At 41.6% G+C, this 60,948-nt stretch overlaps 1 long non-coding RNA gene across 1 annotated transcript; it reads left to right on the top strand.

The window, feature by feature from the left end:
* Nucleotides 1-24,052: 24,052 nt before the first annotated feature.
* LOC141278762 (uncharacterized) lies at nucleotides 24,053-58,615 on the top strand. Its single transcript, XR_012331945.1, has 3 exons — nucleotides 24,053-35,765; nucleotides 37,978-38,051; nucleotides 57,182-58,615. It is a non-coding gene; the product is annotated as an uncharacterized lncRNA (long non-coding RNA).
* Nucleotides 58,616-60,948: the final 2,333 nt, after the last annotated feature.

Here is a 60,948-nt window from a genome sequence, read left to right as displayed (position 1 = left end):
TTGTCAGTTTTCCTGGTGGGCTTTGCCGATGTTTGAGGTGTAAGAGGGGCAGGCTTGGAGGGCCCTGTAGAAATCAGGGGGGGATCATTGAACAAGAAATAAATAAAACAAAAATCTAAAAAGCACAGTATCTCCCCACACTGGAGATAGGGTCCCAGCAGCGTGCTCAGCACAGGCCAGATCCCTCTGGACAGTTGGCTGAACCTTGACCTTTGGGCATAAGGAAAAGCATCTCTCCTGCTAGGACCGCTGGATAGACACCCTTTTCCTACTGGATCCTGTGGCTTGGGGTTCCAGTGGAGTGCAGGGAGAGTATCCTAATGGAGACAGATTTCAAACTCCTGCTGTCTCTTTTCAGATCATAAATTACTGTTAATTCTGTTTATACCCACTTTCGTCTCTTAATAGTTACAGAAACAGTCACTGACAACAAAATGAAGGCCCCAAGGGGTGTATGGCAACCCTGCTCCACCAGTGGAGAAGTAGCCAAGTGTTCCCTCATCCTGCACGTCCCTGCAACAAAAGTTCAATATTTATAGACCACGGGTGCCCTTCTTTGCCTCCTACAATATCCTTTTGTAGTTTTGCTGTTAGGGAGCAATGCAAAAGCTTCGATTTCTATTCAACTGGAAAGGGAAAGCTTTGTTTGTTTTTTCACTTTCTTTCCCTCCTCCAAATCCTGGAGGCTACAGAAGCCAGCTCTGTGGGTTGTGAGGCCTGGGGAAGAAGCTGTTGAGAAGAAGTTGACCCCAGGATCTGCGTGGTTTCTCCTTGTTCAAGCACCATCTTGCTTTGTAGAATAAAGCCCCCTGTGGTGTTTGACTAAACCATCTTCGCCTGAGGCGTATGCCCAAGCTGGAAGTTGGTTGGGCCTGCGTTTAAATTCTAGGTCAATCCACTTATTTAGCTGTCGACTTAATCTCTTAGAGTCTCAGTGTCCTCATCTGTAAAATGGGGATAATAATACTTTCCTAAGAGGGTGATTGAGAAGATTAAATAGTGTATAAAAAGTGGTTGAGGGCTTCCCTGGTGGCGCAGTGGTTGAGAGTCCGCCTGCCGATGCAGGGGACATGGGTTCGTGCCCCGGTCTGGGAAGATCCCACATGCCGCGGAGTGGCTGGGCCCGTGAGCCATGGCCGCTGAGCCTGTGCGTCCGGAGCCTGTGCTCTGAAACGGGAGAGGCCACAACAGTGAGAGGCCCTCGTACCGCAAAAAAAAAAAAAAAAAAAGTGGCTGAGTGGGGCTTCCCTGGTGGCGCAGTGGTTGGGAGTCCGCCTGCCAATTCAGGGGACACGGGTTTGAGCCCTGGTTCGCGAAGACTCCACATGCTGCAGAGCAGCTGGGCCCATGCGCCACAACTGCTGAGCCTGCGCTCTAGAGCCCGCGCACCTAGAGCTGGTGCTCCAGGACGAGAGAGGCCACCACGGTGAGAGGCCCGTGCACGGCAATGAAGAGTAGCCCCCGCTCACCGCAACTAAAAAGAAAGCCCACGCGCAGCAACGAGGACCCAACGCAGCCAAAAATAAAAAATTAAAAATGAATGTCATTCTTTAACACATTATCTGTGAATAAAGTTTAAAAAAACAAAAGCGGCTGAGGACTTATGAGACTTTGATAAATGCCAGTTTTTTTAAAAAAAAAAATTTATTTATTTATTTTTGGCTGCGTTGGGTCTTCGTTGCTGTGCGTGGGCTTTCTCTAGTTGCGGGGAGCCGGGGGGTTACTCTTCATTGCGGTGCGTGGGCTTCTCATTGCAGTGGCTTCTTTTGTTGTGGAGCATGGGCTCTAGGTGCACGGGCTTCTGTAGTTGTGGCACGTGGGCTCAGTAGTTGTGGTTCATGGGCTTAGTTGCTCCCCAGCATGTGGGATCTTCCCGGACCAGGGCTCAAACCCATGTCCCCTGCATTGGCAGGCAGATTCTTAACTACTGTGCCACCAGGCAAGTCCCTATGCCAGTTCTTTTTTAAAAATTTTTAATTGAAATACAGTTGATTTACAATGTTGTGTTAGTTTCAGATGCACTGCAAAGTGATTCAGTTATACATATATATATATATATATATTTTCTTTTTTAGAACTTTTTCTAAAAATAGTGGTTCTTTTTCCACTATAGGTTATTACAAGATATTGAGTATAGTTCCTGTGCTATAAAGTAGGTCCTTGTTGTTTATCTATTTTATATATAGTAGTGTGGATCTGTAATCCCAAACTCCTAATTTATCCCTCCCCCTCCTTTCCCCTTTGGTAACCATAAGTTTCTTTTCTATGTCTGTGAGTCTATTTCTGTTTTGTAAATAAGTTCATTTGTATTATTTTTTTAGATTCCACATATAAGCAATATCATATGATGTTTGTCTTTCTCTGTCTGATTTACTTCACTTACTATGATAATCTCTAGGTCCATCCATGTTGCTACAAATGACATTATTTAATTCTTTATTATGGCTGAGTAATATTCCATTGTATATATGTACCACATCTTCTTTATTCATTCCTTTGTCAATGGACACTTAGGTTGCTTCCATGTCTTGGCTCTTGTAAATAGTGCTGCTATGTACACTGGGGTATAAATGCCAGTTCTTTTTTCTTTTTTGACCCATGCTGTCCAAGATGGTAGCCATCAACCACATGCGGCTTTTGAGCACTTGAAATATGGCTACTTGAAACTGAGATGCGTTGGAAGTGTAACATACACACTGGATTTCCAAGACTTTATACAGAAAAAAAGAATTTAAAATATTTCACTAATAATGTTTTATACTGATTACATCTTGATAGAATAATAATTACATATAATGGGTTAAATCAATATATTTTTAAAGTTAATTTCCTCTGCTTCTTTTTACTTTTTAAAAACATGGCTATGAGAAAATTTTAAATTATGCACGTGGCTTGTATTTGGGGCCCACATTATATTTCCGTCACACAGCCCTGCTCTAGTCCCTCCTTCACCCATCCCTCTATTCAAATTCATTCCTTCCTTTAAAGCCTAGCTCAAGCTTTCCTGTCCTCATGAGGCAGTAAGGCCAATCTCTTCCTTCAGTGAAATCTCCTGGAGGTTTTGTCATTGGAGAAAGTCACAATGTGGATGTTTGTAAGCTGAATTCAAGCAGGAAAAGCGTGTAAAGTGTTTAGCCCAGTGCTTGGCAATATAAACACATAGCTATTGTAATCCTATTTTTCTTTTTATTATCATTGACATCTGGCTACCTAGTTCAGCGCTGGTTGTATGCTGTCTCAGATCCTTCTTCAGTTTCTTCTTGTGTGTTTAGTCTTGTTGAATATAATATATCAGAGGACAGAGACTACATCATCTCTTTCTCCTGGGTCTGTTCTTAACCCATAGGGCAGTGCTAGGCCCAGTGAATTCCCCGCTATGGTCACTCGTACACAAAGGCAGAGCCTGTTGACCAACTGACTTGGCCTCTTAGAGCCATTGCCATTCTTCCCTTCACTCCACAGATACTTGTTCTTCCTAGGATGCTTTTCCACCTCCCTTTCTTCACTGAGCTAACTCTTCTGCATCCTGAAAAATGTTAATAGTGGTCAATACACATAGCACTCACGAAGTGTGCACCCTCCTCTAAATAGTTTACAGCTACCCTGTAAGGTGAGTATTATCATTACTCTCATTTTACATTTGAGGAAACTGAGGCACTGAGAAGTTAAGTGACTCATCCATGTCACACAGCTAGTAAGTGGTGGAGGTGGTATTCAAACCCAGGTAGTTTGGTCCCAGAACCCTTGGGGCTCAGAGTCTCCAGGCTCAGTGTCACCTTCACCAGGAGCCCTTCTGGAACACTTCTCCCCAGTCTTCCACGTACTTATTCTTTTGCCCTCACCATCACATGTTTGTCATAGCACTTACACCCATAATTGGAGTCCCTGACTTACAAGCCAGTTTCCCTCCTTGGCTTGACATCTCCCCAAGGACCTCAGCACCTGATGCCTTGCGAGCCCTTGGTGAGTGCCCCATGGAGAGAGAGCATGGCTTAAAGCTGCTGGTGACAAGTTCTGCAAGGATTCAAAGAGGTGGGCCTAACAGAAGATCTTCCTCTTCCATGTTATCAGCCTGTTATTTTTTTTCATTCCACTTACAGCAATCTTTAACCATCTTGAGCGTTTTTGTTTACTTGACTAAAAAAAAATCTTTCCTTCTCCCAAAAATGAAGATGGGCAACTAATCCATTTCGTTCACGGTTCTACTCCAGTGCCTGGAACAGAATGTATATTCAGTAAATATTTGTTGAGCGTATAAATGCATGAATGAATTCATTGAGTGTCTACTCTATGCACCAGGCACTGGGTAAATGTCATGGTTCTTGCCTTCACAGGGTTTATAAGTTTATGGTGTGACGGTGGTGGTGGAGAAGATGGGACCAGAAGCAATAACAACATAGAGTTAGAGAAAGGACAGGAAAGGACTTGTTTTCAGCATGGGGGGGAGTCCAGAAAGAGTTTTTGCGGGAAGTGACAACTGAGAAGAGACCCAAAACATAAATGGGAGATAGGCAAGCTGAAGAAGAAGGAAAGAGATGAATGATGGAGGAGATGGGAGGTGATCCCAGGTAGGGTGAAGGAGATGTGGGAAAGGTATGGGAATTTGGTTATTGACAACGCCATTGGGTGCAGAGTAGAAGCCGTGAGAAATGAATCAGGACACTTCATTGTCCAAACCCTGGCGGTATTATGCCTTCTCTTTATAGATTCCCCTCTCTGCCTCCAGCCACCTTTGTCATCCTTTTCAACTTTGTTTCTTTCTGGTTCGACTAGGTTCAGTAGAATGGTTTCATCAGGCAGAGTTTGCATCTCTCCACTTTTTAGGAAGCTGAAGCGCTCCTAGCTACCAATTTTATCATAATTCCTTATAATTTTCTCATGATTTATCTTTTTCTATCTATTTTTGCATGTGTTATCATTTGATCCTACAATAACTAGCTGAGTTATTCTCAGCCTAGACCTAACACTTGTCTGTTATCAGTCCCTTACCCTCATCCTACCATGATTCTCATAATTTTATTACTCTTCTTTGCTTGTTCCTACACAGATGCTTGATGTATATCATTTAAGAACCTCCCAAGCCAAAAGTACACTATCTGATGAATACTTAGAAGGTAGTAGGATATAATATTTATTCTCGTATCTGTTCTGGGAGGTCAAGGGTATGTGTTGTTAGGTTTTTATATTTTGGTATTTCCTTTGTTGTTGAGACTGTCTATTATGTCTTTGGAAAGCTTGTACTATTTAGAAATTTCTTCTCATAATGAGTTTTGATGTGTCTACCTGTGGAGTACATCCCTTGGTCCTGGTTCTACAGTTGGTCCAGTGGGGACAGAATAACAAAGTAACTACGTGCATCTGTGGCATAGTTTTTTCAAGAAGCTACAACTTTCCCTACATCATTAAAACAATATCATAATAGTGTTGATATTTATAAGAAATTAGTGGTGGTGGCTGTCTTTTTTTGCAGGGAGAAGGCGTACAAGCGTGGGTGGTATTATGCCCTGGGCATATCCAATGTGGTTCAGGCTTCTCTCTGGATGATGACCCTGACCAGGAACTTGCTTCTCACCTGTGAGCCATTGTTGACAGTCAACAGTGAGGCCAACAGCACATCCACCAGTATCCAGGGGTTATTCTTTGGTAAAAACACAGTGGAGAGGCAGAGGAATTGGAACCACTGCCACCAAGAGAATTGGGGGAGAGGGGGAGTATAGCCAAGTCATATGATTCCCTCCCACCCCCATCTCCAAATGCCACAATTGGGGATCTCTTGGAAAGACAACAGGCAAGCTGAGGTGTGACCATCAGATATAGGAAAGGTCTCCTGGAGGGGAAACTGGGGGGAGCTCAGGGGCCTAAGAGACAGAGTTACACAGCTACTCAGACTCCTCAGTGTATGAATTGGGTGCAGTATGAAAATTTTACTGAGATCTGAATCCAGCACCCCTGTACCCTGGCCACTTTAGAACACAAAATGAGGAAATGAGTTGAGAAAGAGAACGGAATTTCCTTCCCTTTCCCAGCAGAACAGAGATCTCAAAGCACCTAAATTGAAACAAATGAGTTCATTACTTTTCCTTTAAACTCTGTTTACACTTGCTGTATTCAGAATTCAAGCAATGCAGTCTCCTAAGACCCCTTTGTTATGAAAGAAGTCTGAATTCAAGATGACAACTGATTTGTGGGGCTTTAGCTAGGGGAAGCTAATCTGGGCCAACAAACCCGGATGCTGTCATTTTATTTGTTAAAAAATTATATTCTGATTCCTGCTTCTATTAGGCTGTTGGGCAAAACAATAGCATATTAAGAATGTCACCTTTGACAGTTTAGCACTCCTTTATTTTTTTCTTTTAACAAAAATAGGAAATTTCCATTTTCATATAGTAATATCAAGATACTCTGCTACATTGAATCAACTGGTAGGTTTTGAAAATAAGCATAACAAGCCATATAAAAAATAAGAAAATCTAATTTTAGGGTTTTAGATTCATGCCGTTTAATTGTTCGTCTATTTCCATGATAAGGTGAGACCGGTCCTGTGTCACCGGAGGGACTGTATCCTGCTGTTTTTTTTCCCATCCTCATTTACAATGATTATGTTATCAGGCTAGCCAGGCAAAAGGGTGGAGCAACTATAATTTCAAAGCAGGATTAGGTTGAAATAACGAGGTCACCAAGTTGTGGTTACCAAGGCAACATCACATCTAAGAATATGGGATGCTTCTAGGAGATGAGGCAAAGCCTGGAGCCTTTTTTCCCTCTTTGCACAAAAATCACTCACTTCCTAGATAAAAACTGCTTATTAATTGCTTTTAAACACATCTATTCTTTATTTTTAGGAAACAGTTTTTAAAATAAAGCCTTGATTTAACATTTTTATTATTATTATTATTTTTTAACCAGTAATAAATATCAGAATCATTGATTGGATCATTGTTTTCTTCTCCCTTTTGGGATTTCATGTTTACTTTCTTTTCTTCCAGTTTTTTCCTTTCTTTCTTCCCTTCCTTCCTCCCTCCCTCCCTCCCTTCCTTTCTCTTTTATATATTGAAAGGAAAAGACAATGGAACAAAAAGAGAAAATTGAAAGTTGGGTGCTCTGGTTAGATTTTGAGATTATAAAATTGTGATAGGTGATAAACACTATAACCTACACCAGGAATACTAATCTCACCTCCCACCACCTCCCCCCGCCCACCGAAAATTATTGAGCTCAAGAGGGAATAACCTTGGTCTTCATTGTCTTTTCTTAAAATTTCAATCCATCTTTAAAATTGTGGACTATGGAGGCAAAGCAGCCAAGGGGGAGAAGATCCAGCTGGCTGTGTTTTTTGATCAGTATCAGCTATGGGTCCAAACGATTCCCACCAATTAACCTCTTTTTCCTTTGAATTCTTTTCTGTTGTATGAGTTTCCAGATAATGCTTCAACTTTCTTCATCTTATTAAAAAGAAAAAAAAAAGCAGGCTTATTTTAATATGAGCTTGTGTTTGTGAAGCACAGATTTTACCTAGGTCTTTTTTTTTTTTTTTTTTTAAAGAAAAAAAAAAAAACATTTCTGACCCAGTGTTGAATCAGTGGACACAGCGATTGGAACTGTCAGCTTCCCTTACATTACAATATGATTGCCCTTTAGGACATGTTAGCTGCTCACCTTTTGCCCTGGCTTTGCATAAGGAGTAGGAAGTATGCTTGCAAACAGAACTCTATTAGTGTGACGATGTTTCCACTTCCTGGTAATCCATATCAGAGGATTCCCGTTGCCTTCATCAAGTTTCCGATTTGAGCCTGCAGTGAGGGAAATCGTGCTGGTTCCAGAGCCTGTCTGATCCCCGTTTGAAGTGTTGCTGTGTGACCCTGGACAGGTGAAGTCGCCTCTCTGACTTTCTTCACAGGACTGGGTGAGGACTGAACAAGATGTCACGGAAACAGCTGTTAGCTCAATGTCTGACACCTGTAGGACCTCAAAATAAACCTCAACATATAATAAAGATGTCTATGAAGTTAATCTCTTTCCTTCCCATCTTTCTCCCCCCTTATCTTTACCCTTAGTATCATCAGAAGTTTTCCTAAAATATAAATCAGATTATATCATGTCCCTGCTGTACTCAGTTGAATAGTGTCCTCCCCAAATTCATGTCTGTGGAATCTGTGACTATGACCTTATTTGGAAATAAGGTCTTTGCCAATGTAATCAAATTAAGATTTAAGTCATCCAGGATCAGGGTGAGCCCTAAATCGAATATGACCAGACTCCATATATGAAGAGGGACATTTGGGCACAGAGACACAGACGCACAGAGAGGAGAAAGCCACGTGGTAACAGAAGTAGAGATTGGGGTAACGTGTCTACAAGCCAAGGAACACCAAAGATTGCTGGCAACCACCGGAAGTTAGGAAGAGGTTGGGAAAGCACCTCGCCTAGAGCATCCAGAGGGAGCATGGTCCCGTGGACACCTGGGTTTCAGACTTTTAGTCTCCAGAACTGTGAGAAAATAAATTTCTGTTTTTTTTTAAGCCACCCAGTTTGTGATCATTTGTTCCAGCAGCTCTAGGAAACTAATACAGATGCTTACAGCCCTGCTGTGGTTCTTGTCATTAGAGTGAGGTCTAGAATTCCTAACCGTGTTCAGGTACACTAGATCTGCCCCTGGATGGCCTCTCCAGCCTCATCACTCCTCATCCTTTCCTCTGAACTTAATGTCTTTCATTCTCTCCAAGCAGAGCTCTCTCTTAGCTGGAGCCATCTCTTAAAGACTGTTTGCCCATCTCTTCTTGGAACAAGCCTTACAAGCCCGGTCGCCTGATTAACTCCTACATATCTTACAGGTGTCAGCTTAAGCCTCCCTTCCTTAGAGGTCTTCCTTGACACGGAGACTGGTGTAAGCCTCTCCACATGTTCCCTCAGTGCTGGTCAACATACATCCAGTTACTTACTTCGAAGGTTGTGTTCCCAGCTAGACCAGGAGCTCGAGGAGGTCAGGAACTGTTTTTGTTCTTGCTTTACAGCTGTGTTCCTACGTCCCAGGACAGGGCCTGGCATAGTGCAGGCCCACAGTATGAACTGAGTGATTCAATAAATGAATGACTGAATAAATGACTGTTTGGTGTGAGGTTAAAACTCTAGTAAGATTTGGTGAGATGTTGGCATGTTGCTGATGGGGTCCGAGATAAAACAGTAGCTAATTGCAACTTGAATTGATTACCATGAATTGAAATTGATAGGGATTTTCATTGTTTTCATGACATATAGATGCAAAGTTTCTCCTTCCTCCCATTTTATTGTCTCCTTTTAACTAAAAATTAATATATTTTCACGGTAAAAAATGAAAACATTTCAGTGAAAAGTAAGTTTTCTTTCTATCTCAAATCCAAGTCTTCTACTGCTTTCCCTAGAAGAAACAATTATCATGAGTTAATAATAATAAATATTAGATAAAAATAATAAATTATTTCGAGTGAAATATTTTAAGCATGTAAAATATATATTATACACAATGTTCTGCAGTTTGCTTTGGTCACTTAAATTATATCTTAGAGTTCATTTAGTGTTGGCATGTGTAATTATATCTCATTCTTTTTTTATTGGCTGCACTTTATTTAGCCCACAAATGTTGAAGATTTACATGGCTTCCTGCCTTTTGATATTACAAACAATGCTATAATAAACCTTCTTGTACATGGATCTTTGTGAGAGTACAACTGTAGAATAAGTTTCTAAAGGTGATATTGTTATGCCCTGGAAAACATTATATGGTCAGAGTAACCCAACCACAAATGTATTGGGCCAAGTGATCAACAGCAGCGTGAGAGTAATTTTGATTTTAAAAAAACTTTAAAGTATTGATAGAGTATGAATAGAGGGCAAAATGGCTATTCAGTGGATTATTAAAGATTAAATTTTTTTTTTGTCTTAGAGCTACTCATTTTTTTTTTCTAACTTGGGTCAACAGATTCCAAATAAAATGGCACCTTGACAGATTCTGAAATTATTACTCTGTTTCTTTTTGCTTTTGTCAACCATATGGTTAATTATGATATTGGCTAGATTTTTAATGAAATACATTAAAGAGAAGGATCAATTAGGTAAAAAAGGAAGTAATGGCCAAAAATAATTTTACATTTTTAAAAACTAAGCACAAGCAAAATCTTACTTGAATTTCAGAGATTTAGGTAATCATTGTGAACTTATTATGCTAGTCTGGAGTATGTGTGTTGAGATGCTTTAAAAAACAAAACTTTTACAGAATTAGAAAATTCACAGAACCAAGATTCTTGTAACATATACAGCATGATTTTGAAGACTTGAGATACTTATAAGTCAGGAGAAGAGGGACTTATGATCTAAAAAATCAAGACATTGCAGCCTTCTTAGAAATAGGAGAATAAAAAGTCCAAATAAAAACTGACAAGTTTTAAGCACTAGGAGTGCTGGGAATTTAATTCAATAGTCACTTATTAAGGACTTACTGTGTGTGTAGTTTTAAAGAGTATTAGGGGGATGACTTTTAACCAAAAGAACTGGAATTTGTAATCCAAGACAACCATTTCTGAGGACAACACTGCTTTATTCTGTAGAATTTCTCACTGAAAAAAGAAGTAGGAATATGAATGGCTAGAAATCATTTTACTATAAACGTGTGTTTAACCTTTCATCCAGTAATTCTGGTTTTCGAAATTTATCCTAAAAGGAGACAATCTTAGATGGGAGAAAGATTGAGAAAGAGAGATAGGAAGATAGATAGATAGATAGATAGATAGATAGCTGATAGATAGAGATTGCTCTCCAAAGGTATGTTTTCAGGTTGTTTTTGCAACCAGATGTGAGCTAGCTTCTCCTTGCCCTGCCCCTTGGAGATCAGGATAAAAGTGGGAGATGTTCTGACTGTCTGCCTCCTGATTCCTTCTTTTCATGCAGCTTCTCATTTCACATGTCAATCCAGACATGAAAACCAGCTCCTGCATCAGTTCTGGAGGAAAAAACCACCAAAAATATTACCTAAAAGCCAAGATTCATGGGGACGGCTGCACTACAAACCATGTTCTGTTCTCCAGGGTTTGTTGGGTCACCCTGTGATCAGGGCCCCTCTCGTGGCCACCCAGCACCCACCATCACATCCTGCCCGCCTCTCTCTCTCTTCGCTCCTCCATTCTTTCCCTTCCACTTGCTCTGTTTCTGTCAGAACAATGAGAAATTCTATCTCCTGTTTCAGTGAGGCCAGTTAATTCCTGTTCTTTGAAGTTTGGGGGGCCAGTAGCCATACAACCCTTAGAATATCACTGTACCTCCAAACTCTTACTAAGAGTTTTCCCCTAATAAAGTTTCTCTCCTAAAAGAAGTTTTAGCACCAGATGTTTAAATAATATTTTGTTTTTACATCGCTGTCTCTATTTTTACCATAGCAGTAAACATTTGAAAACAATCTAAATGGACAGAAATAGGAGAATGGTTGGATAATTTATAATCATACCTATATTGACTATTATACTGTCCTAAAAATTTTGTTTACAAAGATATTTGTTTGTTCATCCATTTATTCATTCAGCAAGTGTTTATTGAGGGTCTATTATGACTTGAGAGCTGTGTTAGGCATTGGAAATAGAGTAGCGTGAACAGAAGAGACAAAAATCTCTGTTACAGTCTATCAGGAGGATAGATATAAAACAGTTTTTTATTAACTAATGAAGTACAGTTGTGACAAGTGCTATAAACCAGCAGTACCAAGTGCTGGGAAATTGCTGAAGGGGGCTCCAGAACTGATCTGGAGGAAGTGAACTTCAGAGGTCGTATCTGAAGCCCTGTTATCTAGCCAAGTGAGGAGTGAGTGGTGGTGGGAGAATTCCAGGCAGAGGGCACAGCATGTGTAAAGGCCCTGGGGTGGAAAGAAACAGGCTGAGTTTGAAGAACAGAAAAAGAGTCAATTGGGCTGGAGTATAGAGAGCAAAGCAGGGATGATGTGAAATGTATCTGGAGAAGATGCTGGGGTGAGAACATGTAGAACATTTGGGGCTGCATTAATAAATTTGGACTTTTGTCCTAAAAATAAGAGGAAAACATTGAATGTTTTAAACAGCAAGGTGACATGAGAGTTGGGTTTTAGAAGATCAGTCTGGCTGCAGTGTAGAATGGACTGCTAGAGATCAAGAGTAGATACAATGGAACCCATTAAAAAGTTAGTGAAGGTGTTCTGGCAGGAGATGATGGTGTTTTGCCAGTTAGTCAAGCCAGACACCTAGGATTCATCTTTGTCACACGCACTCCTCCTTCTCCAGCATCCAATCTATCACCAACTCTTATCAATTCCAATTCCTAAATGTATGTCAAACTCATCTAATTTCCTCCTTCTCCATTGTTCACATGAAAACTTCAGTGGTACTTATACTACTAGTAGCTAACACAAATGGAGTTTCTAGTATTAATCTGACTGTATTCTAAGTACTTGTTTAAGCAACAACAAAACAACGATAGCACAACAAATATTTGGGTAGCCATTAGAGATACTCAACTGAGATTCACTTCCCCTTTCCTCTGGGCACATGGTAGGATTGTACTTCCTTGTCCCCATGTGGTTGGATGAGGCCGTATGACCACAATGGCCAATGACTTTTCAGTGTAAGTGTGACATGTCACCTACATTATGGAATATTTACTTGCTGGTGCAAGACCTTCCAGCCTCTCTTTCCCTCTGACATGGCAACCAGCAATGTTCAAGATAATGTTGACAGTCAGCCTGGGTCCTTGAGTGATGTGATGAACAGAAGTCCCTTATAGATCCATTCAATGTGTAGCATGAAGAAGAAATAAATCCTAATTGTTTTAAATAACTGAAACACTGAGGTTGTTTGTTAACACAGCACATCCTAACTTATCCTGACACAAATATTTGTTGAACTCTTGCTGTATCCTAGGAACTTAGGAAGTGCTTTGCATTTGTCATCTTACTTAATTTTTATTTATTTATTTTTTAAACATCTTTATTGGAGTATAATTGCTTTACAATGGTATGTTAGTTTCAGCTTCACAACAAAATGAATCAGTTATATATACACATATGTTCCCATATCTCTTCCCGCTTGCGTCTCCCTCCCTCCCACCCTCCCTATCCCACCCCTCCAGGCGGTCACAAAGCACCGAGCTGATCTCCCTGTGCTATGCGGCTGCTTCCCACTATCTTACTTAATTTTTATGGAAAGTTTATGAGGTAGGTATGGTTATTGCCTTCATTTTAGATGAGGAAACTGAGACACAGAGCAAGTAACTTGCCCCAGATAACAAGTTAGTGAAAAAGCTGGGATTCGAGCCCAGGAAGTCTGGCTCAACTAAGCTGCCACTCTCTAATGGACATTGTGCAAGACCTTTAGAGATAATAAAAGAAGAATGGAGTATAGCTCTTGCCTTTGAAGATATCCTCAATTTATTTGGGAAGAGCAAGGCACATATTTGTGAAAACTTAACTGACAAAATTAGGCACAAGTTTCATACAAATACCAAAGGAAAGGTATTGTTAACGTGCACTTTGGCAGCAGTGTTCAGAGGAGGGAGAGATAACTATGAGATCTGGGAACAGAAGAAAACTTCCTGCAGATGGGAACTGATCTGTGCCATGGAGGAAAGTGGAAGTTTGGAAAGGAATTGAATAGGCAAAATTTTTAGTTGAGATTCTCTAGAAATATAAGTTCTAAGAGGATATAGACTATAGTTTTTACTCTCTCTGAATACTTGTCAAAATTTCTAAACATTTGAGGAACTAAATAAATCATAAGAACCCATTACAAATAAAATTTCCTAACCAGATCAGTATTCCCCATTGTTCACTAGACATCAGTGCTTGACTTCCCCTTGGCATCTCAAACCCAATCTGTCCAAACCTGATCCTTCTTGATTAATCATGTCAATTTCCACCTAACCATTCAAGATAAAAATCTTGTCATCCATTTCTCCTCTCCTCCTTTATTCTCCCTATTTAATTGGCCAATGTGTTCTATAATTCTAAATCAGAAATGTCTTTCTGATGGACTCCTCTTTATTCCTGTTGCTAATACTTCAAATTAGGCCAGCATCTTCTTCAACCTAGACAATTAGAAAAGCTTCCATAAATGTTTTTCTGCCCTTTCTCTCATCCTCCACAGAGCCCCCAGCGATCCAATCTACTTTATTGCTCCCCTGACTTCAAATTTCCATTGGATTTCCACTTCATCCCTAGGAAAATGCCATCCTCCTTAACATGGTAAATAAGATCCTGAGAACCTGTCCTTCTCTACCTTTCTGGCTTCATCTTGTGTTTGCACTCCCATACTGCTTACTATTCAGAGACCTGGGCTGCACTCTGCCCTTGGATACGTTGATGCCTTTGCGATGCTGTTTCCTTATGACAGAATATCCTTCCTTTGCTTCTCCAGCTGACCAATTCCTTCCTGTCATTTATAACCCAAACCAATGACACTTTTCCAGGGAGGCTTCCATAGCTTCTTTATAGGGGTTGTGGATCCCTTTTTCATGTCATGTAGCACTTTTCATTTATCTGAGTGTAACACTGGTATGTCTAATTATTTGTTTCCAGATCTTCCTTCCTTATTAAGCTGCATGATGTCTTCCTATTCTTTTAGGGAGGCACTTACCCCTGTGCCTTTATGTAGGTCCTAAATACAAGTCCTTATGTTGTTACTGTGAGGGATGAAGCTATTGTCTTGATTTGATCTTATTGGTGAGAAGAAAGGAAGATGCCTACTCTATGGATTTCTCTTTAAGTCTTCCTAGTCACTGGGAAGATTTCATGGCCATGGACAAAGGGAATCAGTACTTGAATGCTTTTCTCTGCTCTTAGCAGCAGAATCAGACCGTGTGTCCTTCACCAACGAGCATGAGACCAAGAAAGTCTCGGCCAGAGTGTTCCAGCTAGGAACACCCCCAGAATTACAGAGGTTCCCAGATCAAAGTTTTGGCAGGGGCAGTCAGAAATCCTTGGTGTGTACTTTCCTTCCACTTGTTGAAGCCTTCTTTGGTACAAGAAGTGAGGTGTTCACAAGGAGAAAATAGTGGGTTCTAGCCTCCTCCCCTTGCTTTTTAGTTTCCTCTTTTAAAAAAAAAATATAGAAGTATATGACTTACAGTGTTGTGTTAGTTTTAGGTGTACAGCAAAGTGTTTTGGATATATATATATATATATATGTTTTCAGATTTTTTTTCTTCTTAGTTTCCTCTTAAATGAAGGTATCCTGCAGTCAGCTGATCATTCACCCCTTAGTAAAAAGGCCCATTTTACATACATGTAACGTATCTTGAATGTTTGCTGTGTGTTGACTATGCATGGCTTGGATAATTTAGACATGGAACAATATCTCAATTGAAAAATACACACACACACACACACACACACACACACACACACGCCAAAGGATCATTTCACCTGGATGTGCCTAGAATTTCCTAGGTTATCAGGTGAGCACAGTTCATCGCCTAGACTAATGGCTAAACTTCAGTGTTGGGTCATTATCATTTTCCTTTCAAATTAGTTTATACATGAATACAATATAGAAGATTCAGCTTGAATTTGTATCCAAATTCTACTGCCCAAATCAGCAGTGTAAACATGGCCCAAGGTTCCAGCCTCCCTCCCCAGTTGGGAGTTCTTGGGAAATGTTGCCTTTGCTTCTCTAGGCATCACCATCCCTTGCTTCTCTAATGAAATTGATTTTCCTCAGGATCAATCTCTCCCCTGTACTTATTCAGAGTCTTGTGGATGGAAAAACACATTATACATTCCACTTGGAAAAGAGCTCCCTGGGTATGATTATTTTTAACCATGTGGAGTTTCATGAAATATACAACTATTTTGAACAGAATTCTGAGATAGAGCAGGTGTTGTACTTTGTGACTGAGCCTCCAAAAGCGTTCAGTCTGGTGGTTATCAGTCCTAAAGGCAACCAAGTGCTCTTTCCTCATTCCTCTGCTGCCACCTTTTCCTCTTCATCCCAGATTTTCAAGGGTTTGGTCCCAACTCAGATATGGAAGCTAGGGGAATCAAGTGGAAGAAATAAACTGAGGGGCCATTGGTGCAAGTAAGTTCAGCAAAATGTCAGAAAGATATACAGCATTTAAAAATATACCAGTAATAAGCTAAGTAAATATACATTTTTTATAGCTGTCTATAATAGGAAAACAAAGTTTTATTTAGTAAGAAGATATTTTTATTAGTTTGACTTCACCTAATATATATATTTAAAAAATAGCAGTGTATCTGAGAAAAATTTAATAATTTGGCATTAATGACTAGTCACTGGATATTTTAAATAACTCCACAGAGAAGTGTAGACCCTTTCTTTATGAACTTTTGTCACATGACATTATGATGTTACTGCAGAATAGATTAAAAACAGCACCTAATTTCTGTTCAGCCACAATTAGAGGTGAGGTTACAGCCCGGTTCATTAATCTTTCAGATAAGAAATAAACTTGTTTTCCCTAAACTGTTACAAGATTGATACCCTTACTCCTGTTGCGTTTTGTTTATTTGGCAGGTGAACTGTCTGAGCTTGTGGGCACTGTACTTGATTTGTCACCTCAAGATAAGATAATTTGGGATCTTTCCCATTTCCAAATTATGTCACGCTGAAGCAGTTGAACCAGCTGACAAATGAGATGTGCCTGCGGCGCCACTCCGGAGGGGGAACGCTGCGAGAGGGTGGCCGTGTGAGTGGTGTGTTGGTTGATTAACAGACACATTTGATTCTGGAGGTTAATGTTTTTGCGCATAAGAATATTACGCAGCATCCCGGAAGCAGACGCAGGGCTGCCGGGCGGTGGGTTGGGCCACCGGCAGCTTGGTCTCTGAACTTCTGCTGTGGTGAGGTGACTTCTCGGGAAGTGGCATGGTCGTGTTTCCCGCAAGTTCATGCTCCTGGCTTTCTAGAACTGGACTCTTTCTAGCCGTTGTGGTTTGTCTGTCTGTTTTCATTTCCCTGTTGCCTACGGAAGACTTTTTTTTTTTTTTTTTAATTTGGGAACCCTGCCAGCCTATGCAAACTGTTGCACGGTCCCTAGTCCAGCACTGAATCATGTCGTTGTTTCAATTATGCACAATTATATATCAGATAATAGTAGTAAAAATAACTAACATTCATTGAAGTGATTGCCTTACACCAGGCACTGCTCCAAAGGTTTTCATGGATAAACTGATTTCATCCTCACATCAAGATGAGGTGAGTACTATTACTTTCATCATATTATAGACAAGGAAACAAACACAGAGTAATCTGTCCAAGGTCATTACTTAAGGGGAGAATCTCAACAAATGCCCTTTCAACCCAAAGAAAAGCAGCTGCAGAGCAGCATGCGGTGTGGCTGTCACTCTGAGTTATGGTGACATGTGGCTCACTTAGGTAGGGATGACCTCATTCGGGGGCCATTCAGATTTCTTCATTTGTCCCACTGGGCCCTAGAGTCTGGCATTTAATATGAATACCTGTTGAGATAGCCTCCTTTGACAACACACAAAAACGGTTCCTTGACCCCTAGCAGAAAGGTGTCTACCCTGCATCAAGGCTTTTATACCAGAGGCTGAGAATTCTTGGTCTTTTTCTCTGCAATTCCTCCAAGCATCCTTGCTCACTGGATTTCTGTAGGGCTGGGTTCCCCTGATAGCTACTACACAGGTTTGTGTAACAAGACCGTAATGGCATCTTTCCCTTTCCTCCTTCTCTTCCTCCCATCCCTCCTCTGCCGCCTTTTCCTCCTCCTTCTCCATTATGCTTTCTGTTAAAGGGCCATTGGACTTGGAACACTGTCTCATGGATTCTTTCACCTGGTCTGTGCTTTTTCCTGTAAAGGTGTGAGTTCAGCAATGCTTTTCCGGAAAAAAGATGGCAGCCAACTTGACTACAGTCTGAGAAGGATTCCTGTCTGCCCCAAAGTCATTGAAAAAAAAAAAAAAAAACAAACCCTGTTTTTTACAAATCAGCTTTATTGAGGTATAATTTTTATACAGTGAAATTCACTAATTTTGAGTACAATTTGATTTCTTTTGAAAAATGTATATAACTTCATGCATTCTTCTGTTTGCTCATCACTATAGTTTTGTCTTTTCTAGAATGTGACTTAAATAGAATCAAACAGTATATAAAAAAAAGAAACCTCTCCCTGATTCTATTTGTCTCCCTCCCTCCCACGTTTGGTCATTATCCGTTTCCAGTCTGCGCTGGGTGGGTGACACCATAGTGGAGAACAACTGCTGCCATCTCTCAATTCTAAGATGCACGTTTCTCCCGCACATTTCAACAGCTCTAAAGTTGGGGTGTGTCTTACAATCAGTGGTGCACAAGGTTTACACGGCAACATCTTTTCTTTCTTAGAGATACATAAAATAATAGTGAATCATAATAATTTATGATAATTTCAATGAAATGTGCTATTACGTATTTGAGGACTAGAGGAAAAGTTTCTTTTCACACTTATATTTGTCGAAACCCTGCCGGAAGCCAGACCTTTGCCAAATGTTGGGGAGACAGACATGAGCAAGGCATGATCCCTACTCTGAAGGAATCCAGAGCCGCTAATTTGACAGGAACAATAACAGGTTTAAGAAGTCAAGACTGGGATGCACTAGTGCATGCAAAAGGGTTTTATAAAGTTTAAAACAACCGATCAGTATTAAGGTATTATTATTACTTCCTGAGTTTTATAATATTAAAAATGCCTGCAGAATTACAGTCAGGACTGTCACCCTTCAAGGCTGTCAGTGTGCTTCCTGGATGGAACATTTTTCTGACAGAAATCTGACAGGAGTTGACGTGTCCTCGGAGCTTTTGCTCTTGGAGTTTCTCTCAGCCTACGGAGGAATCCTTTATCTTAATTAGGTTTAAAGATAACTTCTTTTGACCCTAATCAACCTCTAGTGTAGAGCTGTGAATTTCTTAGACTTTTTTTTTTTTGTCATCTTTTGGTTGGCTTTTCTTAGTAAATTCTTTCAGTAAACTGCCGCCTTTAGAAAACGAACAAGTGGTAAGGCATAGGAGAGAGAGAAACAAAATTCGATGGAATGTGCTACGCGTAGCCATTCTCCTCAGTGCCTTGAGTCCTTGCTACTATGAGAGTGGTCCACAGACCAGAAGCACCAGCAGCATCTGCAAACTTTTCAGAAATGCTGCATCCCAGGCCCCACCCCTGACCTACTGAACTAGAATCTGCATTTTAACAAGAATTTCAAGGGATTTTCTAGCACCTGTGCAATTATTTACTGATAGTCGTTCTTTAAGAGTAGCCCCCTCTAAGTACCGATATTGGTGAAATTATGGCTTAGATGTGTTTGTTATATCTGAAAATTTGTCTGCTCGAGTAAATCATCATTTATATCTGGACCAGTAGCACACTTTAGAAATCTTGCCTTCATGCCATATTGTCCATTTAAAAAAAACTTTATATTTGGAAATAGATTTAAACTGATAGAAAATTTGCAAGAATAGTACATGAACTTCTATATACCCTCCACCACATATTATAACATTTATCATTCTCATGAAATCGGAAAATTTAGTATTAGTACAGTATTACTGTTTAATCTACAGTCATTCAGATTCTACCCCAATTCAAATTGTCCTCCAAATATTCTTCAGATAGCATTTTGAAGATTCTTATCAAGATCGAAACCAGTATCACATATTATATCTGCTTTGCGTGTCCCTTTAGTCTCCTTTCCTCTGCCTTTCTGAGCATTGACATTTTTGTAAAGGGCAGCCCTCTTGTTTCATGGAAGACCCTCAATTTTAGTTTGTCTGATGTTTCCTCACAATTATATTTACCATATGCGTGCTTGGTTGGAATACCACAAAAATGATGCTGGATCCTTCTCAGTTTTCAAATACTGTCCCATACCCACTAAGAGGAATGAAGGCTCCTCAGAGAAATGTCTGATTCCAGGGCTGGGCAGGGAAGTACAGATAAGTCTGGAATATTTTGTTGCCCATAAAGTAAAGACATGCTTAAAAGTCTCCAGGAGCCAGTTTGAAGGGGCTACCTCTGCTCAAATATGGGACAAGATGAGCATTAAAATTAAATTATAGTAATGGATCAGTCACCCACTGAATAAAGTAAGTATCCATCCTCAATCAATGGGAGAGTTCTTCCCTATAGTAAAATCCCAACTAATAAATGTAGAAAAGAACGAGGAAGAAATAATATCTCCTAATTGATATAGAGAAAAAAATAATAAATGCCAACTAGTAAATATAGGAGTTTGAAAAATCACCGTTTTGCAACCATGATAGTAATAATTGGTTCAGGTAAGGCTCATCCATGGGTGCTAAAACTAGGCAGTGAAACTTGAAGGAGGAGCAGGATATTTACATAACTTCATAGTAGCTCACCACATTGTCTACTGTAACCAAATATATTTATTTATTTATTTATTTTTTATTTATTTATTTATTTATTTTTATTTATTTATTTTTTAACATCTTTATTGGGGTATAATTACTTTACAATGGTGTGTTAGTTTCTGCTCCAAATATATTTTTATTAGAAGTAAGTTAACACTGAAATGGGCTAGCTGAGAATGAAGATTTTGGATCTGCCGTGCCAGGCTCATCGAATCAGAATGTCTGGAATGGATCCCAAGAATCAACCTTTTTTTTTTTTTTTTTTTAACATCTTTATTGGAGTATAATTGCTTTACAACGGTGTGTTCGTTTCTGCTTTATAACAAACCTTTTAATAAGCATACTACAATGTCGTAACCACTGACTTAGTGCTTCTAATCTTTGGGTTGATGAGAACTCCACCCTTGTTCTCATACTCTGTCCTGGGTGGGCCGGGAGGCGGCTGATGGTATCAGAATCACCAGTTTCATTTCCTTTTGATTCTGATTTGGATTGGATTATTTCAGACATTCAGATGCAATGCTCTATTAATTGGGGCCCTTGTGCTTGCTGCAAAGCATCTTCCTTTTTTTTGCCAATCCAGCAACAAAAAATTCAGGTTACTAAGCATACAGTGTTCTACTTGTTATCCATGTGGTTTTAATTAAGTTTTAACTAATTCCCTTTATCTTGTCATAGTTATTATGATCCTCCAAGTCATGTCACATTAATATGTGAAAACAGCTCCCTGGCATGTCGGCCAAGGAACAAAGCCATTTTGACCTGTCTTGCTAAATTAAAGTGGGGAGATTGATCAACTTGCGTTTTGTTATCTTCTTTGGTAATTGACACTAAAGGTGAGCAAAGGAATAAAGGAAACAATGCATTTAAGCCTATCACCCCTGCTGCAACTCCAATGTATAAAACTATTGTAGACTTTTGCCATTTGCATACATCTCCAGAGAGATGAAAAACGAGGTGGCACATTTCAGGGAAGCTATTGAATTGATCTATTCCAACTCAAACTTTTAGGAGGATTTAAGTCTCTGTCATGACCCTGTTTTCCCTAATAGGAAGTTGGCACATCTGACAATGAATTTCCCCCCCCCCCCCAGTTCATGAATTTGTTTAAAAGAAAGGTTTTGCAAGCAAAGGGAAACATATTTATCCAATTGCTATTTATTGAAAAGAATGAAATGGAAATTCACGTGGGGAAATCTGGGAATAGAATCACTGTAGGTGGGAACTACATTTTGGGTAAAGCAAGACAAGGTAGCTTGGAAAAGACAGTGCATGGTCCTGCTGCTGCAAACAAATGCTGACAACTCTGGGTGTGTTTAATGCAAGCACTTTCGAAACCTCTTGCTGTGCAAACTCTCAAGTTACCTTACAGGACAGGACCACTAAGCCTTATTAAATCCTTCTGCTGATAGAGATTTTGGCGCTTACTCACCAAGTGGCTTGTGTGTGCAGTTTAAGAGATCCTTAATTTAAAAAATACTCATTGATTAATCTTTATGTCTAGCTATAACTAACTGAGCACGTGTGATAGGCCATGCACCATGCTGAGTCCTATACTAGACACTAACTTAATCCAAACAGTAAGCCCGGAAGGTAAGTATCACCATCCCTCTACGTGACAAAGGTACCAAGCTCATAGCGGTTAAATAACTTAACTTATCAGAGGTAGAGTAAGGATTTGAACCCAGGTCTCTGATTTCCAAACCCATGGTGTCTGGTCCATTCTAGTGCTCTTACAGGACCCTTGCAAGAGTGATTGATGAATCTTGGTCATGCTGTCAACCCATCTGTTCTGGCTTTCCAGCCATTTGCCCTCTCATTCTGTGAGCAGGACTTTATTCTGTGGTCCCTCCATCAGGTCAGCCACAATTCCTCCCTGTTTTGTTCCCATGGCTCATTTATTTTCTTTATCATAACAAACATCACACCTAACTAGTGCTACACATTGAATGTTTCTATTCACACTAGATTGTAAGCTCCATGAGGACAGGAGCTGTGCCTCTGTTGGTCACAACTATATTTAGTTTATCTCACGGCACATAGTAGGTGCCCAGCAAACTGAATAAGCAAGTGAATGAGTGTTGTACTAAAATCATCACTGAGTTCCTGTCCTAGAGAAGAGTCTTTTCGTCTGACTTGAAATGGCTCCCTTGTACCCATTATACCTTTGCTTTCTCTCCTACCGTTTTGTCCTATCAGAACATGTAGCAAGTGGAAGAGCCAAGGCTCAGATGCGAGCCTTCCTTATTTTGGTGTTCCCATCCTTTTCTTCACCCTACACTATGTTTAAAAGTGTAAGGGAAGCGTCGCTGTGGCTCCTATCAAACCATCAGATGGTTTTCCTTTTGTTTCTTATTTTCTATCCCTAACACTAATATTTAACTGGCTGTAGCACCATAGCTGGAAAGCACCACCCTTGAATGTCCTGCTTACTCAGCTGAAAGCAGCAGCTGTTCCAATAAGCAATTTCCAATTCAGCACCTGAGAATGGCTCCCTCCTTCCAGCAAGACTGCAAGCTCGACAGAATGTAGGAAAGCATAAAAAAGTTTCCTAGCCCGTTTCTCTTAATGCAGCAAGGAGAGCATCACAGGTTCAAGAAGGATATTTGCCTCTGGGCAAGAAGACCCGGCTCCCACATGTACAGTTTCACCTGAACTTCTTTTGATGGGGTCCTGGGAATTAAGAATGATTTGTTTATCAAAGGCTATGAAAAAAAGACTGTCTAAGAGATGGTTTTGTTATGATTCCTATTGTCTGTCCCAAGTGGTGTACTGGTAAATGTGGTTTTCCCTCCAACAAAGCCCTGGTTTGTTGTGTTTGCCCATTTCTGTGGTGTAAATACTCCCATGGTGGCTAATTTCAAGCTAACAACATGATGTCGTTGAATGTATAACAGAGGTGACGCATATGACTGGCCCTGCTAAACCATGACAAGCTGACTTAGCACACCACAGGCTCTCTTGATCCCATTAGGCCCTACATGGACACAGAGTGGTGGCTTAGGTCCTGAGCCAGTCCTGAAGTTTCCCAAGGGCCAGGCTAGTGCCTGTGGCAGACAGACAAGGCCCATGAGCTAGAGAGGTTGTAGGTAAACATCCCATCTGGTGGATCAGGGTGGGCAGTGCATTGGGAGTCAAGGTAGGGGTCTCAAACCCAAAAGTTTAGCACCAGAGGCAGATGGATTTAGAGTGGAAACACTGGTGACACCATTGACCATCTAGTTGACTTGAACATGTTACTGAAAATCTCCATGCTTCAGTTTCTTTAGCTCTAAAGTAGGGATATATAATAATAGCTCTTACCTTAAAGAGTTTTTGTGATGATGGATTGTTATGATATATGTAAAGTACTTAGCATGGTGCCCGGCACAGAACAAGCGCTCAATGTATAGAAGCCATAGGCTGGAGGGCGTAAGAATGGGAGGGGCTTCCTGAAAAATTGTCTCAAACACCAGGAGGTTTTTGCAGCTCACCTTCAAGGACTGGTGGTAGGTCTGTGTGGGTCAGCTGTCCAAAAAATGTCAAGCCAGAGGTGAATTGTTCAGTGTAACTGTTGGTGAGAAAAAGCATCAAAATATATATTTTTTGATAATTGGCAACATTGTTTTCAAAAAAATTCTCATTCTTCCTTTTGTGGCAGATTGTGCAAAAAACCTTTAAAATGGATTTGAAGTGGTTCATGAAAAACAAAAGAGTGCATTCTCATGTTGAAATCATGTTTAAAGAGAGGTTAGAAACTGTGTATATAGAGAAGAAGATGAGGTGAGAAAATTACTGCACTAGAACCTAAAATCTAGTTTGGAGCTTCCTGGTGGTTGAGAGAGACAGTATCTATGTACAGGCATGTAATGCATTATATAGCTCTCATTACGCACAGCAGTGCTTCATGCGAGAGAGTCTTTTCTTTTTCTTTGTTTGTTTGCTTTTTGTTTTTGTTGTCTTTAAATTTCATTAGATTGCTTTAGTCATTGGGAGCCTGAAGTACCAGGGCCACCAGTCTTTCTGATTTTCAGAGTTTGTAAACTTGAGAAAAGCAACCACTGAGAATTTATTGTGCCTTTTCTACAAAGTACAATGCGTCCTTCTAATAGGCCTCAGCTGTTACTCCTGCCCCCAATCTATTCTTCAAACAATGTAAAGAGTGATCTTAAATATATAAGTTGGACTGTGGCATTTGCAGCTTAAACCCTGAATGCCCTGGGAACTGAACCAAACTCTTTACTGTAGACCATGTCACCTTGTACAATCTGACTCCAACATCATGCCTGTGCTCCGTCCTGCTCCTGACCTCATAGTTCCACAGCTTCTTCTTTTCTGCCTCAGGGCCTTTGCACATAACCTTCGCTCAGCATGGAAGGAAGGGAAATGATCTTTCCTCTCTTTACAGAGATGGCTCCTTCTCCCCATTTCTGTTGCCTCTTCAGCCTTCCCTGGTGGCAGTTTCTAAAGCAGATTTCATCCCTGTTTGTCTCCCTCTCAGCTTCTTTTTTGCTTCTCTAGCTGGCTTTGGAACAAGCTATATTTGGTAAGATAAGATCAGAAAATAACTTTATTTTTCACCTACCACAGATTCAAACCTGCTTGGCAAGGTTTTGCCAAGGATGATATTGCAAGCAGATTCTGTGGCTTTTATGATAATTTTTGAGTCTTAAAATCATCTTGTTTTTAGATATGGAATAGTTCAGTCTAATTTAATGTCAAAACCTTAGTTCCTCGTCCAATTTAAGGAATTTTCTGTTCTTCTGGGCTCAAAGTTAACTTAAGGTCCTATTGACCAGAAGCAGGAAGTAGCACTGTGGTCTGATATCCCACTTTTCACCTTCTTCCTCTACTCCCCACTGGACCTCTACGGCATGTTCAGAGTCAGGCTGAAGAGGAGGGATGAGGAAGGAATGAGAGGCAGAAGAAGACCTTTTTGGGCAGCTGGTGCTGTTAGCAGTTCTCTCTTGACTGCCCAGCGTCCTCTGTCAGCGCAGATAAACAATTGCTCATTCTTCATCCAGACCAGACCTCCTGCTGAAGGCTTCCCTACTGCCATCCTCTGCCCCAGGTGCGCTTCTGAGAAGCCTGGTCCCACAGTTCCTTCTCTGATGCTTTACCACACGTCACCTCTGTCTGCTAGCGTGGTCTCACTCCACTGGGCAGGCCTTTCAAGATGACAAAGGCCAGGCGGCTCTGTGCAGCGTACACTCTGCCCACTGGGAGCGTCAGGCATCTTGCCCTGTGACACTCCAGAAGGACAGGCCCCTCCCTGTTCTCTGACACCAACAGCAGCTCCAGCCAGCCTCTCACCTTTGGACTCTTTCTCTGGTCTCTGCACCAGGGTACTGGAAATCTCCACCAGGAAGTCTGTTGTCACGCTCTGCTCTGGCGCTATGGCATCGCTGGGGACAAGAGAGCCCTTCACCACCCACCTGTAACTCCGCTCCGACTCTCCAGGCTGGGGACACAGGTGGACTGTGGGTCACAGATCCACAGACCGCTTTGCCTGCCTCTTAGGACATGGTGACGGGGTGGTCTACCCCCCGTACCTTTTGTTAGAGTTTGCAGGGGAGTGGAGTGGGTTTTCTTTATCACCTATTGTTCTCAGCTTTGGGCTTTGGCCCAAATTCTAAGACAACACTAGAAATTCCATTTGATATTTTATTTCATTCTGTGTAATTATTTATTTATTTCAGGGGCTTTTAGCAGAGCTGGGGAGAGTGCTGAGCTGCCAGGTATAGGAGCTGCCAATGAAAGCCTCAGGGAGCCAACACGAAAGTTAACAGGGGAGCCTGCCATGATGGCGTAAGGGAGACGCTGAACCAGAGAAAGAAATGGTCCTCTCCCCCTCCCGCCACTGTGGAGTAGTGTCCTCATGGAGGGTTGGATAGATCAGCACAGACTTGAGGGTTGTCTGGTAGTTGAGGGAGCTTTGAATGAAAGGCTCCAGCAGTTTTATGGACCTGGGGTGGAGGGAGAGGGGAGAGGAGAATGGCTGAAAGTGGAAAAATAATGGGTACTCAGAGTGGAAAAACCTGCCTTCAGGGTTTCCTTTTTCCTCCGTAAGGGGGCTTTGGCAGAGATGCCTGAAGATCTCTGCCCAAGGCCTCAGATAAAGAGGCTTAGGAATGAAGATGCCGGCTAGGAATGCCCACATGGGAAGAGCGTGACCAGTCGGTGGAGGGGTTCAGTCCTTGACCACAACTTCTCCAGAGCCTGCAATGCGCTGGCTGCACCGAGCCTGGGGTGCTGGGACTGGGCAGCTGGACACAGAAAGAAGAACCTCTTGTGGCCTTTGAGGAGCCACGTCTGTCAACGATGAAGCCAAGTCATAATGTCTACAGGGCAGCCCAGTCTTAGCCTCCAAGAGTCATTTATTCTTTTTAGAGGAAAGCAAGATTACCATGATCGAGGGCCCAAGAGAGACTTCAAAGGTGGGCGTGGCTTTAGTTTGTGGGTCTGTTCTGTTTGGCTTCTGGAGAGGTGGAACTCAGCAAATGCCATTTGGCTCGTAAACTTGACGTCGAACTCACCCACACTTACCAGAGCGTCTGCCTTGATACCTCCCCCTTTCCCAGTGGGAACACTCAGAGCTGAAAAGATCTGCTGGTGCCTGTTGATGGCTCCCCACCGGCACCAAACTGGGAGGAAAAGGGGAGGGTGGGATTTGGAGACCCACGTCCTGAATCTCGTTAGTCCCCTTCTTTTCCTGGCGTGGACATTTTACTCCCTTGGACTGTACATCATTGCTTATAACTTTTTCCTGCAAATCATTTTTTACTCTCTTTCATCCCCTGTCACTGCTTCATGCTTCTACTGGATTTGAAGCTTCCGTTCATTGAATAGGGATGAGCCTATATTCAGGTTTGTACAAGTGCACAAAGAAAGGAGATTTACAGATGTACGACAGTCATCATTGTATCCCAGAAACCCTTGATCCACACAATCTGTGAACCTTAACCCTCCCGTACATGACTCTGAGGGGTGGTGGTGGGGTTTGTGTTCCTTGTTTCTTAAGCTTTTAGTCATTTGAGCAAAACCGCAGACTCATGGAGTCCCAGAGACTGAGAAGACCTTGTATGTATATATGTATGCAAGCACGTATGTATTTATTTTATTGACATATAGTTGATTTACAATGTTGTGTGAGTTTCTGGTGTGTAGCAAAGTGACTCAGCTTCTACACAGTGTTCGTATCTGCCAATCCCAAACTCCTAATTTATCCCTCCGCCACCCCCGTTCCCCTCTCCTTGGGTAACCACAAGTTTGTCCTCCGTAAGAGAAGGCCTTTTAAATTCCACCATATAGTAAAGGCAAAATTTATCTCTTGGGTAGATGAGTCTAGAGTTTAGGGAAATTCCTTGATAGGCCTTTTCACTGAAAAAGGCAAGCCTCTCTTCCTGCTTTCCCACCCCATCTTGTAGGCGTACATTGGATGGGTAAAGATGAGGACAACGGAAACCGGAATATACTCGTGCAGTAAAAGAAGGCAGATTTTTGAATATCCAGCTGCAGTCAAGACAAGAATTTATCAGGGGCCCTGGCGTGTGATGGGGGGGCCGGAGGAGGAAGCTGAGTGACTCTGCAGGACGCTGAGGCAAAGCGGGGAGCCACGGAGCCAGAAGTCATTCTTTGTGGCAGGGAATGGAACATATCTTTCTAGGGGGTTGACACCTGATTTTTAATTTGAGGTTGCTTTCTATACTATGTTCTAAATCCCCTTTGCTACCCCTACTTCAGTAAAACCTGCCTCACACAATTGTCTTGTTTTCGTGACATTCTGGGGAGTAAACAAGGAGTGGAGTTCTGGAAGCCAGAGGGTCCACATGGCGCAGGTGAGGATGCAAGCAAGAGGGCGAACAGGCACGAAGGCAGATTTGAAGGAAGAAGGAAGCTGTGGTACCATTTCATTCATAAGAGAAAGGTGGCCCTTGAAGGGGAGCTGGAAGAACGTGATTCTGAGTTCACCTTATCTATGAATTCCATCTTTGAAAAACGCATACATCTGTGAAATGCTTTCTTGCTTGTCATTCAAATCATCGATGCAGAGCAGTAACAGATCTGGAAGAGGCTGCTGGTCCACAGGGCTGTAACACCAGAGGCTGCCTTTAGAGGTCCACAGCTCGGTGCCAGTCAGGATTCTTGTGTCTCAGCAATCAACTAGTTACAAACTGTCCAAGCTGTACATTCATCAGGCCCCGGCCTCTCCAACTTCCCCAAAAGGACACTTTGATGTGTTTTGTCAGATGGATCTGGAAACCAGATATCCCACGTCTGATGGCTTTCCTTTGCTTTCTCAACTAGGAACATCATTTGAAATGGGAATAGATGAGTCAGACGTGACTGATTTTTCATAAACATGCTGCTTCCCTCTGGCTGTATTTGGTGTGCTAAATTTTCACCAACCTGTTTCCTAATAGACTTCTCCTCGTCTGTCACGGCTGGAAACGACTTTGGTGATGGATCATCTAATCCCACAGCCTCATTTCTCAGAAGACCCTGAGCCTCAGCTTGGCCAAGGTCACTGGCTGCTAAAAAGCAGGGGATTGAATTTAGCTTGTAATAAACATCTCCTTCCCCGGTTTTCTACTACATGCTTGTTGGTGGGGGTTGGAGGGAATGTGTATGTACTTTGTAGCTCAAATGAAGTCTTTTTTATTTTAGCTTTTAAAATGTGCTTATACTCATACCAACTAGAGGGTAGACTTCTTTAAGAACCGGTACACTTTAATTATCTGGACCAGAGGCCAGGGATGCTGCTAAACGTCCTACAGCGCACACGACTCTGCCCCACCACAAAGGATTATTCGATCCCAAACTCCTCTAAGAACAGGTCTATTATCATTTGTAACATAGTTCCTCTCTGTACCCTGCACCAAAGGCCTCTGCAGAAAACATTCAGTCTTCTGTATCTACAGTGAACTAAAATTATTTAAGATTTTACTCCCAGGTGACTGTAACTGTTGAGTTCTGCAATGCTGAACTAGGTCATTTCAAGATCAATGTTTTTGCTGAGAACTAGAAAAGTGAACAAATAACTGTAAGAAGGTACTGTAGGGGCTCCCAAGGCAGGGAGGATCTGTGGGTCCCAATCCTTCGAGAGGAGAGGCCCAGGAGAGGTGAGCTCTCTATCAGGAGAGGCTGTCCCCTCAACCCAATGTGGCGACAAAGAGGCTGAGAAGTGAGTGGGGCTTTGACAGTCTCAGGGGCTGGAGACTTGGGGATCCTGTAGGGCTACAGCCTAGGACAGTAGTTCTCAGTGTGGGTGCTTTTGCCCCTTCAGGGGGCCTTGGACAATGTCTGGAGACATTTTTGGTTGTCATAACTGGGTAGGCAACTAGTAGACTGGTACCCTCTAGTGGGTAGGGCCAGGCACGCTGCTTAACATCCTACAACGCACAGATAGCTCCCCCATGACAAAGAATAATCTGGTCTAAAATGTCAGTGCTGAGGCTGAGACACCCCAGTAAGAAATTTTTACCAGGAGTGAAGGAGAGCCAGAAATAAACCAGCTCTCACAAAGACTGAAGCCCAGCTTCAAATCGCCCAAATCTCTGAAAATCTCTGGTTGGATTTTCAGCCTAAGTTCCTGACAGAAGCAAATCTGAACCCTTCCTGGAGCAGGATAACATAACCCAGAACCTCAAATATATACCAAACACCACACATAATGTGGGAGGGGGGGAAATGTATTGAAGTCAAGGATTCTAAATTTCTTGCATTGTCCACTGGTAAAATGCTCATTTATGTTAGCCTTTAATCAAATAAGGATGCATATGGTAATCTTTAGAGTAACCACTGAAAGAATGATGCTACATATAAAATATATATAATAAATTATATATGTAAATTACATGCATTTAGAATATATATTATATACTGTACATATATAAATATATACATTTAACAGAGGAGGAAATTAAACACTTAATATATCCAAAAGGAAGCAGGAATTCAAAAGCAATAGAAAAAATAACAGTATGGTACAATTAATCCCAACTATATATAGGTAATACATTAAATGAAATTTACTATTCCCGTTAGAAGGCAAAGATGATCAAACTGAGTAAAAGAAACAAAAGACTGATTCTTTTCAAACTTCCTGATTCTGAATAGGAAACTGTCACAGAAGAATACTATTTATAATGGCTAACATTACAATGAGTAATTTCTCTTTAAGCCCTTTATATCTGTTTTGTCATTTAACCTTTGAGGTTGCTCCTATTATTTTCATCTTCTTGTAGATGAGGAAACTGTGGCACACTTGCTTAAGGTCACATGGCTAATACATGACAGGGTGAGGCCCTCTGACCCCAGGACTCATGTTCTTATCAAACTGCTAAAGCAACTGAGATATTAGGACCATTCTGTGTTTTGTAGCATTTCTAGGAGAGTCTCAACTGATGGTATTTTTTCCTCCAAAGAATTAAATGATATTTTTCAGAACATGTTCCCTTATTATTTTGTTCAGATAATATATAATACCTTTCACTGTCCCTATACTTTAAAAAACAACAACAACAACAATAGGATTTATTTCACTCAGAAGTCTACAGACCACCTGGGTAGTCCTGCTGCTCTGGGATGAGCTTAGCTGATCTTGACTGGACTCACTGGTGGATCCTCCAGCCGGCAGTGCCAGTCTAGTGTGGCCTCAGGTAGTATATCTCTTGTCTGATTCTTCGATTAAGCAGACTAGCCCTGCCTCATTCTCCTGGAGCAGGCTGGGATCTAAGAAAGCAAGTGGATGCACCCAAGGCCTCTTGGGGTCCAGGTTCAGAATGGGCACATCCTCACTTCTGCTGCATTTTGTTGGCCAGAGCAAGTCACAAGGCCAGCCCAGTTTCAAGGGTGGGGAAATAGACTCTACCTTTTTATAAGAGATGCTAAAATTTCACATTGACAGGAGACTGTTGATGAAGGGGTCAAAAATCATGTCTTTAGAGCAATCAACCTATCACACCAAAATCTTGGCAGAAGAGACTTGATTCTGTAAGTCAGAAGAACTTGATTAAAGGCAATGTGCTATCCTGGGAGGAAGACAGTGCTTGGTAAGTGGTACCAAAGCAGCTGGCAGATTTATCCTTTTTAGCTACATTTTCACTCAGGATTCTTTGGTTGTAGGCAGCAGAAATGAACTCTTCTTACCTTAAGCAAAAAGGAAATTTGCTGAAAGGGCATGGAAGAATTCAAGTAGTCTCAGGAGTCAAGGTATTTATGGAGGAGGTTGGGGGTATAGAGGTGGCAAGAACAGTGTAACAGTCTTATTTGGAAATTGCACTGGGATGTATGAGCTTCCTTCCTTCCTTCCTTCCTTCCTTCCTTCCTTCCTCCCTCCCTCCCTCCCTCTCTCCCTCCCTCCCTCCATTCCTTCCTTCCTTCCTTCCTCCCTCCCTCCCTCTCTCCCTCCCTCCCTCCCTTCCTTCCTTCCTTCCTACCTTCCTTCCTTCCTTCCTTCCTTCCTCCCTTCCTCCCTCCCTTCCTTCCTTCCTTCCTTCCTCTCTTTTCTGTCACTTTATTCTACGCTCAGATTTCAGCAAAGGTGCATCCAAGCGGCCTAACTTGCTCACATTCCCTCCCCAGTGGTTGGGGGAGCATAGGACATTCTAAGTGGAATTTTCACCAGGTATAGTCAATGAAAAGTAATACCTCAAATATAATATAGGCACAATTATCACAGGAAGGTGAAACAGATGCTGGGCAGCCAAGAATAACCCATATATATAATATATATATATATATATATATATAATATATAATATATATATATATAAAATCCAATATGTTCTTTGAAAAAAATTCCAAGTAGCTCTACTATGATTACTGATTTTTTAGGAAAGAAATTTAACAATGGAAGAGTGTATATATAGGGATGAAAAGACTGGGAAGATTTATAAGATATAAATAATTTTCTTTGAGTTGTGGGACAATGGTTGGTTCCATTTTTCTTCTGTTTTTTTTCCTATAGTGTGCATTTATGATTTTTTTAACTAAAAAATAAGCTTTATATTTTAAGATGAATGAAATGAGGGAGAAGTGTCCCTTCTGATGGTCTGAGGACGTATTCACTAGTTACTCTATATTAATATCAGACCCATATGTTCCTCTTGAAATGCAACAAGGGTCTTATATATTAAACTCTAAACAGAAACAAAAAGGACAACGAAAAGAATCCCACCCAATTTGGAAAGGACTTGCCCTTGTGGGTTGGGTGCAGAAGGAAGTAATTTCCCTCCATTTTCTGCCTGAGCTATCCTTTTGCACTTTGATATTTCTTTCACTAATAAGGTGTTTCATTATTTCTCCCACATAAAGAGCCCATGCTGTTATGAGATGCTGTTGAAGACTCTGGTTTACCCAGATGCATGTCAGTGAAAACAGCCTTTCTGTGAAGAGAATGAGACTTCTGAGGATGAATGGACTTGTGGGAAAAGGAGATCCTTTTGCAGAGTTTGGAAAAAGAAAAAATAAAGCCATTTGCCCTGCAGGGATGACAGAACACTTTCTTTCCTAATCAGTGGGTCACCACCTCTGTGCTATGTTGGGGGAGACATCATCTAATTCTAAGCCTAAGGCTGGGTCATCAGATACACTGTCTTCTCTGGACCCTTCTCTGAGCTTCCTGTACCAGTTTTCATCAACAAATTTCTCTGCTTCCTTGGACCAGCTGAAAAGAAGTTATGAGCTCTCTCCATCATTTGCCAAACTCCTAGGCCTTTCCTCCTTTGAAATCTTCTTATTTGGGGTCTTTTTTCCTTTCCATGTTTCTTCTCCTCTCTCCACAACCTTTTTATCTCTGGAGAGTTCTGTCTGTGCCTCTGGGCCTCTCTCTTTCTATTTAGTTTTCAGAACCCATTCTGGGATTCTATTTTAGTCCATCTATCTCTCCAACTGACCATGGTTGAAACCAGGGAGCGTAATCAGTCCCAGCTGCTGGAGGCGTAGGCTTTGGTTCTGCCCCGCATCATCGCCTCATTGTGGGCTGATATTTTCTGTTTCCCATAATGCTCCAGGAGAACTGCCTGTTCAGAGCTCAGATTGTGCTTTTTCTCCTCCTGCCAAGGAGCCATGCTTTCAAAACCCAGATTAGAAAGATGGGACATTAAAAAAAAATGAATTTATACTATCTCAGCATTTCCATTTCCAATAGCAGAGTTCTCATGCTTTGATAATTCCAGAGTGAGAACACAAATTGTTAAGTGGATTGTGAGGGAGGATTCTAGTTGGAGATAAAGCTTCTCTCCTTTGAGGTCTCTTGCTGTTCCCTGCACCCCCCTCCTAGATTTTCTCACTCTGTACTGATATGGTCTATTTACATGACCCTGTTTCACCCTCCAGTCAGAGGGCTTGGAGGACAGGGACTCTTGTCTCTCAGGCTGCCAGCCCCATAGGTGATCAACATGTATATGGATTAAAGATCTTTTTCTCCTCCTGAAGATTTGTCTTCAAGCTGAGCCACCCACTGAATATGTCTTGAGATCCTGGGTGGTTTCAAAGGATTCCAGCTGAGAAGAGCCTTGCTGAGGGGGAGGCAAGCAGAGAAGGAAGATGTAGGAGAGAAGGAGGAGGGCAGCAGAGCGTGGCCCCAGAAGTCAGGACTGGAGTGAATGCTGCTGAAATAGAACCAGAGGGAAGGATCCCTTTAGTCCTCCCATCTCAGAGGACCTGACTGTTTCCTTCAAATCTCCCCATTTTCAGGGATAATAAAATTGATAACGAAGATGATAACAGTGGTGAATAATTGATACTGATACCGTCTTGTTCTAAATGCTTTACTAACTCATTTTGTCCTCACAATAATCCTAAGATGTGTCCTATTCTTGCTGCCCTCATTTAAGATGAGGAAATGGAGGCTGAGAAACTTGCCCAAGGTCACATTGCTAGTAAGTGGTGGACCAGAAATCGTGAGTCCAGGTAGGTGGCTCCAGGGCTTGGTCTCGAAACCACCACACTCTCTGATGATTGTGGCGATCATCAGAGAAAAGGTTGATCTCCAAGACGGGCTTGTTTCCTGAGGGTCTACTGACTGCAGCCTCTCTGGGATGACTACATGCTAGGACACTGAGGTCCTATATTCACGCTCCTCTGAGGTCATCTAGAACTGCTCAGGGATGAAAGAGAATGAGGGCCTGGGAAGATGGGGGAAGGAAGGAAGGAATGGGGAGCCCCTTAGTCAAACCTTCTTCTCTTCCTCCCCTACGTCCAGCAAATGGTACCTCCTTGCAACCAACCTAGGAACCAAGGAGCCTGTGAATTTCTTTGTGCCTCCTCTGCCCTCCCTGTATCACCATCACTTGCTCCTCTGGCCTCCTAATGCTACTCACACCCTCCCCTGACACCACCACCCACCTTTGGGCCCACCCATCACTCTCTAGGGCCCCTGCAGCAGCATCCTGATGGATGTCCCTGCCAACTAGACCAGTGTCTAACCCACTGCTTCCCACACTTGTTAAAGCAGAGACTGCTGGGGCCCTGCCCCAACTCTGGTTCACCGGGCCTGAGAATTTGCATTCCCAACAGGTTCTCAGGTATCTATGGTACTGCTGGTTGGAGGCTGACTGCTCTTGGAGAACCATCATGCTAACCTGTTCTCTATACAGCCTCCAGAGAAATCACCTCAAACCAGGGAATGCCCATGCTTTGAAGCTGCCATGGTTCCCCTTTGCTTCCAGGAGAAGGTCCAAACTGCCTAGTGCAGGCAACAGACTCCTTACCTCTGCAGCCTCACCCTGCCTGGTGGGTTATTAGGCTGCTTCAGTGAAAAGCTGCTCCTGACACTGCGCCCACACCCCCAAGACTGTGCTGTTCCCCAGTGCCCCCAACCCCATTTCCCACAGCACTGGGAACACAATACATGACAGCTACTGTTCTTGTAGGGTCAGAACTGATGTTTGCAGAGGCGCTATTGCTGGCAGTGTCTGAATCTTCCTTTAGGTTCCAGCCCTGACTGTCCCCTCGCATGGCCTGGCTGCTGCTATTACTCCCACAGGCAGAGTTTGCTCCTTGGTTTCCCCCTCACCCTTGCCCAGGCTGGGCTAGCCCCCTCTTTCTCCCTGGCCCTTTGCTCTTTGGATCTGACTTTACAAGCGCACATGGGGCCATCTGAGATGGATGACTTGCCAGCTTTGTGGTGGGCAGCTTCTTTCCTGGGACTTCTGCTAATCATACTATTGATCCAGCAAGCAATCATGGCTGGTAGGATCTGTGTCTCTGCAGCCTGTGTCCCAGCCCCTTCCAGGGGGAGCTCCCTGCTAATTTCCCAAGAGATTATTATTGTCACTCTCTCATGTGCTCTTTTGCTGCCAAACCAGTGGAAGAAGGAAATGCTGAACTGGGAGAAGACTCATGGTGCTTTTGAAGAAACTGCAGTTAATGTGTTGATTCCTGATTTGCTCTTATCTTAGGATCCAGGTAAATATTCTACACTTTGGAATGGATCTAAAATTCCCAAAGACACCGGGATGGCTCCAGTGATTAAATTCCTCCACCCTCCCTCCAAGCCATTGGGCAAGTCCTAGCATTTCCCCAGAGGCTCCTGTTCCCTCTTCCATGGAATAAGAACTTTGGAGTAATGAACACTAAGGACTTGTCCTCAAAAGTCCTGACTCCTGTCACTGTCGGAATTTTGCCAGTTCCTAATTAACCCTGACCTTGTTCTCCCTGTAGCCTCAGGCTAAGCCTGTGCCTTGAGCTCAGAAGCTCCATGATGCATTAGAGCTGGGTAAGAGGGTGAGGCGTTCTCTCTTAGGAAAATCCGTTTGGATTCAGCAAATATTTGTTGAGCCCCCTACTCTATGCCCACTTCCTGTGCTAGATTCACCTACAGATACACAGGTTCTTCCTCAAATCCTACCTTGCACCAAGATGGACATGTAAATAAGTAAATTTTAAAAAAAAATGAGATAAGATTCCATTTGTCTTCATGACCCTCCCTAACCTGTTGCTTTCTTTGTTATATTTTAATGGAATTTGCATTTTTGATTTAGTTTTCTTGGGTCTTTGGTTTTCTCTGACCATACAATTTAAGCATTTACTTTTAGATTGAAGACATTTCACTAGATGATCTCTTATTTAAATATCTTAATACGACTCAGGGAAGAGGCCCAAATAACAGAGAATCTAGAATCTACCCACAGAGGCTCAACTCTGGCTGTTGTGAAGCCAGCTGCATGTATGAATTTCTGCTGCAGGAGTAGAGCTCTCCAGGGATACGAATGAGACCCCACACTCTGGTGGCTCATTGTTAGGCAGAAGGACAATGCTCAATAAAGTCCTCTTCACTTTGGGGGTCTTTCTTCTCCACTCAGAGCATCTCCTGGAGAATATAACAGCGAAGCAATCAGCTGCAAATGTAAATGAAACAAACAAAAAACCCAAAACAAAAGGCCAGACAGAATACTCTCCCTAAACCTTCCATCACCTGCCCTGGTCCCCAGCCACTTCTCAGAATCTAAGGGGCTGATTTCCTTCCTTCTTCCCTATTCTATACAGCAGCCTGGCTGGTCCCTCCCACCATGGGTTTGGTGACGGCAGCCGCCCTGTGCTATCTGCCATGACTCTATGTTCCAGGCATCTGTTTGATGTCTCTACTTTTTAAATCATAGACACTTAGGGTTTGAGGAAAGTCCATAAACTTGGAATTATTGTTTGCAACTTTTGGATTCCAATGGGAGTCGACTACAGGAATTCAGGAGTGAGTTATTCAGTAGAATTTAACTTTAATAAAGGATAGGTCTTTGGGCTACTTATTCCTTGCCAATTAAATATTGCCCCAATTCAGCAGAGGAGGCTATTTCCCAAAACTTTCTCTATTACCACTCTCAATGCCTTCTTGCCAGGGTAAAGGGAAAAAAGAGCTTACAATGAATATGGTGTTTTGTACGTACCAGTGCCCAGAGCACTGTAGGCACTTAATACATGTGAGTTCTCCTAGATATCGTCTTTAAGTACGGTCTTTCTATAGAGTTTCTGAAGCAGAGGTTCTAACCTTAGTCCATGAGCGTGGAAGGAGGAGAACTGTGCCATTATTTCCACTATTTCTAACTGAAATTTACATTACTTGATCTTAAATTTGTGGTTTTGGTAACTGCATTTTAATATAATTGGTTTCTTTTGTAAGCTTATGCATTTTACTTTATGTATTTAAGAACTTTATTTTGAGAAGTGCTCCTTAGGAGTCACCAGACAGCCTTAATCTTGGCACAAAGATTAAGGATTTCTTTTCTGAAGACATTCTTCTGCTGTTTATATGGCTTATACGTTTCTTGTTCTATCCCTTCCTCTTTAATGTTGCGTAGGATACTTAAATACCTCCTTTTCTTTCTCTCTCCGTCTCCCTCCACCCTCTCTCTCTTGGTAAAAATAAAACACGCACATAAAAAGTTTCAGGGAATAGAGAAAAATGCCCATTATTTAAGATGTCAACATCTTGGTGAAATCTGAGAAATATTTACTTTTATGTGTACATTTTTTTTTCTTAACATATTTGTAATCAAATTCCAATTTTGCAATGCGTTTCACTTTTTTTAAACTAGTGAAATATCGTGTACCATCTTAGCTGAGACACCCTCTCCCCTTATTATAGTAGATGATTATATTGTTGCTTATTTGTTCTGAATTACAGCTGACTCTTCTTCGCCTTTTGGAATTAGTTAAGGACACTGTCCTTGGAACATATCAACATTTGGCCTCCTTCAGGTTTGTCTATTCTTGGTTTATATGTAGTTTTGGTTCTTGCATATTTAACATCACTTTCAATAATGTTTTTATCAGTCTAATAGGATAAACTCTGCCAAGAATTGTTATGGGAAATTTGAATCCATCACAGCTTAATTGGAGGGGTCATTAGTTTTTTGGATACCTTGTTTGATCCCCTCTCTCAGATAACCAGGCTCCAGGACTCTGATATTATGGGAATTTAGGTCAGTCATTGGTGTGAGGGGTGGATATAAGGCATCTCTCTCCTGAAACTGTCCTGCATGGAGCTTAGAGATAGAGGTGAAAGGCAGCATTTCAGAGAGATGACAAATCAAAACCAGACAAGCCACTGGCATGAACAAGTGGCTTCGTTCAATCCCCAAGAAGCTAGACCAAGAGGGAAAAGGGGTGGAAAAATCATATACTTTTGAATCCAAAGATTTCACTTAAATCCATTCACTCATTTAGTGACACTGAGAGGGCCAAATTATATGAAGCTCAGTTTTCTCATCCATAAAAATACAGTCATGTGAGCACCCATCTTTCAGAGTTGGTTATGTGGATCAAATGGGATCATATACATGCAAGCATTGTGTTGATGTTATTTTATTAAAACTATTAACTGATTAGTTGGTATACAGGTAAATGTGATGGATGTTTGGATAAGGTGTTATAAACTAATCAAATAACCCCCTCTTCTGTGAAGACTTCTAACCCCCTCCCCAAGGGATTGGTTGCTCTTTGTCTTCTATGTCCTCAGAGTACTTTGTTCATGTCACTGTAGTAGCACTTGCCACACTGTGTTGTCATTTCTGGTCTGTGTATCTCTCTCCCTCTATGAGACTCTGAGATAGGTGTGTGTCTCATTCACTTCTCTAACTCTAGCACCCAGCACAGTACCTGGCACATAATAGGTCCTCAATAAATGGAAGAGTAATGAGGCAAAGTAAAGATGCAGCCATTTACAACCTGGCAGAGGAGAGAAATTGTACCCAGATACTACTCCAGGAAGGTTGAAGATACTTGGAAAGGCTGATGGCATGGGAGGTCTAAGCAAGGAGAGACTGACTAGAGCTGTAGGGAGAGTTCAGGGAAGACTTCCTGGAGGAAACAGAATTTGAGCTGAACCTTGAATGTTATTTGCATATCAACTGTGCTATAACATATATAGATACAAGCTTTGCATATATTTTCACAGGAGCCTCAAAATGTCTCTCAATCCAATGTGCATGATATTCAATGTGCATGACTGTGCCTGGTTAAATGAGTCCCAGAGGAGCACTGTTAGGATTGTTATATGGTATTAAGAGACAATGCACATTCTGGAAGCTCTTTATTTCACAAATCCAATCATTGAAAACCCAGCTCTATACACTTGACATGGGAAAAACCCCACCAAAACTCTATTAATTAGGATAAAGGCTAACCTGCTGTCACAAAGATACCCCCAAATACAATGACATAAGGGAGATAAGTTTACTGTACTCTCAATGAACCTTCCCAAGGTGAGCAATCAAGGCTGGGCTGCTCCTCTGTTTCATGTGGCCATTCGTGGACCCAGGTTCCTTTCTTTCGTGATAGTGCTCTGCTTTCCTTAGGGCTTCATCCTCATCTGCATGGTCCCTCTGTGATGCAGTTCATGGGACAGGAAATAGAGGATCTGCAGGGCAAGTGGCTCAGAGACAGTGCAGAAGTTCCACGTGTTATTGCCATTGACATCCCATTGGTCTAAACTTAATCATACACTTAGTAGAAATAGCTAGCTCTATGGGAGCCTGGAAGTGTGGTCATACACTGGCAATACCCTGGCTTATATTCTATTCCTACAGAAGAAGGAAGAAATGGATGCTGGTGGATAGCCATCAGTGTCTACTGAGGGATGACTGTACACAAAATGATCAGCTTTTTACAAGCATATCCAGGGAATTCTGGCAAACAACGAATCAGTCTTTTACTGCAGGCTAAAGAAATACATATGGTCCAAATTGTCCAGAATCCACAGGGTGGTAGAAGTTCTGATGGCTTCACTAGTCCAATTATATGTGGAAAGTTTTAGTCTTGGTCTCTCAGGACCCATCTGGAGCTTCCTCCTTTTTCTCCCCTCTTCTCCCACACACCCCTTGGCCATTTTCATCCTGTTGCTTCTTTCTTTAAGTTTCCTTCTCCCAGTGTCTTGCCTTCAATTTGTGTTGTTAGGCATCCCCTGCTCCATCTGGTCTCAGTGCTGGGAAGGGGGGCCAGGGTGAGGGACTTCACATCCTGCTATGAGAGGTAGGGAGAGGGAAGAGGTCCTCACCAAGGCCTGGCTTCAGGCAGAGGGCCTCTGAAACATTTCACCTCTTGCACTGTGAGGGTCAATTCCTGCTGTGCAGTACACTTAAAGACTTTGTGTGTCTTTCTTCTCTCTGAGCTATAAGGCACAGTCCTCTCTTGCAGACTTAGTCACTGGGGGTAGCAGAGAAAAGGTGATGGAAAAAGGGGAGAAATGTCCACTCCACCACAATGGAAAGAATTGATTAATGAACGAATGAGGGAGTGGATGAATAAATGGAATTTTTGCCTTGCCTCTTGTTCCCCATTGTGCAGGGAGATAGCGGGATGTAAGTCAGATGTGGTCCCTTCTCCCGTGGGGCTTCCAGCCTGGTGCTAAAGAGAGCCCCTGATCAATCGTTCCGAATGAACTGAATTTACAAGGGTAGAAGTACAAGGGGCTTTGACACCTGTAAGGGGTGGCCTAGGTTGGCATGTGAGGTGAGAATAGGCTCATCTTTTAAAGTAAAGGTTCAGCCTATGATTTCACTGACATGACAGAATTAACTGGATGAGGGGTGAGTGGGTGGGTGGCGTGGAGGATGCACAGGGGAGAAGACCATTCTAGGACCACAGAAAAGAATCTCGAGAATCTTGCGGCCAGAGTGTGGCCCCCTAATGGGACCAAGAGATGGTCACTGTGGCTGGAGAGCAGGAAATGATAGGGTGAGGGAAGAATGGTGCCCTGGCCATGTAATTCTCTCTGAGGAGTTTGAAATGATTCTGAGGGCTAGAGGAAACGATTGAAGAATTTTAAGTAGTCAAGTGACATGAATAGATTTGCACTTTAAAAGAAATCCATCTGGAATCAGTGTGGAGAATAAATTGGTAGACGGAAGGGAAAAGGACAAAGCAGAGGCCATTGCTGTGAACTCAGAGCAAGAGTGGTGTGGGTGGAGAGAATGGGGGGAGGTCCTAGGGTCCCCAGTTTCCATCCAGAGGATGCCTCGGAGGCTAAGGAGATGAAAGAGGGGTTTTCCCAGCAGATCTACTTATGGGGAAGTGCGTTCTGAAGACCCCAACCTCTAGCTTGCACTCTCCCTCTCAACCAGCATCTTGTGAGGACAGGTCTTCTTGTGACAACTGCAATGGGTTGTTACAGATGAAGAAACTGACTCTGTGAGGGGTTAAATAATTAGCTCATCGTCAAATTGTTGGAGATGGCCGATCGGAGCTCAAACCAAGACAGGAGGGCACAAAAAGCCCACGTCCTTCTCCATCACAGCAATGTCTGGGGAGAAGCCCTGGGTCTATGCTGCCTCTGAGTCTGCCATGGACGCATCCTTCCTTGCACCGTGAAGACCGACTCCTAATGTGTTATGCTTAAGGAGTTTGTGGTTCCTTCTTTGAGTTACAAGCACAGTTCTTCTCTTACAGATTTAGTTTCTGGAGATAGCAGAGGAAGAGTGATGGAAAAGGGAAAATAGTGATGGAAAAGGGAAAATGTGCCCACACCACCAAAATGGAAACTGTGCCCATCCTGGGGTTTGGATAGTGGACAGGAACCAACAAAGAAAAATTAGGAATTGGGGGAATGTAACAAGAGAGATGAGGGGATAAATCTCACCCTGAGTTTAGAGTACCATGACCCTTCCTTTTCCCCACTGCCCCCCATGATCTGACCACATGGAAGAATAGAAAGAGCGGGATTTTGTTTATTTATTTATTTTATTTTTAAGTATTTATTTATTTATTTATTTATTTATCTATCATCAGTGTATACATGTCAATCCCAATCGCCCAGTTCATCACACCACCACCCCCCACCGCCCCTCTGCTTTCCCCCCTTGGTGTCCATACGTCTGTTCTCTACATCTGTGTCTCAGTTTCTGCCCTGCAAACCAGTTAATCTATACCATTTTTCTATATGCGTTAATATACGATATTTGTTTTTCTCTGACTTACTTCACTCTGTATGACAGTCTCTAGATCCATCCACATCTCAACAAATGACCCAATTTTGTTCCTTTTTGTGGCTGAGTAATATTCCATTGTATATATGTACCACATCTTCTTTACCCATTTGTCTGTTGATGGGCATTTAGGTTGCTTAGAAAGAGTAGGATTTTGAATCCCAGTGGTCTAGGATGTGTATCTAGTCTCTACCTATTAGTGGCTCTGAGGTTTTCAGCCTTTTATATAAACTTTCAGAACCTCAATGTCTTCATCTGTAAAATGGGGATAATAGTACCCATATTAAGAGTTTTGAGGTAGATTGACACAGAACATGTATGGAAAGAGCTGGTCAAGACAACTGGTACATGATCAATACTGAGGGCAATGGGTTTCCTCATTTCCAAGGTGACCATTTAATTTATCATCCAATGGGACACTTGTGAGAGTGAAAGGAGATGTTGTAATAATTACAGTAGGACAACAGGTGAAAGCTGGAACTGTTCACACCCACTGTCACCAGAAGCCACTCCAGTCGCTGCTACCCCAATTCTGCCTGGGCCCAGATTTCTGCTCTGGGGCTGTCAGAACTCTTCATTCCTTCAGGTTGTTCATTCATTCATTCATTCAGCAAAATAATGCCAGGTCTGGTGATAAGTACAATGGAGGCAACAGCTAACAAGACCCAGTTCATTGCACTTCTCCTGGAGGAGCTCAAAGTTTGATGGAAGGGCCAGGCAGTGACGTCACACTGTGATCACTGCAACCTTAGGGGTGATGGCAGTGTGTCTGGAGGTGGGACATAGATGCTTGGAATTCAGTGTTGGAAGACACCCTTGAGGTTGCATTCCCTTCATTTTATAAGAAAGGATACTGAGCCCCAGAGAGGCAAACCTACTTGATCAAAGTTACCCAGCAAATTAGGGTTCACATGGGAGACTAGAGCCCCAAATTTTATCCTGATGCAGGACACCCAGGATACTGATGACACAACAGCTTTGGCCAACCATACATCCTTCCTGGGCCCTGCCCAGCAACTCCCCATCTCGTCCTCCATTGGGAGCTCTGGACCATCCCTTCTCCTCCTCTACATTCCTCTCCTCTACACGTTCCTCTCTTCCATGCCTTTGGTTGGATACCATGGGGGATGCCGACATGAGTCAAAGAGCTCCCAGCACTTAAGGAAGATGGATAAATAAATAACAAATGAAAAAAAGCAGAAAGAAGAAATTGTTCACTAGCAGTAAAAGCGATGTGCATTGGTAGTTTAAGGTGATTAATTCTGGTGGAGGGATTGGAGCTGACTACTTTTGGAAGGTGACATTGAAACTGAGCCAAGACACTTAGAAACTTTTTCCATAGGTGGAGAAATGGAAAGGCAGGTCAAGACCAGCATGGATGAAAGCACGGAGAATGAAAACACATTTCCTATTTATGTGGTTATTGGTGTGTGTTGGGGGGCAGGCAGGCAGATACATGAGGTTTGAGGAACAATGAGGTAAATAGGTTGTAGATGGTCTGAGATGCCTTTTGGAAGGGGTATTTCTTTAATACCAATAACTAACACCAAAACAACTGCAATGCTACTAATACTAATACGAATATCAATACAAATACTATTACTTCAGTGCCCTCTACTAGCCATGTTGGCCATTATAGTTGTTTAGATTTAGAACTCGTGATAAATATTTGAGTTGGATGTTATAGTTTCATTTTGCAGATGAGGAACTCTAGGCTCACAGGGGTTACCTGTTCATCTAAGTTCACTGGGATGGTAAATGACAGGCAGATGAGCTATTCAATTCCAGACCTCTTTGCAGTAGGCAGAGGCCTCAGGGAAATGTGGAGTGAGGTGTGGGAATGGCCTTTGTCACCAAAGTGACCTGGGTTAGAATCTTGCTGATACTACCTCCCAACAACGTGATCTTGAATGTGTCACCTCACCTCTCTAAGCTTCAGTTCTCTCATGTCTTAGACAGGCATACTCATCGTGTGTATTCCAGGAGTGGTATTAAAAGGATTTAACAACTGGTTGGCATGGCACTGACCGGTCAAGATGGATGCCATCTCTAAACAATCAGGATGGCCATTCTGAGGATCACCTCTGCCCACTTCATTAGGCTGTTGTGGAAACCAAGTGAAATTGTGCTTGTAAAGCATTTAGAACTGTGCTTAGCATATTGGAAGCACTCAATAAATCTTGGCAAATCAGAGGGTTTAGGGTAGAACAAGAATAGAGTTTAAAAAGGAGAGATCAGATGGAAGAGACGACGTGGGGTAGATTCTAAAGGGCCTGACATTTGAGTTACAGCTCCATATAAGGACAAGAAGTTAGGATTTAGGGTCCAACAGATCCAGGCTTAAATTTCGGCTTCCTGCTTGGCAACTAATCTGTGAAGTGACCTGAGACATATTACTCAACCTCTTTGAGCTGGAGTCCTCAAATGTGAACAAGATTAAAAACAAAAAAACACAATTCCTTCCTGTAGAGTGATTGTAAAGACCATGAATTATGGACTGAATGTTTATGTCCCCTCAAAATTGATAGTTAAGATCCTAACCCCTAATGTAATAGTATTAGGAGATGGGGGTCTTTGGGTGGTAATGAGTATGGCCTCCCCAAGAATGGGATTATAAGAGACAGGAGATCTCTTTCTCTCTCTCTCTATTTCTCTCTCCCCCTCTCTTTTGCTCTCTGTGCTCTCCACCATGTGAAGATATATCAAGAAGATGACATTTGCAAACCAGGAAGAGGACACTCATCAGATATTAGATTGGCCAGCACCTTGATCTTGGAGTCCCCAACCTCCAGGACTGTGAGAAATAAATGTTTGTTGTTTAAGCCACCCAGTCTGTGGTAATTTCTTATAGCAGCCTGAGCTAAAGTACCATGTTAATGCCTAGGAAGGGTCAGCCTTCATGGGTTCACACATAGTCATAGAAAATGACTTCTCTCACTATGGAGTGGCTTACTGTTTATTTACAAGGGGGTTTGATTTGATTGGGATCTTCGTTTTCTCTTCCCCACTGTGTCTGGGAAGATATTTCTTTCCCAGACGGAAGCTTGAAATGACGCTTGAAAATATCTTGATCTATCATAGTAAAGTGGATCATTGTGATATTAAATATATTTTTCCTTAGTTTATTGTGCCCAAGACGGTGGGTGTTAAGTTGGTATTTTCTGTGTATTATTATAAATTGAAACATGTGACAAGCTTAGACCCAGGGAATGCATTTTGTGGCTGCTAATTTGTTTGTTACCTAAAATGGTGCAGAAAAGAACAAAGGTCAATTGGTGGCATTAAGCTTGTGCTTCTTCTTTTATCCAGGGCTGCTGGTTGCCTAGCAAGTTGTGGGTGGGATGCATGTATGCTGAGCTCCCAGGATGGTTAAAACTAGAAGAGACAGATTCTAGTGCGGGAGGTGAGGGGATGTAGGCAGCTGATCTGGGCTGAGTGGGAGCTCTGAAATGAGAGAGATTTCAGGTTGAATCCAGGCTCTGAAAAGTGTGTGTCCTTGGGCAGGTGGCTTTATGTATCTGAGCAACTGATCTTAAACACGGCATGAGGTGAGTGGTGGATGGCAGGAAAGAATGGGGCAGTATTGGAGGAAACATGCTGCCTCAAAGGACCAAAGTCATGTCTACATTTTACCATCATGTTTCAGCATCCCACAGAAAAAAAGAGTCCTTTGTGCCTTCCAAGATGTTTGAACTGGCTTAATCAGCTAGGATTTGAAACTGAGTTTTTCAGGCTCCAAAGCTGAAGTCCTAGGTTTTATTTTCTGAACTAATTTATGCCTTATCATTTTGGCATGTTTATTCATGAGTTTCTTTACTGGGGATGCCTTCATCTTTGCATGTCTAAATCTTACCAATCTTTCAAAACCAGCTCAAATGCTACCTTGTCCAAAAAGCCTCATCTTTTTTCTCTCTTTAAGCACTTGTTTGTTTTTATTTTTTGCTAGATTACACAAATTAGCTCTCCTGCTAAACTATAAACTCCTATGTAAGCTCACCTCTGTGTTTCCATAGCACTTACGGTGGTATAATTCTCATGATAGGTGTTTTATGCTTGTTTGCTGGATTGCTGAATGTTTGCAAAGAGAAAGGCTATTTGTTGAAAGGATTCAGGAAGCAAAGAAATGCCACACAGTGGATAGGAAGACAGTGAAGATCTGAAAAGTAGGTTTAAGATGCTGCCCCTCAAAGCATTTGATTATTAAGGCTTCTTAGATTACTCATTCTTGTGATGTTTGAAGGGCGAGATCATGCTTCTACATGGTGATTGTATTTGCTTTAATACTTTTTTTCACTGCCAAGGCCAAGTGGATCTCCATTATATTTATTTCCTAATAACAAGGCCCTGCTTTGTTATTGGTTTCTTACTGTGGTGATCAGAAACTCCTTATACTTTGAATAATTTGAAATGAAGCAGGCAGGAAAGGAGAGCAGGACCTGCCTAAGAAATATTTGACATGATTCTCTTAAGGATTTTTTTTCTTTTGCGTTTGTTATAGTACGAGTAAAATGATTAGAATTCTTAGTGAAAGCAAAGGCCAGAATTAAGAATAAAAGAAAGCAGATTTGGACTGAAACTAAACCTAGATGAGATGAATATTGAAAGTGAAAGTAAAACCCAAAGAGAGGCTATGTGCTGCGGTGTGTATATTTATACTAAGAATGATAGATTCAAGATGCATTACTTGGGAGCAGTCATTAACTCGTGATTTTATTTAATAAAAGCAGTTTTGTTTTTGCAGATATTCTCCTGTTTTTTGTACATACTCATTCCTAAAAACATGCATGTGCTAACCTCAGATGTGTCAAAGATACAGACATTCAGGTTAGGGTAGGAGCTCCATTGCAGAGAGCTTAAAACACTATAAAATCCCTAATTACATCTTCACTTTTAGTCACAATCTTCAATAATATGTTATTAATGATATTTTGCACGTTAATCTTTCATTTCTTTTCCTTCACAATTAATCGCATGTCTGGTTGACCCAAGCTAAGTTCATTAAGCATTGAATTGAAGCGAAGCTTTGTTGCTTTGGGTGTGCTTGAAGAGTTCCATCTTAGTTTTGAATGAAACATGTATGAGGCTTATGTTTCCTATTGCTTGTGTCAAGAATTTTATTCTTCCAATTTATCCTGATTTTTATTTAAAAAATAGGGACAAAATATAATAAAACAGTGGGTTTTTGAAACAAACAAGCAATGGAACTCTTTTTAAATAGAATCCTCCCCAGATCCTAGTCTGTAAAGCATATAGAAGTGAAACAACCTTGTTGAGAATTGGGAGAGTGACACAGGGATCTCAGAGGCACCTCTATGGGCTCCCTGGAACCCTGTTTGGTGATCTCTGCAACATTATGTTCATATTTATGCATTAAAACCTATTGTACGCCCAAGATGGTGACATTGTCAGAAAGGAACTTGGCAAGTACTACTATTAAATAGTTCAAAGTGTTCATTTGTCAGCTCATAGAGGAAAGTCTTTCTTGGGTATATCTAAGGCAGTTCATGGTGTCAATATGTGTTGTATGAAATTGCAGGTCTTCTGAAAGTAGAAGTTTTGCAAGTGGATGACTGAAGCATTTCACTGGTCTGGAACCACTCGTTCAGGTGCAGTGCTGGGAGAGCTCTGTCCTCTTCCTTTCTCTGACAGGTGTTCCACCAGCCCCTTGCCCTGATTTCCCATCCTTCCACTCACCTGTTCTTGGCTCTGAGATAGCATTCCTCTGCCCTGTTCTGTCTGGCACCTAAGCAACTTTGTAGGTATGGAATGAAGAGACAGATTTTTTGAAGGATTTCACGTCCTTAAGGCCTGTGTAGTATGTGACAATTTAGACCTTCAACACCAACCTCGCACCAGTTGTTACGTTAGAATTGCTGTGATGTCAGTCATTGGTCCCCGAGTCTTTGCTCATTTGGAAAATGAGTTCTCTGTTCACATCCATTCATATTTTATTCAACACACATTTACTGAATTCCTGACACAGGTAAAGCACTGTGCTAAATGTTGTGGGCCCTCCTCCTCCTCTTTCAAATGCCTGCACAAACAATACCTCCTCTGTGAACTTTTTCTACCTTCATCATGTAAAATTAGGGCTTCTGGCTCTGAGCTGGTACTTTGTACATAACTATATGTGGGTATTAATTACAAACTACAATCTAGCTGTTCACAGGACTATCTCTCCTGGTTGAATATGACCTTCTCGAGGACAGGTGCTTGCCTTAATCATTTTTGTCTCACTTAGCACAGTGTGATTTGGACATATCAGGCCATCTACATATGGAAAGAAGGGAACCTGTTTGTGGTGGACACACCCTAAGGTGTGTCTATCCCCTCCCTTAGAGTGGAGGCAGAATCTGTGACTTGCTTCTAGACAACAGAAAATGGTAAAAGTGGTGATAGCTATTTCTGTCATTGCCTTGTATTATATAAGGCTCTAAGTAGATGGGAGTGAGAGATACTTCTGCTAGCTTTGAAGAAGTAATTCGCAATTTGTAGGAGGACCTATGGACGGGTCCATGTGGCAAGGAACTGAGGGTGCCCTTTTGGAGCTAAGAGTGGCTGCTGACTAATAGCAAGTAAGAGATCATGGGCCCAAGTCTCAAACCTGAAACGAAATGAAATCTGACAATAACCCAAGTGGAAGTAGATTCTTCCCCAGTCAAGCCTCCAGATAAGAATGTAGCTCAACAGATGTCTTTTTTTTTTTTTTTGTGGTACGCGGGCCTCTCACTGTTGTGGCCTCTCCCGTTGCGGAGCACAGGCTGCGGACGCACAGGCTCAGTGGCCATGGCTCACGGGCCCAGCCGCTCCGCGGCATGTGGGATCTTCCCGGACCGGGGCACGAACCCGTGTCCACTGCATTGGCAGGCGGACTCTCAACCACTGCGCCACCAGGGAAGCCCCTCAACAGATGTCTTGATTGGAGATTTATGAGACCCTGAGTGGAGGACAAAGATAGACTATGCCTGGACTCCTGGTAGAAACTGTAATATAATGAAGGGACATTTTTTTAAGCTGGTAAATTTGTATCATCTGTTAGGCAGGAATAGAAAACATATACCCTGGGAGAGGATGTTCAGCAGGACATTTTCCTGTGGCTGCAGAATAGGCAACCAGAGTCCAGAATAGGGGGCAAAGAGGCAGTGTTTTCCTCCATCTAAAGAGAGCTTCCAACATTCCCTAAATTTGAGCAAGAGAGACCCTCACCATAACCACTCCTTGGTTCTTCACCCAATCTATATAAGGGAAAACTTGGAGGAAAAAGGAAGAGGGTCTTTGTGGTTATTGTGCTGATGGAATTGTTCAGGTAGGAATTGACTACCTCATCCCTCTCCACTTCAAGTCAAGTGCTAAGAGCTACCAGAGCATCCCTTGTAAGGTAGGGATCAGCTACAGGAAGCTGTGATGATCATCTTAGTCCTTAGTCACACCTGTATTTAGGTAGTGGATCTGCCTCTGCAATAGAAGAAAAAGGAACGAAAGTGAGTTGGCAAAACTTAGGAAAGGCGGGCGCTTGGGCAATCAGCACGGTCATCGCTTGGTAAGCCCAGAATTGTGAGTGTCCTGGAGGTTAAGAGGATGCTGAAGAACATCCTGGATTTGATCAACTCGGGCTGTTCGCTAGGTAGGGAGGCTGCAACACCAGTGGGAGCTGAGTGGGAGAGTGAAGAGGCCAGTCTAGATTTCCCAAGGAAGGGATCTGTACTTTGGGGAGCCTTCACAGGTCCCTGGAGGAAGCCACACAGGAGAGTCAGCATGTAGATGCTCACCATAGAAAGGGCATCTGTGGTCCAAAGCAGTGAATATAAAGCGAGGATTCAAACACATCGAATTGAATAAGGAGACCTTTAAGCCTTTCCCATGCCTCCTATCTCTTCTCTATTCCCAACTGTTGAGGAACAAAGAAGCTGTCTTGAGGGAGAAGATGGGAGGAAGTGAAAAATTAGACCAAACAAACCCCTTTCCACTCAAATCCTCTCAAACCACGTGTCCAGCCCATGAGAATGGCGGGGGTGGGGGTGGGGGGGGTGGGGGTAGGGGGGTTAACTTAGTAGCAGAGATGAAACTGAAGTTATAAAATAGAAGGACTTTAAATACTGAAGGTAACCATGAAGTTATGTATTCTGCCCAGTTGTCATCAAGGGATGGGAGAGACAGAATTAAAAGAGTATGCCTGAAAGCAGGGCTTGGGAAAGAGAATGATTGTCTCATGTATGTGACCCCAATGAGTTAAGACTCCTTAATACACTTAGGTTTGCCTTCAATGAGTTCACAGGTGACCAGGGGAGATATAATAAAGTCAGAAATAACAAATACTAGATAGGATGAGATGAATGTACCACATCAAGCGTTCTGGGAATTTAGAGGATAGATGGACTTTTCTCACTGGGAGACAAAGGAAGGCATCACATGTTGTCCATAAATATTCTTTGATGTCATCTCAACAATGATGATATGTGTTTGAAAGCAAAAAGTTCTCCATGGCTAACATCCCAGAATTATGAAAGATGTTGGACTATCTTTGTTTCATTTATTTTCTACATTGATGGATTTTTACAGGATTGGACTCTGCACAATTGGCTGAGTATCAAGCTGAAACTCCTGAGTTATGCTCTAGCTTTTCTTCCACTGTTAAGAAATAGCCATTTAAAGTAACAGCTTAAACCGTCTTTTCTCTCTCCTTGTCCTCTCCCTTATTGAGGATGGAAAAAGCAGAAATGTAGTATGTTCCGGCTATTACAGTAATTCACGATAATAATGAACTTGATCCTTCTCTATAGCTGTGTTTGAATGCTGGGTCCTGGAAAACAAGAACATATGCATCAAAGTAAGATAGAAAATTGAGTTGACAAGGATATTAGAATTTATTTAACATAACCTAACTAAGGCAGTGAAAGCGAAAATTGAGAGGAGGGGATGGATTTTTGATTTCTTCAGGACTTGACGGTTAGATGTGGGGGTCAGTAAAGGAGAAGGGAGAATGGGGTAGATACTGAAATTCTACCTTGGGCATCTGGGTATAATCATGGAATCAGGAAATACTGGAGAAGGAGCAAAATTTAGGAAGAAAGTGTTGCATCCTGTTTTAAACTCCCTGTCAAGGTTTGCTAAAATCATGAAAGACTTGTTCTATGAGCTCAGTGGCTGTCTCCCAAGGTTATGGTCACTGAAGTGGGGATGGTTTAGTCTTGGTGGGTTTTTCTGTTTATCAAGCTGAATATCAAACTACCACAAAGTGTGCCAAGGCAAAATGGGCATGGGTGTGGGCACATTCATTCAAAAATATTCACTGTGTGCCTACTCTGTGTCAGGCACTGTTCTGGTACTGAGGAATAGTCTGGTGAAGCAATGCACAAGGTCCTTGCCCTTGTGGAGCTTACATGTGCATAGAGACATCAGAAAATAAACAAATAAATGAACAAGAGAAATATGAGGCTAAAGTCCATTCTAGGCAGAGATGAGAAGGTCCACTGTGCTAGAGAGTAACCAGGGGCTAGTTTGAGTTGGACATTGTGGTGATTGTTTCTGCTCACGTTTTCATAGCCATTCCTTTCCCAGTCCTGGCCTCCCTCCGTGTACTTGCTGACACAATTTCAGTTTTCCTGGGGTGCTTGCCCTCTGGTCATCTTAGGGAACGTGACCCTTTTCCAGACCCCTCCTTAATATCAATCATGGTTATTTCTTCCTTCTTACCAGTGATTAGTTTCAGTAAAGCAGGTCCTGGCCAAAGGGATCTATGAGTTACCAGTTGGGGAACTTCTTTCTGGTAAAGGTTTTTCTACTAAAAAAAGCTGCTTGGAAGGAAATGCCTGTCTTCTTTACAAGACATCATTGTGTCCTCCTGTGATGTCTGGAGCAGTTGCAATCCCCCTGTGACCCTGAAGGGAGCATTGCTGACCTGCTGAAGATGACAGAGTAAAAACTTGGAAAGGACCTGGGTCTTTGCTGAAGTCCTAATGCTGTTGAATTATCCAACATCAGAATTATCCTTCCTCTATGCTATGTGTTGTGTGAGTTACCAAAGCTTTGTTTTAGCTGTTTCTAGTTGGGTCTTCTTTGTTACTTGTTGCTGAAGCCATCTTAACTGGTATGTGTGGGTTGGGGGAGGACATGTCAACATGGTGACTTTCAAGCTGACAGATGAATGTCATGAAGGAGCCAAGTTATGTAAAGAAATGGGGGAAGAGCGCATTCCAGGCAGTGGGATCAGCAAATAGAGATGCCCAGTGGGGGAGCAAGCGTGAAGCGTTTGAGGAAAAAACAGCGGGCCACTAAGGTGGTGTGGCGAGTGACGGGAACATAAATGGAGAGGAGGTCAGACATTACAACCTACATAAGGAGCTGGGATTCTTTTTTATTGTAGCACAATAGAGGAGTTTGGATTTTAATCTAAATACAGTGGAAATCATTGGAGAAGTAGGTCCATCTCTTTCATTTTTTTCATTCCCTAAACCCAACACACAGTTGAACTAAATTGTAGTTTACAGGTTTTCAGTTTGATCAAAATAATTCCAATATTAGAAAGATCATTTGAAAGAGAATATTTTTCTCTAATGCTCCAATGTAAAGAGGTAAACTTCTCCTTGACAACAGGCAAAGGGGTTTCTCACAATTCTTTTTATCAGACACAACTTCAGAAACTAAGTTTACAGGTAAAGAAAGTCAGAAACACATGCAAAACTGCGGAGATGACGACTCTTAATTAGCTGCATCAAATGACTCTTGGCATTCCTAATTTTCACCTTTTTGTAACAATTCAGTTCATTCCAAGGTCTTACCAGAGTAGACAGGCATGAAATGAATTCTCCACAATAGGTTACCAATGGCAAAGAAATTGCAAGCTTTGAAATGGCTGGAAGAAATCATGTGATCTCCGGCTCTTGCTTTTCCCTAAACTGTGAATTCTGTCAACATTAATTCTGTGAAATATGTAGGCTGCATTCTTTGGGAGAAATGAAACATTTTATTTTCTCTAAGCCTTATGTGTATTCCATCTTTTCCCTAAGCCCTGCTCTCATGGGGAGGATATTATCTGGTGGGCGTGTAGTATAGTGGATGAGAACTGGAAATCAGGATACCTGGGTGCTAGTGGGTCTGGATGTGTGTAAAAGATAATAATATAGGGGGTTTTAGTAGACTGCATGTTCTCTGTGGATCAGTAGTGCGGTGGCGCTTTCCCCTCTCTCATACTCTAGCATGCCCCGTATGCTAGCCACTTGCTACTATTTGTACTCTCTTGAAGGGTCCACACAATTTCCTCCCGTTGGGTCTTTTGAAAACACCATGCCCTCTTCCTGGAATGTCCTTTCTCCACTTCTCTGTTCTTTAAAACCCAAAGCTTTCTCTGTTAAGCTTTCTGTGTTGGGTATAAACTCTGTGTGCCTTCTCAAATTCCCTTGGCCATTCCCCTTTTTTTCATGCTGCTGCACACCACCTTCTGGATAATGCCATCCCCTGCTTTGCCGATATCCTTATGAACTCCGTGAGGCGACTGGGATCCGGAACGAAGCCCTGAATCTGCATTTCCTTCATGCCTCACATGCCGAGCCCCTCAGGCTTTTGAGACTGAGACTTAAAAGTTCTGCTTTGGGATCTGGGATCTGGGTCCTTGATTGGATGCTGAGGGGCTGGAAGATGTAAAATGTGGAGGAATCAACTTGCTGTGGGTGGCCTTGTACCAATGGAAGTCAGCAGATGAGAGCAGGGAACCAGGCTGATAAATTCCAACTCTTTTTGCCCTGTTTTGGGTTGCTCAGAAATGTAGTTTCTCTTTGCAAACTTTCCAGAGAAATCTTTCCAGAGGCTGAGTAAACATACCTCGAATCGCTGGCTATATCTCTTTGTTGCATACTGTGAAGCAGTAGCTGCTGCATTGCATTGTATTGTTTAGTATCTTTCCTTACTACATTTCCCCCTTTCTCCCTACCCTTATGCCCCTGAGCTTGCACATCGTAAAATAATAATTCTTGTCTTGTGACCTTCCTGACTCCTTCCCACTGGGCTTTGTTCATACCTCCTCTGTGGGACAGCAGAAGCTCTCTTAACCCATCTCCTCTTACTGACTCCTAGATAGTCCAATGCTTCCCATTCCTTCTGTAAACCACTACGAATGCTCATCACCAGTAGACTCCTTGCTGTAGTCTCATGTGCCCTTATGCGTCCACCTGAATTGTATGTTTATCCAGCGTGACTTATGTTTCCTCCAATTTTGTGTACACAATGTTCCCTTATTACTATAACCATATAATGTAATTAAACGTTACCTAAGCCAATACATTATGGATGTGAAAATAATAGAGTTGTTTCTATGAAAATCTAGTTGAATAATTTAGATTTAAGGAAATGCTGCTTTAAAAGGAACTAGAGTCAAATTAGGTATGGTAAGATAATTGTAAAACTTTGGGGAAAAATTGTAACACCTAGAAGGGTTCTGTAATCATATGGCTTTCCAAGGACATTTAAATTCTTGTTCTACTACTTTAAATAAACTAAAGTTATCAGAGTTGATATATTATTGGTGTGGTTTATGCAAGAAAGACTACACAGAATGCCAATGGTGGACCAACAGTTACAGAAAAGGTCTTGGCTCTACACCAGAAGATTGGCAGCAATGAAAGCTTTACAGCAACTAATGGATGATTTAAGCATAGGAAAAAAGCAGGGTACCCAGGCAGCAGGCCCTGGAGGGCACAAATTACCTACAGATCAATCTGCTGCTTAAAAATTTACAGAGGGGTTAAAATCACTTATCAATAGGAAACATTTTATTAGAGAATAACTCTCCAATAAGGTTGATATAGTTCTAAATTTTAAGATGTTTTCCAGAAAACTGTGGTGCAAAAGGTAAAGCAAGTACTACATGTATACACAAAATTCAAACAAGGATTCTCAGCAGCCGCCAATAGCAGTGCAGACGGAATTCCAAATTCTGACTTTTTATTATTGGCAAAAGAAAAAGTTTCCAAGATTTAAGAGATATAAATTGTTTGTTTTTACAAGATAAGTAGTCTTCACAAAAATCAGCATAGACAGACTCTGAATTATTCTATAAATTGATTTTTTCCTGTGAATGTACACATTCTGTGAAGAAACACTTGAAGAAAATAGACACCTAAAAAGCCTACACTTTCTTTATTAATGTTTTTTAAATTATGGGTTTTGACTCTCGGTGGGTCATGAAATAAATATACTAAGTTGGGGAAAAGGATTTTAAAAAATAAAATGGAGTAGAAAAAAATAGAATAGAAAATATCAGTGTGAATTATATGTTATAATGGTATTTCATGAAAATTTGTCTTATTATGTGTGTGTGGTATGTGTATATGTGATATAAAATTTCTGTGATGTAAAATTTCTCTTACCTTGTATTTCTGGCCAAAACTTTGAAAGCCTTTGATCTAACGTATGCTTCTTCATGTTTTAGTTTTGAATAATGTAAAGAAAGTGATTTAAATAAATGTCAGGTTTTTATAACATAATGTAACTTCTTTGTTCCAAGTTATGGATCATGGGGTTATAAAGTATTTCAAAGATAAGTCTGGAGTTTAATTTCAGAAATAGAGGACATGAATATATATATATATATATATATATATATATATATATATATATACACACACACACACACACACACACACACACACACGCATGTGTATATATATGATACAAACAATCATTAAAAATCATTGACATTAAAGGAGATTTTCCTTTCAGTTTAGTGGGGAGTGAAATTCCCAGTTCGATATTTACTAAATCTCAGAGAAGAGAAAAATGTTGCCTGAGGTTGACAACATTGGAAAAATTCTGAACTACAAGAGGATAATTAAGAACATCGTTTAGTAGCTGACCCCAGACAAATTGGAGGTGCCAATGATTTACAGAAAGATGATATATAACAATGAACTAATGATTCCTATTTGTTGCAATATATACTTAGCATCAGGGATGAAATCCTTCAGGGCATGACAGAAATAAACAACTCAAAAAATGAAGAAGACAGGGAAAAGGAAGTATAATATCAAGTCTAGAGCCCAAATCTTCTCATCATGCAGAAGCTAAAGTTATCCCAGGTGGAATTTTATTCTATTGAATTGGTAGTCAACTGTGTTATGACACATGAAAAATGCACATGCTTCAAAAATATGTCTCAAGAACTACGTTTCTTTTTCTAAACAACTTCCAAATATTAAATAAATGAATATTTATATATTTTAAATTAAAGCAAAATATTTAAACTTTACATGTATCATTTTCATGATTCTCTGCTTTAACTGACTTTCTATTTATAAAATCAATACTGGTCTTGATGGTTTTCATAAGACTGTTGTTATTGCCTTCTATTGCCAGCGTTTTTCTTTCTGTCTTTCATGCCAGGATCTGGTGTTAGTCAAGTATACAGTTTCTGGATTCAGACCTCTTGGGATGGACTGTAGCTCTTCTGTCACCCACTAATGAGACCCTGGATTTACAATTCAGTCTCTCTGGGCCTGAGTTCTCCCACTGGAAGGATGGAGCTGGGATATCACTTGATTTCATTAGATTAAAACTCAGATAACATATGTAAAGCCCTAAGCATAGGGTCAGATACACAATAAATATTCAAAAGTGATAGTTTTCCCCACTCTGATGTCTTAAATTTACCATAAATATAATTTGCATTGTCTTTTCTCATTTCAAAACATTTTTCAGCATATGTTTCAGATTGCCTGGCATTTCAACCATTTTCGGTGCTCCCCAAATCTTTAGGAGTTTTCTCAGAATAATAACAGTTAAAATGATAACATTAGCTTATATATTGATGGCATTTTATAATGTTTAAATTTGATGTGAGTGGCCTAATAGGGCTCATTTACCAGGTTTCATAGTTCAGGATTACAGTACTCAGAAACATTAATTTACCCACTCTAGGTCACCCAGCTCATGGATGGGAAGAGAAGACTGACCCATGCTCTCCTGACACTGAGCCCAGTTCTTTCCAACCCCTGTTGTCACATGCACAGTCCTCTGTGTGAGCCAACGTGGATCATACCGCATGGCCAAGCAGCCTTCCCTGAGAACTTGGAAACTGGTCCAACTTGGAGGAATCTCATTAGCACTTTTCAAAGCTTTACCCTGACTGCATTTTAAGTTGTATAATTTTTCTGGATCTGTATCTCGAATGGATGCTGGTTATTGGCAAGTACTATATCTCATTTGGGTGGAATTTTCCCCATAACATGATTCAAACTGTATTAAAAGACTAGAGAAAAAGGAAAAACAAAAACCCTTCAAATAAAAGGCATCCAGAGAGTCTCCTGCTATTTGACTTATAAAAATAATGGCAATGATTCACGAAGTTCATTATCTAATTCCTTCAAGACCCAAGGATTCATGCCATCTGGATCTCTTGGTTGGTCTCTGTTCGGTTTCTCCATGAAGCCTCTTTTTTTGTCACAGCTGAAATAAATTATTGGGCTTCTCTTACTGTTCATATACATGACAATTCCAGACTTTAAAAAAATATACATAAAAAAATATTTCAGTAGCTTGGAAATTTGCAATGGTTGTAATGTTTGGTACTTTCTGTCTTGATTGTATTTTTAAATTACATCTACACTGTTGGCTGGGGTCAAATCATTCTGCATTTTTGCTGTGTTATTTGCTTTCTCCAGACTTCCTAGATTTAGAAAGCTTAGTTTTATTCCTTTCTCCATTTTATTAGGCTCACAGTCACCCTTAAAAGAATCAAAATCTCATCCAGAAACAACTGGCTGACTTCTTCCTAGAATTTATGGTTTTAGGGAGAGCAGCAAACTGATTTAATAAAATAGAAATTCCTTTTTGAAATTTGTTGTTTTGTCCATTTCTGTTCCCATTTTCCATATATGTATATATATTTAATTTGAAAAATTTTTTTAATTTTTATTTTTCCTCAAACCATAGCATGAACCCAGGTAGACCTGGGTTTGAACCCCAGGTCCTTTTTCATCTTGTGCATTTTTAGGGTCCTAGAAAGACAGATACTTCTAAGAAGAAGTTATCCATGTCCTCCCCATTGCTTAGGGTAGCCTGCATTCCTTCCTCATATTCTAGAATAATCCTTCACATATGACTATTCTGGGGAGTGGTGAGGGAAAGTCAGGGTCAAGATAAACCTGAGGAGGAAGGAGTGGGAGGATTTGGAAAAGATTATTTCTCTCAAATGCACATAATCATGTTAGACACAAAAGCTAACGAGCGGGATTTGCAGTTGCCTGAAGCCTAGAAGCAGAGAAAGACGCAGAGGTAGAGAATGGACTTGAGGACACGGGGAGGGAGAAGGGTAAGCTGGGACAAAGTGAAGGAATAGCATTGACATACACACTACCAAATGTAAAATAGATAGCTAGTGGGAAGCAGCTGCATAGCACAGGGAGATCAGCTGGGTGGTTTGTGACCACCTAGAGGGGTGGGATAGGGAGGGTGGGAGGGAGACGCAAGAGGGAGGAGATATGGGGACATATGTATATGTATAGCTGATTCACTTTGTTATAAAGCAGAAACTAACACACCATTGTGAAGCAATTATACTCCAATAAAGATGTTTTTAAAAAAAAGCTAATGCTTTTATTTTCTAAAAAAAAAAAAACACCCCATATCTTAGAGACTTAGGAAGTTTAGAGACCCTAAACCATGCCGGATTCACTTATCTTCAGCTGTAACTTATGAATTAACACCTGTCCTGCAAACACAGAAAGCAGTCTTTCCTGGAAAATGAGCTCTTTAGGACTTTTCCTTCTACGGTAGACATGGAGTGCTCTTTTTTACATACAGTGCCTTTGAACATCCTTCATCTACTTGGACAATCCCACTCTGTAAAGTCCATTCCTCCTAAGATAGAAACCAGAAGTCTTTTGCCCAGTCACCCTTACAGCTTTGGTACATTCACGTGAGAGGAGTTTATCTAGAGACAGCTTAGCAGTTAGAAGCTAGTGACACGAAAATTGTGGGGTCCGCAAGAATCCATGCTGTAAGGATGGCACAGACATCCCAGGATCCAGGAGCTGAAGGGGCAGAGGTCCTGGTGGTGTCAGGGGCTGGGAGTCAGCACTGTAAACTCCAGTGCTTTCTCCATGGCTTTACAATTGCTGCGAGCTTACAGGCGATTTGGGATTGTTCATGGGGGTGTCATTCTTGCACTTGGTTCCCACATCCATATAAATGGAGCCGCTACCACCGACCTCATGCCATCACTGCTAGGATGATAATGGTAAGGGACATGCGAACACCTAGCACTTGGTCTCACCAATGACTATGAATGTCAGTTTCTTTCCTTCCTTTCCCTACACTTTCTGTTTCATTTCTCTCTCCAGGGTCGTGAGTTAATTGTCTCACAAATCCAAGGGAGCTGAGCTGACTGATCATGATTCTAGGGTGTTAAGTCCCCAGGTCCAGGGCAACGCCAAAGAGGGGCGGTACAGCAAGCCTAAGAGATGAGGGGAAAGGGCAGGGGAAGGGACTTCTAGGCAGAGGAAGCTACAAGAGCAGAGGACTGGGCTCCAAACCATTTGGCTGCGAGAAACAGGAATAGTCAGTTTGCCTGGAGAATGCAGGGTGAGCTTGCATTTCTGCAGTCAGTTTTGATGTCACATAAACATAATTATTGACGCGGAAAGTTGTTTACACTATGCTATTAAGTGATAAAAGCAGATTACAGAGTAGTAAATGCAATATGAAGCCCTTTTTGTATGGTATATATGTGTATATGAATGTATGTATATATGTAATATATAGACACATAAAAATCTGGAAGAGGATACATCAGTTTTTCTTTTTTTTAAACATCTTGATTGGAGTATAATTGCTTTACAATGGTGTGTTAGTTTCTGCTGTATAACAAAGTGAATCAGCTATATGTATGCATATAGCCCCATATCCCCTCCCTTTTGCATCTCCATCCCACCCTCCCTATCCCACCCGTCTAAGTGGTCACAAAGCACGGAGCTGATCTCTCTGTGCTATGCAGCTGCTTCCCACTAGCTATCTATTTTACGTTTGGTAGTGTATATATGTCCAGGCCACTCTCTCACTTCGTCCCAGCTTACCCTTCCCACTCTCTTTGTCCTCAAGTCCATTCTCTACGTCTGTGTCTTTATTCCTGTCCTGCCCCTAGGTTCTTCAGAACAAAGTTTTTTTTTAGATTCCATATTTATATGTTAGCATACGGTATTTGTTTTTCTCTTTCTGACTTACTTCACTCTGTATGACAGGCTCTAGGTCCATCCACCTCACTACAAATAACTCAATTTCATTTCTTTTTATGGCTGAGTAATATTCCATTGCATATATGTGCCACATCTTCTTTATCCATTCATGTGTCAATGGACACTTAAGTTGCTTCCATGTCCTAGCTATTGTAAATAGAGCTGCAATGAACACTGTGGTACATGACTCTTTTTGAATTATGGCTTTCTCACAGTGTATGCCCAGTAATACTAGTAGTACGACTCCTCCAAGTAGTACTACAAGCCCCTCCGCCCACCTCCTATCTCCACCAGTGAAGGGGCTTCCTAGTGTGTGGAAACATTTCCTCCTTCACAGCTCCCTCCCAGAGGTGCAGGTCCTGTCCCTATTTTTTTGTCTCTGTTTTTTCTTTTTACTTTTGCCCTACCCAGGTACATGGGGAGTTTCTTGCCTTGTGGGAAGTCTGAGGTCTT

The sequence above is a fragment of the Tursiops truncatus genome, chromosome 5 (assembly GCF_011762595.2).
Source record: "Tursiops truncatus isolate mTurTru1 chromosome 5, mTurTru1.mat.Y, whole genome shotgun sequence".
Lineage (NCBI taxonomy): Eukaryota > Metazoa > Chordata > Mammalia > Artiodactyla > Delphinidae > Tursiops > Tursiops truncatus.
The sequence above is the reverse complement of the archived record's forward strand: the minus strand, read 5'-3'. Positions and strand labels throughout refer to the sequence as shown.